This window comes from Panicum virgatum, chromosome 8N (assembly GCF_016808335.1).
Source record: "Panicum virgatum strain AP13 chromosome 8N, P.virgatum_v5, whole genome shotgun sequence".
Taxonomy (NCBI): Eukaryota; Viridiplantae; Streptophyta; class Magnoliopsida; order Poales; family Poaceae; genus Panicum; species Panicum virgatum.
Genome location: NC_053152.1, coordinates 16,929,341 through 16,990,288, shown reverse-complemented (window position 1 = coordinate 16,990,288; position 60,948 = coordinate 16,929,341). Strand labels below are relative to the sequence as shown.

The window sequence follows — 60,948 nt, the reverse complement described above, 5'->3', positions numbered from 1 at the left end:
GGCGTGCAGTTTTTCATGTGGACGTCTCTGGGTGACCATAGCTTTTGTCTCGCCACTAGTAGGGACCACCAGCATCCCCGCACCACAGAATATCCGTATCAGCATCATCCACCGTCCGATCGTCGAATCCGACGGTTCGCTGTTGCCTAAAATTAATGATCCCCCGACATTTCTCCAAACACGATCCACCCCGAAAAAAGAAGCGCAATATTTATTGATTTTCTTCTTCCACCCCACCACTATACGATTTCTCTCCATTCTTCTCCCGTCCTCCTCCTCATCCCCTCCCCTCCCTTCTCCTCTCTTGAACACTCCGCCGAAAAGTCCGAATTGCTTGACATCAGTATCAGGCCCAGCTCGAGGAGGGGGGTGATTGGACGAGCAGCCGCTGATTTGGTAAGTGTTTTTCATGGGTTTTGGGTTGGTTCTCTCGCGGAATTTCGGCCAGGTCTGGTCCTGTTCTTGATCCGCTCCAGTTTGTCGTGCGGTTCCGTTTCGATTTGCTTCTCGTGCTGCTCTTCTTCGTCCAGCTTGCGTGTTCCCGCTCGTTCTCTGGTGGATCTTGACCGCTTTCTTTCTGCGATTTGATGCTTGTGCTAGGAAAAATCGAATCTTTGGCGCGAATTTGAGCCGACTAGTTGACTGTTTTTGCACCCGTGTTTGCTGAGATCTGTAGGTAGTTTGCTGCTGACCTTCTCCAATCCGCCTTCCTGGATTGGAAGCAAGCTCGCGGTGGTTCGCCGTCGAATTTGCTCGAATCTTGGTGTCGATTTTGAGATGAGCCGTGCCCTGTGTTTCCTTCGCAGTTTGGTCGGTCGGAGCGCACGATGATGGCGAACGCGAAGCTCCAGAAGCAGGCGCTGCTGCCGCCGCGCAGCCCGTTCCCGACGGCGGCGGCAGGGGCGCCGTCGCCGTACGCCGACCGTGGCCCGATCGCCCGGCCGCAGGGCGCCGCCGTCCACCCCCGTTACGGCCACGGGCACCACCAGCGCACGTCGTCCGAGAGCTTCATCGAGGAGCAGCCGCCATCGTGGCTAGACGACCTGCTCAACGAGCCCGAGACGCCAGCAGCGCGGCAGCACGGCCGGGCCGGCCACCGCAGGTCGTCAAGCGACTCGTTTGCGCTGTTTGACGGAGCTGCTGCTGGCGCCGGTGCTTGTGCCAATGGCTTCGAGGGGATGGGGGGACGAGGTGGGCAGCCTGCGTCATGGGCTGGTGTTCAGGAGTACTACGCCAAGCCAGGTTCGTTTGGGAGGGCACATGGCCAGCCATGGGAGCAAGGCATGCCGAATCTGTCTGGTTTCCGGCATGGCGGCGGCCTGCCGATGCCGACAAAAGACAAGGTTGGGGGGCATCATGGACTACCGAACATGTTGAGGGATAATAACCATGGCATGGACAAGAGAACTCCTGATGATGCCAGTCATGATCAAAAGGTTGGGGCGAAGGAGGGTGTGCCGCCGAAGCATGCACAGTCAGAGGCAGACAACAAGCGGGCTAAACAGTGAGTTTGATTACTGCTCAACATGAATTTTATGGTTTCACACTTGCACGATATTGCTATAATAGTCACAATATCAAATGATAATCTGAAAAGATCTAGGCTTTGCACCGTAACATTAAGCTCAAATACAAAAGGATCACCCTATAGCACACACTAATAATAGCACAGTTATGTTATTTAGTGTTTTTCACCTTGAGAATAGACTTCATCATTAGGACATAAGCAGTGTTTTGTTGAAATTTGTTCTGTATGGCACAGGGCATTGAATTACTGTGGGCACATAGTGTGAACTGCATATTCGTTTCATATGTTTCGATGACCACATGTGTGTTGTAACTTAATGAACAAGTGGTATTGAGCAGGCCTACAGATTGCGATGTGCACACACTGTGATATGTGGTTTCCGTACATGCATAGTCAATGGACAGTATATTAGAATTTACCCGTGGTAACATAATTGAGAAATTGGCTATCGAGGCATTCCAGTTTGCAACTTGAGAAGTCTTGGATTAACATGTCTCCTCACTTGTCAGCTATATTGCTAGCAAAATTGGGTTGCAAATTTTATTTACACTGACTGAAAGCAAAGATATCGTAATATACACTTGTCAATTTCTGGAATCATACAATTTAATTTTTAAATTAGGACTTCATGCAGTTCAATCAATCCTATTTGTGGAGAATAGAGATAACAATGATTGTGTGCTTTTTATGCATTAAAGTGTACTTTTCAATTGGTTGCAGGCAGTATGCTCAGAGGTCCCGTGTCCGGAAGCTTCAGTATATTGCAGAGCTGGAGGGTAGAGTTCAGGCATTACAGGTGAGCTTACTGCATGAATGGATTTCATTTCTCTTATAAAATTTGGTGTTATATGCCACACAAAGAAATCAATGTTTGATTATGCAGTCAGAAGGGGTAGAAGTGTCTGCTGAAATGGAGTTTCTTACCCAGCAGAATATTATGCTAGACCTGGAAAATAAAGCTTTGAAGCAAAGACTGGAGAGTCTAGCACAGGAACAACTAATTAAACGCTGTAAGTATTCTCCCTTATAATTTATTTTCTCTTATCTTCAAATTTGCTCTCCACCCAAATCATTTCAATAATTACATTAAGTTTTGCTGAGATATTAATAATGTGACAAGATATGCATGCTAGCTTGAGACATGTCAAATAAAATTCTTCAGTTAACTGGATAGTGGCTCCATTTGTTTCTGGTTTATTCCCATGTTGCATCCTATGATGGTTAAGAGCACATGTAACATCAATTCTTAATAAGCATCTACAAAGATGATAATTTTTTTTTGGAACGATGTCTTATCAACTAAAGCATCCAAAAGAAAAAATAGCAATGACATGCAGACATCTCCCAACTCCAAAGTGAGGCCTTAGCATTTAATAGTTTTTCCAGTAAGATGTATGATGTCTATGCATCTATGGCTGAACCCTCAGCCAAGCTGTTTTGAGAATATTTTTGTTTCTAAATTGTATTAAATTCAGTTAACATACCATTCTTTTTTTTATTAATTCAAAGCCCCAAGGAACCTGTATCTAAAAGCTATAAAACCGAACTACCTACTACCAAGCCAAGCTAAACTTAGCTAATCCAGTTTCCAGCCTTTACCAAGATGTGCAAGGAATTGTATTTGGAGAAGCATGGTAGAACCAATAACAGCTAAATTTTTCTCTAACACGGAGAAGAGTTGCATATCTTTGTATTAAGAAGAAAAAGTGACAAGAACCCTTACAACACACAACCACACACCCCAGTAACAGCTAAGATTTTTATGCAAGTATACATACAACTTCTGTGTGACCACTGAATAGCCCAATGTACATGCTGGTCATAGGTCACAGTGTATACTTTAAAGCCAAAATGAGTGATTGTTTCATATATCAATGCATATTGCTTTCCGAAATGAGCAACTGTTTCATATATCTGATTATCCATGCATATTGCTTTATATCCCCATCATGTGGCCAGTCAAATACATAATCAACATGTCAGTGGTTGTGTTTCATAAGGCCTTCAATATGTTGTTGACTTGTTATATCCGCTTTACAGTAAAATAGTAAATGGCATCTTAAAAATTTAACTGGCTAACAAAACAAAAATACTGAGGACCTATATTTCTCCAAAGTAACTAATTAACCTAATCTGAAACTAAGCATCTTCATTTCATTGATTTTCATTTTAGCAGTGCATTGCTTTGTTGATACTAAATGCGAGCAACGGATTTTTATTCTGATAAGATTTTTTTTCTGAACATTCTTTTCTCAATTTTGCAGTTCAACAGGAGATGTTTGAGCGGGAAATTGGTCGTCTCAGATCACTATATCAGCAGCAGCAGCAGCAGCAGGCTCCTGCTCTTGTTCGCAGTAACAGCAGAGACCTTGATGCCCAGTTTGCCAACTTGTCTCTGAAACACAAAGACCCCAGCTCGGGCCGGGATGCTCTCTCTGGGCCTCTTCGTACTTAATTCTTTTCATCCTTCCGTTCTTGTGGGTTCTATATCAATCGCCACCACTGTGTGGTTGTCATCTCCATCAAGAAAGGAGAAGTGCGCTTGAATCGCGTGAATAACACCGGAAAAGGCTAATAGCTATGGATCTGATCTTTATTCTTTCTGGATATGCACCTGGCGGTCATCCTCAGCTTGCGTCCATTGTTGATGCTCGACCAGTCGGCGGTGTTTAGGTTTTCTTTTTAGCTAGATGCTTTCCATGCATCATTGTACCATTTCGCATGCTAGGGTTCTAATCTGTCACTATCCTCGTGTTTCCTGAGCTTTCTTCATACATTGTAGCCATGTTTGGATTAGTTCTGCCTTATCAGTGGAATGTGGAGCACTAGTCAGCATCAGATAAGTTGTGCTTTGAAAATGTGCCACATCCCTGATAACTGTATGTTGTGTTATTATTTATCAGTACCCAATAAGCTAGTACAAATGAAGTATTAGCATTTTTCACAGTTTCAGGTTGTCCTTGATGCTGCAAGTCTGCAATGATTCTATCAATTGATCAACATTTCAATTTGCCCTATACTAAAGTTTTTTTCCCCTCCATTGGCTCTCAAGGAAATATTGTGCAGTTCGTTAAAGTTTGGTCTTACACTATTCATGACAAGGCTCTATGTTTTCTATTCATGTGCCACTGTAGGTAAGGTTTTAAATTTTGAAAACTAAAGAAGCAAACGCAATAATCAAAACCATAATAAACCATAATTGAGTCAGTTGCACAAACCTAAATTTTTCTTTCTTTGGTCGTATGTAAATTTAGTTTCTCAATGACCATAACTGTGTACGGGGAAGCCCATCATGGTAGATGATGCTTTTACTCCAATCGATAAAACCGTAATAAGTACAGCTGTTGAAGAGTTTGATGTTGGAGCATCCTTATGACTCAGCAACAGAAATGTGTGCATCGAGTACATGTTTGGGAGCATAACTTACATAATAGATATAGTTTCAGTCGCCATATAAATACTGGTGAAAGTAGTTTGCCATAAACTGCAAGAGTTTGTGTTACACAAAAGGAAGCCAGTGCATACATCAATTACAACAGAAACCTCAATCTGACGATGAGCTCTGACTCTTTCCAAAGCAGTGACTTTTGTAAGCCAAGATGTTTGCAGTAACAGTGCTTATCCAAATACTAAGATTTTAGCAAAATTGTCATAAAGCATAGAAATATCGCGTTTGTCTCCACCATGACGGGTGCTTCATCGATTCTATTTCTGACTTATGCAGGTTTCTTTGTCTCCTGATGCATGCTTCAGCGATTCTATTTCTGACTTATGCAGGTTTCTTTGCTCTGTGGTTAGTCACTGCATTGTCAAAAGTCCCTCTGACATGCTGGCACATAACCATCAGATCCTGCAAAGCATCTTTCAGTACATCCTTTGCTGGATCTCCTGCCAATAGAACAAACATGCGTCAGGAGTGTGAGCACCCTCTTCAGGAACTAGAGCAGCAATAGGGCTGTTGAACGATCAGTTGATGGCAACGAGATGGAATCACAGTGTCATCTGATCAGGATGTAAAGTGAAGCATCAATATTACATTAGCAGCTAGTTTTAGCAAAAAACCAACACCTGAAACAAATAACATATTAGATCTATAGTTTCTGGGATGAAACATTCAACAAGTTCCCCAAACACATCTTTATATCCTATATGACAAATGATTCAGTGCATCATGGCCACCACCACCATACTAATGTATTAGAAAAGGTAAGAAACCATCTATGTAAGGTACGAGACATGATTGTAGAAAATAGCAGGAGGACAATGAATAAGATTCTGGCAAATTCATTAAATAAGCATTAAGTGAAGAACACATCAATACAACAGCTTCAGCCTTCATTATATTTGACAATGACCAAAGGAAACACCAGAATAGCAGCATAATATGCCACTTCATAGTACCTGTCGTCTGAACTCTAATGTTGATTTTCTTGTCAGCAGGATGAGGGATGCTATATCCACAAAATGCTACCCTTGGGCTGTGAAGACAGAAAGAATGTCAGATATACAGAATTAGTAGCCTTGCATTACAAAATGTACAAAATTTCTGGTATCCATATCAAATTTTTGTGCAAGGTCCACTGAATGGCGGATGCTTTCCGCCACACTTCTTCTTAACAATAAACTCTATTAGAAAAAAAAAACAGTTTAAGCACTACGATGATGGCAACATTTTGTATGTATGCTTCTTTGGAGTTGACTTGAACATTTCACTTGTCCTATATATTTTGTAAACATGAAATTCAAACAGGTAAAGCTTAGTTCTGGTAAACAAAGCGGTAAAGCTTAAAGTGTTTAACATATCTATGAAAACAAAAGGCATAGCTTTAAGAGTGTCTTGTTTGGGACTCAGGCAATGCATGACTTTATGCTTGAGATGTCCAGTTCTAAACTCGTTAAGAGTGTGTAATTTGTTATAGAACAACTCAAAGTACAGTAAAGGTGACTATCATCTGAGCATCCTCTGTTATACGAATCAAGGGGCTGCACCAAAAACTTCCCTTAACCACAAACTGTTATCACCTGGTAACAGTTGTTTGCCTGAGCTACATTCTTCTAACTAATGACAAAGGTTCATAGTCATGACCCACAAAGGCACAAAGACAAGTGAACATAGTTTCTGAATCCCAAAACTGGAAACGTTTCGCTGTGTTCGCTTGGCTGTGGCTGGTGGCTGGTGCTGATTTGTTATGAGAGAACAGTAATGCTGACTGGCTGGTAGCTGGTGGCTGGTACTGATTTAGTATGAGAGAACAGTACTGCTGGCTGGTTGGCTGACAAGCCAAACGAACAGAGCGAAATTCTGCAGCAACCGGAGTTCTCCCTCCCAAACTAGTAGAAGTAGAAATAATGCAGCAATGAAGTTGCTAAAATCAGGTCACAGATGAGGTAACGGATTCCTTCTCAACTCCTATGTACGGACCTTCGTTTCTTCTTCATCTTAATGAAAAACTTGCCTAGCCACGGTCGCGAAAAAAAGGTAGCCGTTCTAGTGCCTAATGCCACAATGAAAACGTGAAGTCATATCGAAGTCCAAAAGGCAGACAATCGCTGATCATGGCCCTCAGGAAGGATAAACCGATAAAAGGTGTGGTCAGCTACCGGAATTTTGTACCCGGCTGACACTGAGACGAGAAGACCGGTGTTAGATTTCCCTATGCAATCGAGCTACAAACATCAACAGGCCCTGAAAACAACCTACTGACAGTCCTTCTATCCGCTGTTTCCGGAACTGCTTCCTCCTCCAAAGACGCTGTGTCGCCTCAATCGTACTACTATGGCAGCACAACCGCAGCGTTCGGCAGACCGCAAGAGGGATAGGTACGGATTCTTTGGAGACTGGATAATGATGAAGGGGGAACTGGAGTAAAGGATAGCTGGCTTCGCTTACTCCTGGTTGAGGACGAATCTGGCGGAGTTGGCGAGGGTGTGGTCCTCCTCCATGATGGAGAACGTGGACGCGGTCGAGTCCGTCACCGACCCGTGCTCCATCGCCGCGCCGCCTCCTCAGGTCCGGCGAGCTGCTCCCCAAGAAAACACGGGCAAGAGGCTCAAACACTGTCAGGAAATTAGAAATAGAAAAGGTGCGAGGAAACGAACCCAAACGAGGAACCAATCAGGACGCAGAAACTCACCAATTTAGGGAGGATTTGATACCGTGGAGGAAGGAGAAGAAATTTCTCGCGCGGGAGGTGGCGGCGGCGCGGCGCAGTGGTTCGGATTCGGAGCTTCGGACACGGGACGGTGGATGGATATCTCTTTCCACGTTACCGACGGCCCACGGACTACTAGCAGCACGGCCCATCGCGAGCAGCCCACCGGGGGAAGAAGCACGCAGGCCACGTACGGGCCATCAGAAGAGTACTTGGCCCCTTTTGTTAGCTCCTGTGTTTTCTTTTTTCCCTTTTTCCTAAGTTAAATTAAATGCAATAATTAGTATGCAAACTTTGTATGATAGATATATTGTGTCTCTAACTACTTATTTGGGGACTAAAAAACTACTTATTTGGGAGCAGCTAGTTGGATTATCGAAAAGATACGTAGATGAAGAAATGCAGCGCCGGGGATCGAACTCGATTTATAGGGTACACGGAGAGCCCAGATGGTTTTGGAGATGGTGGCGCTAGATCTTTGGTAATGATTATTGATTAAGGTTGAGACTTGAGAGAACCTAGCAACCCCGGGTTCAGATTATACAAAATGTAACTGATTCTCGTTTCTCCGCTATCTCTTTCACACGTTTTTGTTGGGAATTTGTATTACCCGTGATAGTCAAATTGTTGGTTCCGAAAATGGCCAACGGCTAAATCTATTCATATCGCGCGTTGTGATCGGAGATGGCCTACCACACACAATAAGTTAAGATTTATACTGGTTCATGCAATCATGCCCTATATAAAAGTATATAGGCCCCTAGTGGATTTTGGAATATTAATTGATAACACGATTAAAGGACTAACTTGTTTGCATAAGATTATGAGCAGGAATTTAATTATGATATTGATATTAAATAAGATGGCTCATGTGTTGCAAGCAAGTGTGTTTATCCCATTAACATAATATATATGTGACAAGCAAAATAAGAAAAAAAATAGAGCAAGATATTCATGGTTGACATAAAGACTCTAATATTTGTGAAGGCATGTTAGACTTATGATGAGATTCAAAATGACAAGTAAAGATTTTATGAATGAGATGTGATATGCTTATGCATAGTCTCAAATATGGAAGAACTTGTCACTTATGATAAATGGTTGTTAACAAAAGAAGCAAGCAAGACAAAAATGAATGAGACATGAGCTTATGCAAAGATAGTGTCGGTACCCTGTAACAGGGATACCCACTCTTACTGCGGCAAGGCAGGACCCGCGAGTTATCCGTAACTGCGCGGGTCAGATGGAGTAGCCAGGCCCCTCGGGTCAGGCTCCTTCCTCACCAGGCCAACGGCCCCGGACCCGTTTCCCGCCTGGGGATGGGTCCGGAGACGCCACGTGTCTCTAAGGAAGGGAAACTCCGAGCTGACAGCCGAGGCCTCGGACCCCATAGGGGTCCGGGACCTCCTGCGTCCATCCGGACCTTCCTTACCACGTGGGGGTCCGGAGCCGCCATGTGTCCCGAAGGCACGGGCGCGGACTCGTACGCAAGTCTTCCGCTGGAAGACTCGCGCGCCCACCGCATTTAATGCAGAGGGTTGAGGCATGCTCTGTCGCCGCGGCACGCGGGACAGCCTTTGTCAGGCCTCACTGTGCACCGCGTATTACCAAGGTACACAGTATAGCCGCCTGTGCCGCACCCGCGCAGAGCCCGTCTGCCGCATTAATTGGATACGACGGCACATCACTTTTCCATCATGCCTCCTATGCCGCAAGCTACGCGGCCCGTTCAGCTACGTGGCAGGCAACGCCGCTAGCTATGCCTGGCGCCACTCCGACAGGATAGCGCCTGGACACGCCGGACGGAGGATTCCGGGTGCAGGCAATGGAATCCAGGAGAGGGATCTCCTTCGCCTGCGACGCCATAATTATGAACAGTACGTGATCTTGTACTGCATCGTTGGGCCCACCTGTCGGGGTCCCAACAGCTATGTACGCGCCCCTTGAGATATAAAAGGGAGGCGCTCGCTGTACCTAATAAGGCGAACAGGCTCTCCAGACACACACAAGCTCTCGCGGACTCTCTCGAGGCAAGGCAATACAACACATAGTGGACGTAGGGTATTACGCTTCGGCGGCCCGAACCACTCTAAATCCTTGGTGTTCATCGTGTTCTTGAGCGAGATCGATCTAGGACTAGCTAACCCCCGAGTACACACCCTCTGGGCTTAGGCGGGTGCCTTCCGCCACCCGGCTGTGGTTTGCAGCACCACGACATTTGGCGCGCCAGGTAGGGGATCTTTAGCTGGTCGCAGTTCATCTCTTCCTCGTCTCGATGGTTCATGTGGACGACGTGGAGATGACAGAGGGTGTGGTGTCCTCCACGCCACACGCCTCTCGCGTTCCTGCTCCAGGGGCAACTGTGCCTGTGGAGCAGCCACCGTCGGCGGCGGCGCGCGCTGCTCATCGGCAAGAGTCAGGGCGTCCATCAAGGGCCGCCTCACAAGCTGCGAGCGGCGGAGCGCTGGCAGCGGCTAGGGAGTTGCTTCGCAACCCCCAGCTGAGGCAGCCTCGCCAGACGCCCTGAGGCAGTGGTGGGACGACGTTGACCGTCTCCTCCATCTAGCTCAGGCCTCCCCCAGTTTTGCAAGGACTGGGCAACGACCTCCGCCCGGCAACGCGGTGGTACCTTACCGCCAGCGTCAGGGCGGTGCGTCGGCGTCCGTGCGCTCCCCCACCGTGAGGGGTGCACGAACAGAAGACCTGCGGGCGGAGCTCAACCGCCGGCGCGTGGGAGAGGATGCCCGCATCTCCGTCGAGAGGGCACGAGAGCGCCGTCTTAACATTGAGGGCCGCAACCTCAACGCCGACTTGGACGTGGTGGCGCCCAAGCCCCCGGTGAACGCCCGGATACAGTCAGGCGCACCAGTGGCTGGGGTGGGCTGTGTTGCACTGGCGGAGCACCTCCGCGCTATGGCATGGCCGTCCAAGTTCCGCCCGCACCTGCCGGAGAAGTACGACGGTACCACTAACCCGTCAGAATTCCTGCAGGTGTACGTTACCGCCATCATAGCGGCTGGTGGAAACGGCGTCGTCATGGCGAGCTACTTTCATGTAGCCTTGTCTGGGCCAGCCTGGACCTGGCTCATGAACCTCACACCTGGGTCGATCCAGTCCTGGGAAGAGCTTTGTGCGAGGTTCACAGCGAACTTCGCCAGTGCATACCAACAGCATGGTGTGGAGGCACACCTTCACGCCGTGAGGCAAAAACCCGGAGAAACGCTCCGGGCCTTCATCTCGCGCTTCACCAAGGTACGGGGTACCATTCCTCGTATCTCAGATGCATCTATTATCACTGCCTTCCGCCAGGGGGTACGTGACGAGAAGATGCTCGAGAAGCTGGCAACGCACGAGGTGGAAAGCGTCACTACGCTTTTCTCCCTGGCAGACAAGTGTGCCAGGGCCGCTGAGGGCCGTGCATGGCACTCAGCCCCCCAAGACGGAGACGCCAAGGCTGGCGGCTCTGGTGCTACCGCTCAGGGCGGTGGCAAGAAGAAGAAGAACAAGAACCGGAGCCATGGGAAACCGTATTCTGGCGGACCAGTCGTTGCAGCAGCAGCGCCAGCAGCGGCGCCGGCTGCAGCAGCAGCGGCTGGGGGCCAGAATGCACATGGCAAACGCCCTCGCCCGCAAGGTGGAAGCGGAGGTTCATGCCCAGTGCATCCCACCACTCGCCACAGCGCCGCTGACTGCCGTGAGATCCAGAAGCTCGCGAAGCGGGTCAGTGGGCGGCGTGAGCAGTCCTCCAAGGACGGTTCACCCCCTCCTCGCCAGCGGCCTGGCAAGGAGAAAGCCTCCGACAGCGGAGCCGCTGCTGGGGAGAAGGAGCTGGGGTACCAGTCCCCCTCTCGGGAGCTGAAGGGCGTCTACCATGACGACTCCGATTCCGACAACGGCGACCGCCGCAAGAAGCTGTACGTAATGTACGGCGGAAGCTGGGAGCTTGTCTCCCGGCGGGATGTGAAGACCCTTCGCCGAGAGGTCCTTTCGGTGAAGCCAGGGGTCCCGAAGGCGGCGCCGCACCAGAGGTGGATGAACACCACCATCTCTTTCGGGCCATCCGACTGCCCAGAGAATATGGCCGGAGCTGGTGTACTACCTCTAGTCACCGCTTCTGTCATATCCAACGTGAGGCTCTATCACGTGTTGATCGACGGTGGGGCTGGCCTCAATGTCATCAGCTATGCAGCGTTCAAATAGCTGCAGATCCCGGAGTCCAAGCTGACTCCCTCTCGCCCATTCTCCGGAGTGGGCCCACATCCGGTGTTCCCTCTGGGGAGCATCACATTGCCGGTCACGTTCGGGACCGAGGAGAACTTCCGCACAGAGAGCGTTCTGTTCGATGTTGCGGAGGTGAACCTCCCATTCAACGCCATCATTGGTCGACCGGCACTCTACCGCTTCATGGCCATTGCTCATTATGGGTATTTGGTCCTGAAGATGCTATCCCCTGCCGGTGTCCTCACCATGCAGGGCGACCGCACCGCTGCCGTCGCTGCAGTTGACAGACTGCATGCCCTGGCGGTAGAGGCTGCACGTTCCGAGGGGGATCCGTCCACCTCGCAACCCAGGGCGCCTGCAAAGGCTCCCAAGGTCCAACCGTCCGATCCGGACCATGTTCCCGTGAAGACAGTGCAGATTGGAGCGGGCTCCACCAGGACCACCCGCATCGCGGGGAACCTGGAGGAGAAATAGGAAGACGCGCTCATCGCTTTCGTCCGGGCAAATGTCGACGTGTTCGCCTGGGAACCGTCGCAGATGCCCGGGATCCCCAGGGAAGTGATCGAGCACAATCTGAGGATCTACCCTGACGCCACGCCGGTGCGCCAGAAGCCTCGGAAGCAGTCTGTGGAGCGGCAAAACTTCATTCGCGAAGAAGTCCGCAAGCTCCTACACGCTGGCTTCATCGAGGATGTCCACCACCCTGAGTGGTTGGCCAACCCGGTCATCGTCCCAAAGGCCAACGGGAAGCTTCGGATGTGCATCGACTACACCAGCCTCAACAAGGCATGTCCTAGAGACCCCTATCCTCTTCCACGTATCGATCAGATCGTGGACTCCACCTTCGGGTGTGACCTTTTGTCTTTCCTAGATGCATACTCTGGTTTTCACCAGATTCAGATGTCTAGAGAGGATAGGAAGCATACTGCCTTTGTAACAGTAGATGGGCTTTATTGCTATATTGTCATGCCATATGGTCTACGGAATGCCTTATCCACGTTTGTACGAGCTATGAACAAAACATTCTGTAATCTAATTAGAGATATTGTCGAGGTTTATGTCGATGACATTGTGGTCAAGACTAAGGTAGGGTCAACACTAGTGGAGGACCTGTCCCTCGTCTTCGACCGGCTCCGCGCCACGCGCACGAAGCTGAACCCCAAGAAGTGCATCTTCGGCGTCTCAGCAGGGAAGCTGCTGGGTTTCCTTGTAACACCCGGTTTATAAAAGGACATAAACCGAGCAATCATATACGTGCCAGGATCAAGTCACACGTATATACAACAGAATGAACAGTATATCACAGCACATATCACATAAAAAGATATAATAAAGCGAGTACGAATGTTATTTATTACATTAATGACAAAAATGTCTGATACAGCGGAAGCGAAGAACAAATACGAATAAAACTCTCCGAAGCTGAGCAGAGCGCCACAGGGACGTCGACTGGGAGACGAACACCTAGAAGTCCTCGTAGTCCTGGTAGCGCTGAGCGAACTCCCTCGCGTCGGCAGGAATAGAGCAGCAGTAGCGTAGCCAAGAGGAAAAAGTGGAGAAGAGGCAAGAGTGAGTACACAACTTGTACTCAACAAGTATAACACAAATTATGAGGCTCTAAGGTTAGCTGACTGAACTGCATTAGCTTTTAAGTGTTGGCAAAATTTTATTAAAGCTATTTACTATAAGTTGATGAATTACCATTAACCCAGTAACATAGTAATTAGTCAAATTTAATCATGATACTACTGAGAACCAAACCGAAACCAAGCCACCCGGGGAAACCTGCCTCATCAAAGGAAGATAACCCCACTAATCAAAAGGAGGATCTGGGCCGCTCATGACCGTGAGCACGGCTAGTATACCAGTTTTACACTCTGCAGAGGTTGCACATCTTTACCCACAAGTCGTGAGCTACGCTAGAGGTTCATCACACTTCCTTAGGTGAGATGACTAGCGACTCACTACGAGGCCTTTACAAAGAATCTCGTTGGTAGGGAGTAACCGCGAGGGTGGATCGGCGACTAAGGAGCAGGTCTAGTGGGCGTCAAGACACGAAGCACAGACGAGGCCACTCAGCACGAGGGCCATAGAAGCTTACCGCCCCTGCCCCGCAGGTAAGTTACTCCAAACCAAAAAGATCTAATTATTATGCCAAGTCTATCCCATTCTAGCTTTGTGGTAGCGCTGTTGTCCCAGGTTGTCGCTCTATGAACCGGTCCTTATGGAGAGTGGCCAACCAAGCACTAAGCACCGTGCTGGCCCCCTAAACCATGTTTCTACAAAACCCATATTTTAACGAGACGTGAGCCACCCAAGCACAAAGCACAGAGGGCCACTCTCAGAATTAAGTTTAAGTAAACCATTATTCAAATTAATTAAAAAGGACCAGAGTGTGTTATAGCGCAGCAACCTAGCACAACTAAACAAAATGCAACCCAAAGGTATATATAAAGGATATAAAGTGGCTAGGAAAATCCTTATAGGCATACAGTATTAAAATGCAGTATGAAATTGTATTTAAAAGTGATAGGTTGTTCATGTTATACTTGCCTTCCTCGTACTGCTCCTGCTGCTGCTCAAAGTGCTTAGAAGACGGCTGCTCCGGGTACTGGTACTGGGGCTCCTCAGATGGATCAACGTCTATTCACGAACACATGGCCAAAACAGTGCACAACAATAAGCATACAAGCAAACACTAACAAAAACTGAGAAACATTACATCAATACATAAAAACAGCACACTAAACTAGTCTAAAACTATTCTACGCGTTACAACGATCGCGTGGATATAAAGAACGCCTAAAACGGAGCTAAAACGCATAATCTAGGCTGAAAACAAGTTCTAGGGGCTTATCTGCGAGAAAAACTAAGTTGCAGGGGGTTTTGTGCAAAAACCGAGGACTAAAACATAATTAAACCTTAGATACAAGGGCTAGCGTGCAAAAAGGCAAGGGCTGGACGGCGGGTTTGATATTTAAAAAGCTCAGGGTGCTAATAGCTAATTTCTGGGCCAAAACGTAATTAGTTTTGACTTATGATGGACCGCGGGTTGATTTAGGACAAACTCAGGGGCTCTTATGCAAAAAGAACGGGCCGAACCGGTAAGTTTAGATTTGGGCCTTTGGGTCGCAATCCGTCGGCTCGGATTTAATGGTCTCGGGATCTAATCGTAGCCGTCGCCTTTAGATCGGGCGACTGGGGTGTCTTGCGGCCGACGGCGGCGGCGGGACGCGCCGGAAACAGTGTTTCCGCGGCGGAGGATCACCGGAGTAAGCGAATCCGGCATTCCAGGGGCAGATTCGAGTGGGGCTGGGGTCTAGGGGCATCTAGGCGGCATGCGCGAGCCACCTGAGGCCACAAAACAATGGATTGGGGCCTGGTAGGAGCTTGCCACGGCGGGGGGCGGCGCCGAACTGTGGGGTTCGCCGGCGAACAAGTGTTCGCGCTCTATTGGGTTCAGGCTGGGGCCGGGCTGCGTCTGCGTGCGGGTGCGGAGCCCAAACATGGCTCGTGCGCGGTGGTGTAACCCTACAGGGGTCTCGCCACGGCGAGTCTGCAGTGCGAGCGGCGGCGGAACACCGGAGTGCCGCTTCAGGCCTCAGGTGTGAGCTACGGGACTAGATTCCTAGCGCAGGAGGACGGGAAGGGTTTATGGGTGCTTACCGAAGCTCAAATCTGAGTTGTGTAGCGGTGCCATGACATCGGCACCGGGATCGAGTGGCGGCGTATGAGCAGAGCCCGGTGATGGAGGTGACGGCGTGCTCCTCCGGTCGTCTGGGCCCTACGGGTGTGCTTGCGGAGCCCCTGCGAAGGATCCAGAAGGGTCATCAAGGGTTGAATCGTGCCAGCGGCGAGGAAAAGTGGCAGCACCAGTTCACCTGCGGCGATGATCGTGCAAGGCTCTGATGGCTGACGCGCGGCTAGGATTAGGGATGGGGGCTGTTGGTGGATCCAGAGGTTTAGGAGAGGTGCGGACTGCGCTCAAATAGGGCTGGGAGCGATCCTCGGCGTGCGGGCTAGCGGAAATCAAGGCGCGGCCGTTGCGCACTTGATTGGGTCCGTTCTCGATCCGAAATCAATGCGGGACTGATCGGGATCCGGGATGCGCGTGCGAAGTGCGGTGAGGGGGATTCCTGCAGGTGGGCTCTTGTAACACCCTAATTTTAAATTTCAGAATTTATTAATAAATTAATTGGCTTTAGATAATTTTCTAAGGTTTATTGTGTTTAGATGGCATTTAATCTAATTTTTGTCCCTAATTAATTAAAATTTATCATAAGTTTAAATTTTTGTTGCATCCATGCTGGTGCATAATTTTGTTTGAGTGTGGGTGAATTCAAATTTTATTTGAATTCAAACTTTGTTTGGTTTAGAAATAGAAAAAAAAGAAAACCCAAAGCAAAAACCAAACCCAGAAAACCCGGCCCAAACCTTTCCCCGCGGCCCATCGGCCTGCCCTTCCTTCCCTGGCGGCCCAAGCACGCGGCCCACTCCTCTCCTCCACGCGCACGCGCCCACGGCCCGCTCGCAGCGCCGCCAGCGCGCCCGCCTCCCACGCCCGACTCGCCCGCACCGCGCGCGCTTCCCTCCCGCTGACAACCGGGCCCCGCACGTCAGCCGACCATCGCTCACCGCGCGCACCCGCCCAGCCGCTGACAGGCCGACCCCAGCGGTCAGGCTCGCCGTCTCCGCGCGCGCGTAACGCCCCGCCGCGATCTCCGGCCGAGATCCCCGGCGAGCCCCGCGCCAGACCCGCACGCCGAGAGACCCGGGGCTCCTTTATTTGGCACCCGCGACCCTCTGCGCCGCCATCCCACCCCGCAGCGCAGCCCAAACCCCAGCCGCCGCCTCCAAGTTGCTCCGCCCGGAGCAGAGCCGCTGCGGCCACGCCCCTCCGCCGCGCCGGAGTACCGCTCACGCAGCGCTTCGACTCCGCCGGGACCGCCAGGAACTTCCCAGAGCTTCTGCCCCCGGCTACGACCCCTGCAACACCTCTGCGTCATCTCCGTCACCGAGCTCCGCGTCGTCTGCGCCGCCCGGACCTCGCCACCGGTCTTCTGCGCTGCGTAATCCGACCGCCCAAGCCCCTGGTGAGCCAAATCCCGTTTCTCTCTCTTTTGTGCTAAGTCTTGGTAGCCTTGAACCCCCTGAAGACCCCAAATTGCACCACGCCGGCGAGGCTCACCGCCCCGAGCCGCCCTCATCGGCGAGCACCACACCCCGGTCCCCAATCCACTGCCCTGAGCGCACAGGTGGATTGCGCATACCAAGAGTATGCTCCCAAGCCAAACCGCGTCTCGAATAACCCCCTGGAACGCCGTTTCGGCCAGCTCCGGCGAGCTCGCCGCCGCGGAGCTCTGCTCCGGCGGCTGAGCGCCGCCGCCCAGCGCCCCCTTTGCCCTGGACCGCTAGATCCTAAATCAACGCCCACGATTAGAATCCGATCCGATCAGATCTGGACCACCGGATCGCGATCCAGCGGCCGAAAACCACGCGTAACGGTTCGCCCCGGCGATTTTGTTAAAGAGACCTCCACCTTCCTTGTAATCAACCCGCGGTCCAGCCTTTTCCAAAAATAATTACGTACGGGTCCTGTTTTTAATGTTTAGGCCCCTGCCCTTTCCGGAAATAGTGCCCGCCGTCCCTGTCCTTGTGTTTTTGCACGTTAGCCCCTATAGCTACGCTTTAATTACGTTTTAGTCCTCGGTTTTAGCAGAAAGCCCCTGGAATTTCAGTTTTCTTACAAATAAGCCCCTGAACCTTGTTTTTAGCCCAGAAAATGCGTTTTAGCTCCGATTTTAGCGTTCTTTATGTCCACGCGATCGTTGTAACGCGTAGAATAGTTCTAGAATAGTTTTGTGCGCTGTTTTTATGTATTGATGTACTGTTTCTTAGTTTTTGTTAGTATTTGCTTGTATGCTTATTTTGTGCATTGTTTTGGCCATGTGTTCGTGAGTAGACGCCGATCCAGTTGAGGAGCCCCAGTACCAGTACCCGGAGCAGCCGTCTTCGGATCAGTTTGAGCAGCAGCAGGAGCAGTACGAGGAAGGCAAGTATAACATGAACAACCTATCACTTTAAATACAATTTCATACTGCATTTTAATACTGTATGCCTTTAAGGATTTCCTAGCCAGTTTATATCCTTTATATATACCTTTGGGTTGCATTTTGGTTAGTTGTGCTAGGTTGCTGCGCTATAACACACTCTGGTCCTTTTTAATTAATTTGATTAATGGTATACTTGAACTTAATTCTGAGAGTGGCACTCTGTGTGGCTTGAGTGGCTCACTTCTCGTTAAAATTGGCTTTTGTTAGAAACATGGTTTAGGGGGCCAGCACGGTGCTTACTGCCTGGTTGGCCACTCTCCATAAGGACCGGTTCATAGAGCGACAACCTGGGACAACAGCGCTACCACAAGGCTAGAATGGGATAGACTTGGCGTAATAACTAGATCTTTTTGGTTTGGAGTAACTTACCTGCGGGGCAAGAGTAGTAAGCTTCAATGGTCCCTGCTCCTCCGGCTTGGTCTGTGCTTGGATTGCGCTCCTGTGCTTGTACCCCCGGAGGTGGGCCCCATCGTCGCCGACCTAACTCTCGCGGTTACGCCTTACCAACGAGATTCTTTTTAAAGGCCTCGTAGTGAGTCGCTGGCCATCTCACCTAAGGAAGTGTGATGAACAACTGGCGTAGCTCACGACTTGTGGGTAAAGATGTGCAACCTCTGCAGAGTGTAAAACTGGTATACTAGCCGTGCTCACGGTTATGAGCGGCCCAGATCCTCCTTTTGATTAGTGAAGTTATCTCCTTCCGACGAGGGAGGTGCTTCTCGGGGATACCTTGGTGGCTTGGTTTTGGTATGGTTCTCAGTAGTAGATTAATTAATTCTGATTAATTACTATGTAACTGGGTTAATGGTAATTCATCAACTCGTAGTAAATAGTTTTAATAAAATTTTGCCAACACTTAAAAGCTAATGCAGTTGAGTCAGCCAGCCTAGAGCCTCATAGTTTGTGTTATACTTGTTGAGTACAAGTTGTGTACTCACTCTTGCCTCTTCTCTACTTTTTCCTCTTGGCTACGCTACTGCTGCTCAGTTCCTGCCGACACGAGGGAGTTCGTCCAGCGCTACCAGGACTACGAGGACTTCTAGGTGCTTCGTCTCCCAGTCGACGTCCCTGTGGCGCCCTGCTTCAGCTTCGGAGAGCTTTATCGTATTTTTGTACTTCGTTTCCGCTGTATCAGACTTTTATGTCATTATTGTAATAAATAACATTCGTATTCGCTTTATTATATCTTTTTACGTGATATGTGCTATGATATACTGTTCATTCTGTTGTATATACGTGTGACTTGATCCTGGCACGTATATGATTGCTCGGTTTATGTTCTTTTATAAACCGGGTGTTACAGAGTGGTATCAGAGCCATATCGACTGTAGGACGAAGCCTAGATAGAACTGGTCGAGTTTTAGGACTTCTTCTCACCAATCCTTGCCTGCTGAAACTATTTTACTATTATACCCCTTGACTTCTTTGACTTTTTACCCTTCTTGCCTTGATTTCTCTCTCTGAAGAATAGTTTCGTAGATTTTGGCCTGAATCAGTCATCTGACCTCCATGAGCATAGCTAGGTGACCCTTTTATAATAATACGATAGCACGTTCTGCGACGCGTTGTGTTAGTCGAGTCTTTTGCTAAACTCGGCTAAGTTGTGAAAAATTGTCTGCTTGTTATTATGCTTCATGGTTGATTTGGATTTTTGACTGATTGCATAGCTTAGTAGCTTAAATTTGTTTAAAGAAAATCACTCGGATGTTAAAGTTAACTAATTAATAAAATGAGTTAGATCGTTGGGGGTAAAACAGTCAACTCTATCCTGTCTACTTTATCATGGCTGAGTCTTTTTCCGCAAAGAGTTATCATATCCATCTGAACTTATTCCTACAATATCCTTACTCGTGAAATCTTTTGTTCCAATCAGATGGTGAACACCAGGAGCACCGGTTCAGGTTCTGGCCAGCAGCAGGGTCAGAACAACCAGGGTACTGGGATCCCGATGCCTCCGCCTTTGACTCCGGAGCAGTACTTCCAGCTCCAGATGCAGATGATGGCTACCCTGAACAACACTGTTCAGGCTCTTCAGCACGCTCACACTCAGCCTCCGCCTCCTCCACCGCCGCAGCCTCGCGACAGGCGTGCTGAGTTCCTGAGGGGTCACCCGCCGACGTTCTCTCACACGTCCGACCCTCTTCAGGCCGACGACTGGCTCCGTGCAGTGGAGCGTCAGCTGGACATCGCCCAGTGCGATGACCGTGAGCGCGTCTTGTACGCAGCGGGACAGCTGCGAGGTGCAGCTTTGGACTGGTGGGAGTCCCACCCAGTTCACGACCGCGAGGCTCTCACTTGGCTCCAGTTCAGGGAGCGTTTCCGTAGCCACAACGTCCCCGCGGGCGTTATGAAGATGAAGCAGAAGGAGTTCCTTGCACTGAAGCAGGTAATCTTAAGTATAATCATTCAGCGTTTTCTTTTGAGCTAATGCCCTTGTTCTATCCTTATGAATCTTGAGTTAATCTTCCGATATCCATCTGTCTTTGTGAATTCAGGGGACTATGTCGGTCACGGAGTATCGTGATCGCTTTCTTCAGTTGGCACGCTACGCCCCTGCCGAGGTTGCGGATGACCGCAAGAAGCAGGAGCACTTCATGGAGGGTCTTGAGGACTACCTCCAGTACGCGCTGCTCAACCTCCGCTTCGACGACTTCAACCATCTGGTTGACAGTGCGCTCAACACTGAGCGTAAGCACTTGGAGATGGAGGACAAGAAGAGGAAGGTTGTCCCCGTTGCTTCCGGCAGCAACACTCGTCCTCGACTCCAGCAGCCCCAGCAGTACCAGCCTCAGTACCGGCCTCCTCAGCAGTACCAGCAGAGGCCACCGCAGCAGTACCCGCCTCGACAGCAGCAGGCAGGTCAGGGCCCGAGGTTACCAGCACCTCCGGCTCGTGCTCCACCAGCTCCACCGGCACCGCAGGCTCCACGTCCGGCAGCTCCTACCGGACAGCAGGCTCAGGGACCTCCTCGCACCTGCTTTCACTGCGGCCAGCCGGGGCACTACGCCAACGCTTGCCCCCGGAAGGCGCAGGCGGGACAGCAGGGGCGCCCAGCTCAGCCCAGGGCGCCAGCACAGGGCAGGGTGAACCACGTGACGGCCGAGTCAGCGGCCGAGGCTCCCAACGTGGTTATTGGTACGTTCATGGTTAATTCATATCCAGCTACAGTGCTTTTTGATACTGGTGCTACGCATTCCTTCATTACTCAGTCTTTTGTCGAGCATCATGGTATTCATACTAGCACATTAAAGAGGTGCCTGTTAGTATCTTCACCGGGAGGACAGTTGAGGTCTCACACTTACTGCCCGAGAGTCAGTGTTTCCTTGAGGGGAGTAGAGTTCTGTACTGATCTGATGGTGCTAGACACCAAGGGCATTGATGTCATTCTGGGAATGGAGACTCTGGCCAAATGGGGAGTTCGGATAGATTGTGCTCAGAGGACAGTCTTGTTATCAGCTTCCAGTGGCCAAGAGGTTGTTATCAGTGCAGTAGAGCCTTCGGGATTTCTTCATCAGATGGAGGCTAGACCCACGGACGGTATTCGCGTGGTGTCTGAATTCCCGGATGTCTTTCCGGATGATCTGCCAGGTATGCCGCCTGAACGCGCCATTGAGTTTTGTATTGATCTCTTGCCTGGCACAGCCCCTATTGCAAAGCGGCCCTACCGTATGGCACCTATAGAGCATGAAGAAGTCAAGAAAACTATTGATGAGTTGCTAGCCAAGGGCTATATCCGTCGCAGCTTCTCTCCTTGGGCTTTTCCATTGCTGCTAGTAGATAAGAAGGATGGCTCGAAGAGGATGTGTGTGGATTATCGGGAGCTGAATGCAGTTACTATCAAGAACAAGCATCCACTGCCCCGTATTGAGGATCTCTTCGATTTGCTTCGAGGTGCTCGTATATTCTCGAAGATTGATCTTCGTTCGGGATATTTTCAGCTGAGGATCCGTCCTGGGGATATTCCGAAGACGGCATTCACCTGCAAGTACGGGCTATATGAGTATACAGTCATGTCCTTCGGCTTGACTAATGCCCCGGCTTTCTTCATGCATCTGATGAACATGGTCTTCATGGATTATCTGGATGTCTTTGTGGTGATTTTCATTGATGATATTCTGATCTTCTCCAAGACAGAAGAAGAGCACGAGGAGCATCTGAGGCTCGTGTTGCAGAGATTGAGAGAACATCAGCTGTACGCCAAGTTCAGCAAGTGCGAGTTCTGGATTGACGAGGTGCCATTCCTCGGTCATGTTATCTCTCAGGGAGGCATTGCTGTTGATCCGAGCAAGGTGAAAGATGTGCTCGAGTGGGAGACACCGCAGACGGTGAAGGAAGTCAGATCATTCTTGGGCTTAGCTGGATATTATCGGAGGTTCATTGAGAATTTCTCCCAGATCGCGAAGCCTTTGACTTCTTTGCTAGAGAAGAATGTGGCTTTTGTATGGACTGATGAGCGTCAGATGGCCTTTGATGAGCTGAAGAAGAGGTTGACTACGGCGCCAGTCCTGACTCTGCCAGACCAGACGAAGAGGTTCACGGTATATTGTGATGCTTCGAAGGATGGTCTTGGGTGTGTTCTGATGCAGGAGGGCAGAGTGATAGCTTATGCTTCACGGCAGCTACGCCGGCATGAGCTGAATTATCCTACTCATGATCTTGAGTTAGCCGCGGTTGTGCATGCTCTGAAAATTTGGAGGCATTACTTGTATGGGCAGCGGTGTGATATCTACACTGATCACAAGAGCCTCAAGTATATTTTCACGCAGAATGAGCTGAACATGCGGCAGAGAAGATGGCTAGAGTTGGTCAAGGACTATGATCTGGAGATTCACTATCATCCGGGCAAGGCCAATGTTGTAGCAGATGCTCTGAGCAGAAGAAGTTATGTCAACATGGCCGTGGCTTTCCAGATGCCTCCAGAGTTATGCGAGGAGTTTGAGCAGTTGAGTCTGGGTTTCTTGCATCATACTTCCAGTGCAGCATTTGAGGCAGTACCGACTCTAGAGTCAGAGATCAGGCATCATCAGAAAGACGATGAGAAGCTACAGGAGATTCGTGAGTTGCTCAAGAAGGGCAAGGCTCCTCATTTCAGAGAGGATGAACAGGGTACCTTGTGGTACAAGAACCGGATCTGTGTTCCAGATGTGAAGGATCTCCGGAAGTTGATTCTGAGTGAGGCCCATGATACAGCTTACTCTATTCATCCGGGCAGCACGAAGATGTATTACGATCTGAAGGAACGTTTCTGGTGGTATGGGATGAAGCGTTCAGTGGCAGAGTACGTGGCTATTTGTGACACCTGCCAGCGTGTCAAGGCTGAGCATCAGAGGCCAGCAGGTCTGTTACAACCTTTGAAGATTCCAGAGTGGAAATGGGAGGAGATCACGATGGATTTCATTGTTGGATTGCCTCGTACTCAGAAAGGGTACAACTCTATTTGGGTAGTAGTGGATCGTCTGACGAAGGTTGCTCACTTCATTCCAGTGAACACTACTTACTCCGGAGCTAGACTTGCAGAGTTGTACATCTCTCGGATTGTCTGTTTGCATGGTGTGCCGAAGAAGATCATATCTGACAGAGGGTCTCAGTTCACTTCTCGGTTCTGGGAGCAGCTCCATGATTCGTTGGATACGAAGCTGCGTTTCAGTACAGCTTATCACCCTCAGACAGATGGGCAGACAGAGAGAACCAACCAAGTGTTGGAGGATATGCTGAGAGCTTGTGCTATCCAGTACGGTACTAGTTGGGATAAGTGCCTGTCATTTGCTGAGTTTTCATATAACAACAGCTATCAGGCCAGTCTGAAGAAGTCACCCTTCGAGGCATTGTATGGCAGAAAATGCAGGACTCCTCTCTATTGGGATCAGATCGGTGAGAAGCAGCTCTTTGGCCCTGAGATCATAGATGATGCAGAACAGATGGTTCAGGCTGTGCGAGAAAATCTGAGGATTGCACAGAGCAGACAGAAGAGCTATGCAGATGGCAAACGGAGAGACCTGACCTTCAGTGTCAGTGATTATGTGTATCTGAAGGTGTCTCCGATGAGAGGAATTCGCAGATTTAATGTCAAAGGGAAGTTAGCACCTCGTTATGTGGGGCCATTCAAGGTGCTAGAGCGGAAAGGCGAAGTTGCTTATCGCCTGGAGTTACCTCTCAGTCTCTCAGGAGTTCATGATGTTTTCCATATATCTCAGCTGAAGAGGTGTTTGCGAGTACCCGAGGAGCAGGCACCACTAGATGGAGTCGATGTGCAGGAAGATCTGACTTATACTGAGCATCCGGTGAAGATTCTGGAGACATCAGAGAGGGTTACTCGGAACAAGCGCATCAAGATGTGCAGAGTTCAGTGGAGTCATCACAGTGAAGCTGAGGCTACATGGGAGCGAGAAGATGAGTTGAAGAAGACCTATCCAGATCTCTTTGCTAGCCAGCCCAGCTAAATCTCGGGACGAGATTTCTTTAAGGGGGTAGGGTATGTAACACCCTAATTTTAAATTTCAGAATTTATTAATAAATTAATTGGCTTTAGATAATTTTCTAAGGTTTATTGTGTTTAGATGGCATTTAATCTAATTTTTGTCCCTAATTAATTAAAATTTATCATAAGTTTAAATTTTTGTTGCATCCATGCTGGTGCATAATTTTGTTTGAGTGTGGGTGAATTCAAATTTTATTTGAATTCAAACTTTGTTTGGTTTAGAAATAGAAAAAAAAGAAAACCCAAAGCAAAAACCAAACCCAGAAAACCCGGCCCAAACCTTTCCCCGCGGCCCATCGGCCTGCCCTTCCTTCCCTGGCGGCCCAAGCACGCGGCCCACTCCTCTCCTCCACGCGCACGCGCCCACGGCCCGCTCGCAGCGCCGCCAGCGCGCCCGCCTCCCACGCCCGACTCGCCCGCACCGCGCGCGCTTCCCTCCCGCTGACAACCGGGCCCCGCACGTCAGCCGACCATCGCTCACCGCGCGCACCCGCCCAGCCGCTGACAGGCCGACCCCAGCGGTCAGGCTCGCCGTCTCCGCGCGCGCGTAACGCCCCGCCGCGATCTCCGGCCGAGATCCCCGGCGAGCCCCGCGCCAGACCCGCACGCCGAGAGACCCGGGGCTCCTTTATTTGGCACCCGCGACCCTCTGCGCCGCCATCCCACCCCGCAGCGCAGCCCAAACCCCAGCCGCCGCCTCCAAGTTGCTCCGCCCGGAGCAGAGCCGCTGCGGCCACGCCCCTCCGCCGCGCCGGAGTACCGCTCACGCAGCGCTTCGACTCCGCCGGGACCGCCAGGAACTTCCCAGAGCTTCTGCCCCCGGCTACGACCCCTGCAACACCTCTGCGTCATCTCCGTCACCGAGCTCCGCGTCGTCTGCGCCGCCCGGACCTCGCCACCGGTCTTCTGCGCTGCGTAATCCGACCGCCCAAGCCCCTGGTGAGCCAAATCCCGTTTCTCTCTCTTTTGTGCTAAGTCTTGGTAGCCTTGAACCCCCTGAAGACCCCAAATTGCACCACGCCGGCGAGGCTCACCGCCCCGAGCCGCCCTCATCGGCGAGCACCACACCCCGGTCCCCAATCCACTGCCCTGAGCGCACAGGTGGATTGCGCATACCAAGAGTATGCTCCCAAGCCAAACCGCGTCTCGAATAACCCCCTGGAACGCCGTTTCGGCCAGCTCCGGCGAGCTCGCCGCCGCGGAGCTCTGCTCCGGCGGCTGAGCGCCGCCGCCCAGCGCCCCCTTTGCCCTGGACCGCTAGATCCTAAATCAACGCCCACGATTAGAATCCGATCCGATCAGATCTGGACCACCGGATCGCGATCCAGCGGCCGAAAACCACGCGTAACGGTTCGCCCCGGCGATTTTGTTAAAGAGACCTCCACCTTCCTTGTAATCAACCCGCGGTCCAGCCTTTTCCAAAAATAATTACGTACGGGTCCTGTTTTTAATGTTTAGGCCCCTGCCCTTTCCGGAAATAGTGCCCGCCGTCCCTGTCCTTGTGTTTTTGCACGTTAGCCCCTATAGCTACGCTTTAATTACGTTTTAGTCCTCGGTTTTAGCAGAAAGCCCCTGGAATTTCAGTTTTCTTACAAATAAGCCCCTGAACCTTGTTTTTAGCCCAGAAAATGCGTTTTAGCTCCGATTTTAGCGTTCTTTATGTCCACGCGATCGTTGTAACGCGTAGAATAGTTCTAGAATAGTTTTGTGCGCTGTTTTTATGTATTGATGTACTGTTTCTTAGTTTTTGTTAGTATTTGCTTGTATGCTTATTTTGTGCATTGTTTTGGCCATGTGTTCGTGAGTAGACGCCGATCCAGTTGAGGAGCCCCAGTACCAGTACCCGGAGCAGCCGTCTTCGGATCAGTTTGAGCAGCAGCAGGAGCAGTACGAGGAAGGCAAGTATAACATGAACAACCTATCACTTTAAATACAATTTCATACTGCATTTTAATACTGTATGCCTTTAAGGATTTCCTAGCCAGTTTATATCCTTTATATATACCTTTGGGTTGCATTTTGGTTAGTTGTGCTAGGTTGCTGCGCTATAACACACTCTGGTCCTTTTTAATTAATTTGATTAATGGTATACTTGAACTTAATTCTGAGAGTGGCACTCTGTGTGGCTTGAGTGGCTCACTTCTCGTTAAAATTGGCTTTTGTTAGAAACATGGTTTAGGGGGCCAGCACGGTGCTTACTGCCTGGTTGGCCACTCTCCATAAGGACCGGTTCATAGAGCGACAACCTGGGACAACAGCGCTACCACAAGGCTAGAATGGGATAGACTTGGCGTAATAACTAGATCTTTTTGGTTTGGAGTAACTTACCTGCGGGGCAAGAGTAGTAAGCTTCAATGGTCCCTGCTCCTCCGGCTTGGTCTGTGCTTGGATTGCGCTCCTGTGCTTGTACCCCCGGAGGTGGGCCCCATCGTCGCCGACCTAACTCTCGCGGTTACGCCTTACCAACGAGATTCTTTTTAAAGGCCTCGTAGTGAGTCGCTGGCCATCTCACCTAAGGAAGTGTGATGAACAACTGGCGTAGCTCACGACTTGTGGGTAAAGATGTGCAACCTCTGCAGAGTGTAAAACTGGTATACTAGCCGTGCTCACGGTTATGAGCGGCCCAGATCCTCCTTTTGATTAGTGAAGTTATCTCCTTCCGACGAGGGAGGTGCTTCTCGGGGATACCTTGGTGGCTTGGTTTTGGTATGGTTCTCAGTAGTAGATTAATTAATTCTGATTAATTACTATGTAACTGGGTTAATGGTAATTCATCAACTCGTAGTAAATAGTTTTAATAAAATTTTGCCAACACTTAAAAGCTAATGCAGTTGAGTCAGCCAGCCTAGAGCCTCATAGTTTGTGTTATACTTGTTGAGTACAAGTTGTGTACTCACTCTTGCCTCTTCTCTACTTTTTCCTCTTGGCTACGCTACTGCTGCTCAGTTCCTGCCGACACGAGGGAGTTCGTCCAGCGCTACCAGGACTACGAGGACTTCTAGGTGCTTCGTCTCCCAGTCGACGTCCCTGTGGCGCCCTGCTTCAGCTTCGGAGAGCTTTATCGTATTTTTGTACTTCGTTTCCGCTGTATCAGACTTTTATGTCATTATTGTAATAAATAACATTCGTATTCGCTTTATTATATCTTTTTACGTGATATGTGCTATGATATACTGTTCATTCTGTTGTATATACGTGTGACTTGATCCTGGCACGTATATGATTGCTCGGTTTATGTTCTTTTATAAACCGGGTGTTACAGCTCTCGGCGGTCGGACTCGGGCGGAAGGGCCCACAGCGCGGTGAGGTGCTCGAGCGAAGCGAAACAGAGAGGAAACAGGGCGAGCGGAAGGAAGGGGAAGGCGCTGACTACGGGGGCCGCGGTGTCAGAGGTACAACGGCGCGGCCTGGAGCGGAGAGGGGAGCACTGGCCCGCCTGGGTTGAGCGAGCGGGGGAGCGGGCCGCTGAGCGGGTGGAGGCGTGGGCTCGGGCGCGTTTTGTGGGCTGGAGCAGGCCGAGCGGGGTGAGCAGGCCAGATCGGGCCTCGCGCGGGGTTGGGCCGGATGGCGGGGCTGCTGCGAGGGGTGGGCTGAGGCTTCCTTTTCTAATTCTATTTTCTCTCTCTTTTCTATTTCTACTTCAAACAAAGTTTGAATTCAAATCAAAATTTGAATTCAAACCACACTCAAATAATGAAAACTATGCACCAGCATGAATGCAACACCAAAATTTAAACCTATGATAAAATTTTAATTACTTAAGGAACAAAATTGAATTAAATGCCATACTAAACACAATAAACCTTAGAAATTTAAATAAAGCCAATTAAATTTATTAATAAATGCTGAAATTTAAAATAGGGTGTTACAGACCCTACCCCCTTAAAGAAATCTCGTCCCCGAGATTTAGCTGGGTTGGCTAGTAAAGAGATCTGGATATGTCTTCTTTAGCTCATCTTCTCGCTCCCATGTAGCCTCAGCTTCACTGTGGTGACTGCACTGAACTCTGCACATCTTGATGCACTTGTTCCGAGTAACCCTTTCTGATGTCTCCAGAATCTTCACCGGATGCTCAGTATAAGTCAGATCTTCCTGCACATTTACTCCATCTAGTGGTGCCTGCTCATCGGGTACTCGCAAACACCTCTTCAGCTGAGATATATGGAAGACATCATGGACTCCTGAGAGGCTGAGAGGTAACTCCAGGCGATAAGCAACTTCGCCTTTCCGCTCTAGCACCTTGAATGGCCCCACATACCGAGGTGCTAACTTCCCCTTGACATTGAATATGCGGATTCTCCTCATCGGAGACACCTTCAGGTACACATAATCACCGACACTGAAGGTCAGATCTCTCCGTTTGCCATCAGCATAGCTCTTCTGTCTGCTATGTGCAATCCTCAGATTTTCTCGCACAGCTTGAACCATCTGCTCTGCATCATCTATGATCTCAGGGCCAAAGAGCTGCTTCTCACCAATCTGATCCCAATAGAAAGGAGTCCTGCACTTTCTGCCATACAATGCCTCGAAGGGGGACTTCTTCAGACTGGCCTGATAGCTGTTGTTATATGAGAACTCAGCATAAGACAGGCACTTATCCCAACTAGTACTGTACTGAATGGCACAAGCTCTCAGCATATCCTCCAACACTTGGTTGGTCCTCTCTGTCTGCCCATCTGTCTGAGGGTGATATGCCGTACTGAAACGCAGCTTCGTATCCAACGAATCATGGAGCTGCTCCCAGAACCGAGAAGTGAACTGAGACCCTCTGTCAGATATGATCTTCTTGGGCACACCATGCAAGCAGACAATCCGAGAGATGTACAACTCTGCAAGTCTAGCACCAGAGTAAGTAGTGTTCACTGGAATGAAGTGAGCAACCTTCGTCAATCGATCCACTACTACCCAAATGGAGTTGTACCCTTTCTGAGTACGAGGCAATCCAATAATGAAGTCCATAGTGATCTCCTCCCATTTCCACTCTGGAATCTTCAAAGGCTGTAACAGACCTGCTGGCCTCTGATGCTCAGCCTTGACACGCTGACAGGTGTCACAAATAGCCACGTACTCTGCCACTGAATGCTTCATTCCATACCACCAGAAACGTTCCTTGAGATCATAATACATCTTCGTGCTGCCCGGATGAATGGAGTATGCTGTATCATGGGCCTCACTCAGAATCAACTTCCAGAGATCCTTCACATCTGGCACGCAGATCCGGTTCTTGTACCACAAGGTACCCTGACCATCCTCTCTGAAATGAGGAACCTTGCCCTTCTTGAGCAACTCACGAATCTCCTGCAGCTTCTCATCATCTTTTTGATGCTGCCTGATCTCTGACTCTAGAGTCGGTACTGCCTCAAATGCTGCACTGGAAGTATGATGCAAGAAGCCCAGACTCAACTGCTCGAACTCCTCGCATAACTTTGGAGGCATCTGGAAAGCCACGGCCATGTTGACATAGCTTCTCCTGCTCAAAGCATCTGCTACAACATTGGCCTTGCCCGGATGATAGTGAATCTCCAGGTCATAGTCCTTGACCAACTCTAGCCATCTTCTCTGCCGCATATTCAGCTCATTCTACGTGAAAATGTACTTGAGGCTCTTGTGATCAGTGTAGATATCACACCGCTGCCCATACAAGTAATGCCTCAAAATCTTCAGAGCATGCACAACTGCGGCCAACTCAAGATCATGAGTGGGATAGTTCAGCTCATGCCGACGTAACTGCCGTGAAGCATAAGCAATCACTCTGCCCTCCTGCATCAGAACACACCCTAGACCATCCTTCGAAGCATCACAATATATCGTGAACCTCTTCATCTGGTCTGGCAGAGTCAGGACTGGTGCCGTAGTCAACCTTTTCTTCAGCTCATCAAAGGCCCTCTGACGCTCATCAGTCCATATGAATGCCACATTCTTCTCTAGCAAGGAAGTCAAAGGCTTCGCAATCTTGGTGAAATTCTCAATGAACCTCCGATAATATCCAGCTAAGCCCAAGAATGACCGGACTTCCTTCACTGTCTGCGGTGTCTCCCACTCGAGCACATCCTTCACCTTGCTCGGGTCAACAGCAATGCCTCCCTGAGAGATAACATGACCGAGGAATGGAACCTCGTCAATCCAGAACTCGCACTTGCTGAACTTGGCATACAGCTGATGCTCCCTCAGTCTCTGCAATACGAGTCTCAGATGCTCCTCGTGCTCTTCTTCTGTCTTGGAGAAGATCAGAATATCATTAATGAAGATCACCACGAAAACATCCAGATAATCCATGAAGACCATGTTCATCAGATGCATGAAGAAAGCCGGGGCATTAGTCAAGCCGAAAGACATGACTGTATACTCATATAGCCCGTACTTGCAGGTGAATGCCGTCTTCGGAATATCCCCAGGACGGATCCTCAGCTGAAAATAACCCGAACGAAGATCAATCTTCGAGAATATACGGGCACCTCGAAGCAAATCAAAGAGATCCTCAATATGGGGCAGTGGATGCTTGTTCTTGATAGTAACTGCATTCAGCTCCCGATAATCAACACACATTCTCTTCGAGCCATCCTTCTTATCTACCAGCAACAATGGAAAAGCCCAAGGAGAGAAGCTGCGACGGATATAGCCCTTGGCTAGCAACTCATCAATAGTCTTCTTGACTTCTTCATGCTCTATAGGTGCCATACGGTAGGGCCGCTTTGCAATAGGAGCTGTGCCAGGCAAGAGATCAATACAAAACTCAATGACGCGTTCAGGCGGCATACCTGGCAAATCATCCGGAAAGACATCCGGGAATTCAGACACCACGCGAATACCGTCCGTGGGTCTAGCCTCTATCTGATGAAGAAATCCAGAAGGCTCTGAAGCACTGACTGTCACCTCTTGGCCATCAGATGCTGACAAGTGAACTGTCCGCTGAGCACAATCAATACGGACTCCCCATCTGGTAAGTGTCTCCATGCCCAAAATCACATCTATCCCCGAGGAGTCAATAACTATCAAGCCAGTGCGGAATTCTACCCCCTTTATGACAATACTAACTTTGGAGCATATAGAACATGTACAAATCTGACCCCCAGGTGAGGTAACTACCATAGCTGTCCTCATACAAGAAACCGGTATACCATGCTGCTCGGCAAATGACTTGGAAATGAAAGAATGAGTAGCACTGGTATCGAAAAGCACTGTAGCGGGGTGAGAGTTGACCATGAACGTACCAATAACCACGTTAGGAGCCTCGGCCGCTGACTCGGCCGTCACGTGGTTCACTCTGCCCTGAAGTGGCGCCCTGAGCTGAGCTGGGCGCCCCTGCTGTCCCGCCTGCGCCTTCCGGGGGCAAGCGTTGGCGTAGTGCCCCTGCTGGCCGCAGTGATAGCAGACGCGTGCAAGTGTCGAAGCCTGCTGTCCGGTAGGAGCTGCCGGACGTGGAGCCTGCGGTACTGGCGGAGCTGGTGGAGCACGAGCCGGAGGTGCCGGTAACCTCGGGCCCTGACCTGCCTGTTGCTGCTATCGAGGCGGGTACTGCTACGGCCTCTGCTGGTACGGCTGGGGAGGCCGGTACTGCTGCTGGTACTGCTGAGGCGGCTGGAGGCGAGGACGGGTGTTGCTGCCGGAAGCAACGGGGACAATCTTCCTCTTCTTGTCCTCCATCTCCAGGTACTTGAGCTCAGTGTTGAGCGCGCTGTCAACCAGATGGTTGAAGTCGTCGAAGCGGAGGTTGAGCAGCGCGTACTGGAGGTAGTCCTCAAGACCCTCCATGAAATGCTCCTGCTTCTTGCGGTCATCCGCAACATCGGCAGGGGCGTAGCGAGCAAGCTGCAGAAAGCGATCACGATACTCTGTGACCGACATAGTCCCCTGAAGTGACAAAGACAGATAGATATCGAAAGATTAACTCAAGATTCATAAGGATAGAACAAGGGGCATTAGCTCAAAAGAAACCGCTGAATGATTATATTTAAGATTACCTGCTTCAGTGCAAGGAACTCCTTCTGCTTCATCTTCATAACGCCCACGGGGACGTTGTGGCTGCGGAACCGCTCTCGGAACTGGAGCCAGGTGAGAGCCTCGCGGTCTTGAACTGGGTGGGACTCCCACCAGTCCAAAGCTGCCCCTCGCAGCTGTCCTGCTGCGTACAAGACGCGCTCACGATCATCGCACTGGGCGATGTCCAGCTGGCGCTCCACTGCACGGAGCCAGTCGTCAGCCTGAAGAGGGTCAGACGTGTGAGAAAACGTCGGCGGGTGACCCCTCAGGAACTCAGCACGCCTGTCGCGAGGCTGCGGCGGTGGAGGAGGCAGAGGCTGAGTGTGAGCATGCTGAAGAGCCTGAACCGTGTTGTTCAGGGTAGCCATCATCTGCATCTGGAGCTGGAAGTACTGCTCCGGAGTCAAAGGCGGAGGCATCGGGATCCCAGTCCCCTGGGTGTTCTGACCCTGGTTGTTCTGCCCCTGCTGGTCAGAACCACGCCTGGTGTTCACCATCTGATTTTTGGACAAAAGATTTCACGAGTAAGGATATTGCAGGAGTAAATTCAGATGGATATGATAACTATTTGCGGAAAAGGACTTAGACATGATAAAGTAGACGGGATAGAGTGGACTGTTTTACCCCCAACGATCTAACTAGTTTTATTAATTAATTAACTTTAACATAAGAGTGATTTTCTTTAAAATTTAAACTACTAAGCTATGCAATCATTCAAAAATTCAAATCAAACATGTAGCATAATAACAAGCAGACAATTTTCACGACTTAGCCGAGTTTAACATACGACTCGACTAACACAACGCGTCGCGGAACGTGCTATCGTATTATTATAAAAGGGCCACCTAGCTAATACTCATGGTGGTCAGATAACTGATTTAGGCCAAAATCTACGAAAACTATTCTTCAGAGAGAAAAATCAAGGCAAGAAGGGTAAAAGTCATAGAATTCAAGGGGTATAATAGTAAAGTAGTTTCAGCAGATAAGGATTGGAGAGAAGAAGTCCTAAAACTCGACCAGTTCTATCTAGGCTTCGTCCTACAGTCGATACGGCTCTGATACCACTCTGTAACACCCGGTTTATAAAAGGACATAAACCGAGCAATCATATACGTGCCAGGATCAAGTCACACGTATATAGAACAGAATGAACAGTATATCACAGCACATATCACGTAAAAAGATATAATAAAGCGAGTACGAATGTTATTTATTACATTAATGACAAAAATGTATGATACAGCGGAAGCGAAGAACAAATACGAATAAAACTCTCCGAAGCTGAGCAGGGCGCCACAGGGACGTCGACTGGGAGACGAACACCTAGAAGTCCTCGTAGTCCTGGTAGCGCTGAGCGAACTCCCTCGCGTCGGCAGGAACTGAGCAGCAGTAGCGTAGCCAAGAGGAAAAAGTGGAGAAGAGGCAAGAGTGAGTACACAACTTGTACCCAACAAGTATAACACAAACTATGAGGCTCTAAGGTTAGCTGACTCAACTACATTAGCTTTTAAGTGTTGGCAAAATTTTATTAAAGCTATTTACTACAAGTTGATGAATTACTATTAACCCAGTTACATAGTAATTAGTCAAATTTAATCATGATACTACTGAGAACCAAACCGAAACCAAGCCACCCGGGGAAACCTGCCTCGTCAAAGGAAGATAACCCCACTAATCAAAAGGAGGATCTGGGCCGCTCATGACCGTGAGCACGGCTAGTATACCAGTTTTACACTCTGCAGAGGTTGCATATCTTTACCCACAAGTCGTGAGCTACGCTAGAGGTTCATCACACTTCCTTAGGTGAGATGACTAGCGACTCACTACGAGGCCTTTACAAAGAATCTCGTTGGTAGGGAGTAACTGCGAGGGTGGATCGGCAACTATGGAGCAGGTCTAGTGGGCGTCAAGACACGAAGCACAGACGAGGCCACTCAGCACGAGGGCCATAGAAGCTTACCGCCCCTGCCCCACAGGTAAGTTACTCCAAACCAAAAATATCTAATTATTACGCCAAGTCTATCCCATTCTAGCCTTGAGGTAGCGCTGTTGTCCTAGGTTGTCGCTCTATGAACCGGTCCTTATGGAGAGTGGCCAACCAAGCACTAAGCACCGTGCTGGCCCCCTAAACCATGTTTCTACAAAACCCATATTTTAACGAGACGTGAGCCACCCAAGCACGAAGCACAGAGGGCCACTCTCAGAATTAAGTTTAAGTAAACCATTATTCAAATTAATTAAAAAGGACTAGAGTGTGTTATAGCGCAGCAACCTAGCACAACTAAACAAAATGCAACCCAAAGGTATATATAAAGGATATAAAGTGGCTAGGAAAATCCTTATAGGCATACAGTATTAAAATGCAGTATGAAATTGTATTTAAAAGTGATAGGTTGTTCATGTTATACTTGCCTTCCTCGTACTGCTCCTGCTGCTGCTCAAAGTGCTCAGAAGACGGCTGCTCCAGGTACTAGTACTGGGGCTCCTCAGATGGATCAGCGTCTATTCACGAACACATGGCCAAAACAGTGCACAACAATAAGCATACAAGCAAACACTAACAAAAATTGAGAAACAATACATCAATACATAAAAACAGCACACTAAACTAGTCTAAAACTATTCTACGTGTTACAACGATCGCGTGGACATAAAGAACGCCTAAAACGGAGCTAAAACGCATAATCTAGGCTAAAAACAAGTTTTAGGGGCTTATCTGCGAGAAAAACTAAGTTCCAGGGGGTTTTCTGCAAAAACCGAGGACTAAAACGTAATTAAAACTTAGATACAAGGGCTAGCGTGCAAAAAGGCAAGGGCTGGACGGCGGGTTTGATATTTAAAAAGCTCAGGGTGCTAATAGCTAATTTCTGGGCCAAAACGTAATTAGTTTTGACTTATGATGGACCGCGGGTTGATTTAGGACAAACTCAGGGGCTCTTATGCAAAAAGAACGGGCCGAACTGGTAAGTTTAGATTTGGGCCGTTGGGTCGCGATCTGTCGGCTCGGATTTAATGGTCTCGGGATCTAATCGTAGCCGTCGCCTTTAGATCGGGCGACTGGGGTGTCTTGCGGCCGACGGCGGCGGCGGGACGCGCCGGAAACAGTGTTTCCGCGGCGGGGGATCACCGGAGTAAGCGAATCCGGCGTTCCAGGGGCGGATTCGAGCGGGGCTGGGGTCTAGGGGCATCTAGGCGGCATGCGCGAGCCACCTGAGGCCACAAAACAATGGATTGGGGCCTGGTAGGAGCTTGCCACGGCGGGGGGCGGCGCCGAACTGTGGGGTTCGCCGGCGAACAAGTGTTCGCGCTCTATTGGGTTCAGGCTGGGGCCGGGCTGCATCTGCGTGTGGGTGCGGAGCCAAAACAAGGCTCGTGCGCAGTGGTGTAACCCTGCAGGGGTCTCGCCACGGTGAGTCTGCAGTGCGAGCGGCGGCGGAACACCGGAGTGCCGCTTCAGGCCTCGGGTTTAAGCTACGGGACTAGATTCCTAGCGCAGGAGGACGGGAAGGGTTTATGGGTGCTTACCGAAGCTCAAATCTGAGTTGTGTAGCCGTGCCGTGACGTCGGCGCCGGGATCGAGTGGCGGCGTACGAGCAGAGCCCGGTGATGGAGGTGACGGCGTGCTCCTCCGGTCGTCTGGGCCCTACGGGTGTGCTTGCGGAGCCCCTAAGAAGGATCCAGAAGGGTCATCAAGGGTTGAATCGTGCCAGCGGCGTGGAAAAGTGGCAGCGCCAGTTCACCTGCGGCGATGATCGTGCAAAGCTCCGATGGCTGACGCGCGGCTAGGATTAGGGATGGGGGCTGTTGGTGGATCCAGGGGTTTAGGAGAGGTGCGGACTGCGCTCAAATAGGGCTAGGAGCGATCCTCGGCGTGCGGGCTAGCGGAAATCAAGGCGCGGCCGTTGCACACTTGATTGGGTCCGTTCTCGATCCGAAATCAACACGGGACTGATCGGGATCCGGATTGCGCGTGCAAAGTGCGGTGAGGGGGATTCCTGCAGGTGGGCTCTCGGCGGTCGGACTCGGGCGGAAGGGCCCACAGCGCGGTGAGGTGCTCGAGCGGAGCGAAACAGAGAGGAAACAGGGCGAGCGGAAGGAAGGGGAAGGCGCTGACTGCGGGGGCCGCGGTGTCAGAGGTACAACGGCACGGCCTGGAGCGGAGAGGGGAGCACTGGCCCGCCTGGGTTGAGCGAGCGGGGGAGCGGGCCACTGAGCGGGTGGAGGCGTGGGCTCGGGCGCGTTTTGTGGGCTGGAGCAGGCCGAGCGGGGTGAGCAGGCCAGATCGGGCCTCGTGCGGGGTTGGGCCGGGATGGCCGGGCTCCTACGAGGGGTGGGCTGAGGCTTCCTTTTCTAATTCTATTTTCTCTCTCTTTTCTATTTCTACTTCAAACAAAGTTTGAATTCAAATCAAAATTTGAATTCAAACCACACTCAAATAATTAAAACTATGCACCAGCATGAATGCAACACCAAAATTTAAACCTATGATAAAATTTTAATTAGTTAAGGAACAAAATTGAATTAAATGCCATACTAAACACAATAAACCTTAGAAATTTAAATAAAGCCAATTAAATTTATTAATAAATGCCGAAATTTAAAATAGGGTGTTACATTCCTGGTCTCACATCGAGGCATCGAGGCAAACCCAGCCAAGATCATGGCGATCGAAGCGATGAGGCCTCCTGGCCGCATCACGGATGTCCAGAAGCTTTCTGGATCTCTCGCTGCTCTTAGCCACTTCATATCGAGGCTGGCTGAGAGGGCCCTTCCCTTCTTCAAGCTATTGAGGAGGTCCGGTCCATTTTCTTGGACCGAAGAGGCTGAACAGGCCTTCCAGGAACTGAAGCAGCACCTCACCTCGCTGCCAGTATTGGTGGCTCCAGAGCCCGGTGAGCCGTTATTTCTGTATCTTGCTGCGTCTGCGGAGGCAGTCAGCATGGTGCTGGTCGCTGAAAGGATGGAGCAAGCTCGCCAGGGGAACTCCAGGGTCTCCCCGGCCAAGGATGGTGAGCCAGACCCCGGACACGGGGGCCCGTCAGCCTCACCCCAGCTTGAAGGTCCAGATCCCGCACAAGCGGGTCCGGAGGAGCCTCGTCCCAGTGGGAACCCAGAACCGCTGGGGGCCCAAGGACCTGATGTGGTGGATAAGGGCGAGCCAGACCCGGTAACTAGGGTCCGGACCGTCCAAAAGCTAGTTTACTACGTCAGCGAAGTCCTCCACAAGGCGAAGGCCAGGTATCTTGAGACACATAAGCTTATCTATGCGATACTTATCGCGTCCAGGAAACTGTGCCACTACTTTCAGGCACACCGAGTTGTCGTAGTGACCTCTTACCCGCTAAGAACGATCCTGCACAACTCCAATGCCACAGGCAATATCACCAAGTGGGCAGCAGAGCTGGCTGAGTTCCAACTGGACTTCCAGCCTCGCCATGCAGTCAAGAGCCAGATCCTGGCTGATTTCATAGCGGAGTGGACTCCTTCCCCAAGCAATTCTGGGGGTCCGGACGTCAACGCCGGACCCCCAGAGCCGAAAATCAAGACACCAGTCTTCACCGAGCCCCACTGGACACTCTTCTTCGACGGGTCCGCCCGCGATAAGTGGGCCGGAGCTGGTGTGGTCCTCATCGACCCAATCGGAGATCAGCTGAAGGACATGGTGCACCTTGAGTTCAAGGCCACCAACAACATGGCCGAGTACGAAGCTCTGATCTTTGGCCTGATGCAAGCCCTCTCATTGGGGGTCCGGCAGCTTCTGGTGAAGGGGGATTACCAGCTAATCATCAAGCAGGTCCGAGGGGATTGCAGCTGCAACAATCCGCAGCTCGCGGCATACCTCATGCACGTGAGGAAGCTCGAGAAGGACTTCGACGCCCTGGAACTGCAACATGTTCCCCGCGAACTCAACTCAACAGCAGATGATCTCTCCGTAAGAGCATCTACCTGGGCATCCGTGCCCGAGGGCGTCTTTGAAAGATGGCTGCTGAGACCTACCGCCCAGCCTGCCGAACTGGGTGAAGGGGATCAAGCTAGCACCTCGAAGCTAGCAATCCCGGCGGCATCCCACCTATGGTGCCCAACATGGGCTGTGTGCTCTGTTGAGGATCCTGGTGACCTCGTAGAGCCACCCCCACCTGCTCAGGAAGCTCCCGATGCATGGATCTCCGAGATCCGGGGCTACCTGAAAGATAACATCCTCCCTGATGATGATGTGTCCGCTGAGCGCATAATCCGGTTGGCTAAACGCTACGCGGTGGTAGAAGGGGATCTCTACCGCCGTGGCACCAATGGTGTCCTCATGCGGTGCATTTCCCAGGGAGAGGGCCGCGAGTTGCTCGCGGAGATCCATGGAGGCGAGTGTGGAAGTCATTCCTTATCTCGCACGCTTGTTGGTATGGCCTTCCGGCATGGCTTCTACTGGCCGACAGCAATCCAGGATGCGGCTGAGCTGGTAAGGTCCTGCAAAGCATGCCAATTCCATGCAAAGCAAATACACATACCGGCTCAAGCTCTGCAAATGATTCCACCCTCATGGCCATTTGCCGTGTGGGGTGTGGATATCCTGGGGCCTTTCCCCCGGGCCGTCGGCGGGTACCGGTTCCTCTACGTCACCATCGACAAGTTCACAAAGTGGCCGGAGGTTACCCCTGTGGTGAATATCACTAAGAAATCAGTAGTTGCATTCCTCAGGTCCATTGTGTGCAGATTTGGCTTCCCAAACTGCATCATCGCGGACAACGGGACCCAATTCAAAAGCAGACTCTTCCAAGAGTACTATGAGGACATCGACATCCAGCTATGCTTTGCGTCCGTGGCACATCCATGCATCAATGAACAGGTTGAGAGAGCGAATGCAGAGATCCTTAGGGGACTCAAGACCCGCACCTACAACTGCTTGAAGAAGCATGGTGCCAAATGGGTTGACGAGCTCCCGTGCGTACTATGGGGGAACCGGACGACACCCAACCGAGCCACCGGGGAGACTCCATTCTTCCTAGTCTATGGGGCTGAAGCATGCCTTCCCCCAGAAATTCACTTGGGCTCACCACGGGTCCAGGCTTTTGACGAATCCATGCAGGAGCAGCTGCGGCGTGACGACGTGGACTTCGTTGACGAACGAAGATGGCGGGCAGCAATCCGAAACGCACGCTACAACCAGGCACTCCGGCGCTATCACCAACGGTTCGTGCACAGTAGGGAGCTCCGGGCTGGCGACCTCGTCCTCAGACGGATCTTGAACCGAGCAGGGCTCCATAAACTTTCCCCCAGCTGGGAGGGGCCCTTCAAGGTCACAGAGGTATGCCGGCCCGGATGCGTTCCCCTCGCCACAGAAGATGGAGTGCCGCTGCCCAACCCATGGAACATAGAGCATCTGCGTAAGTTTTACACCTAGGCAGAGCAGGGAAATAAACTTTTCCTTTGTAATAAGTTAGAGTTAGCGTGCGGCCCAGAGCGGTTGGGGGCCACCCTCGTAAACCCGACCTCTGGCATCCATCGCACCGTCGGCTAACGCGCGGCTCAGAGCGGTGGAGGTCCGACCTCGTAAACCCGGTCTCTGGCATCCATCGCGCAAAGCCATGTACATCAAGATTGCAAAGGAAAGATTTCCTCCCATTTCTGTCTTTGTGTCAAAATTTAACTTGCATTCTGATTCTCGAGATTTTACCTTTCTAACCCCCGCGTGGACCTCTACTCTTGTTGCTACAACTAAGATCTGTATTGAGTTGCTAGACTGCCGTACAGATCCGGACCCTCTTGCTGCTGGGAGAGAGGTCCGGACCCCTAAGAGCCAGCTCTGGAGAGGGGGTACTTGTTTCCTGGGGTGGTCCGGAGCCCTGTGTAGCCGCTTAGCCGGTTCCGTACCCAAAGCCTACACACTCCACCACCCTGTAACGAGTACCCTAGTACCCGGGGCTAGGTAATTAGGGGCTTGGACCTCGTTCCGGCTCAAGAGTTGGCTTCCTAAATCCTACATGGCATGTCCAGCCCTATATCTCAAAGGATCGAGTACAACAAAGTGACCTCACCCACTGCTGCGAAGGGTCTGGGACGTTGAAGCCAGGTCCGGAAAGATCGTGCTATTTCCTGGAGTGGTCCGGAGCCCTGTGTAGCGCCTTAGCCTGGTTCCGTACCCTAAGCCTATGCACTCCACCACTCTGTAACAAGCACTGAGCTACCTGGACCTGTGCATCTAAAGCCCCGGACCTGGTACCAGCCTGGGACCGGTCTAGGATGAGTCCCGCGGGCCTGCTACTAAGCTGTAACTTTGAAATGGTACACAGGTTAAGCCCTGACTGGTAGTAGCCAGCCTCAAACCATTGAGCCTACCTACCAGGGGGTCCTGGCATCCGCTTCAAAGGTTTCATGCAGATCATGGTCCAGTCTCGATGGTAGACAGTCTCAAAACAACTGAGTCTATCTCCCAGGGGGCCCAGAGCATCCGCTTTGTCCCAAGACATCATGAATGGATTCTGCATGTGTCAAACAGCTAAGTTGCAGTATCATTACTACCGTATAAGCGAATTTGATTCTTCTCTCTGTAGTTCTGTATGCTACACAGGGAACAAGATGCTTGATCGCCTTGCAAACTATGCGGCACCTATGCCCAAGGAGGTCCGGAGTACCTTCTACGGCTCAGGTGGCAGACAGGTCCAAACAACTGAACCTATCCGCCAGGGGGCCAGGGCGCCGGGGTGCTGCATACCGCAAATCAGCAACTGACAAACAGCTAAGTTGAAGTTTTCTTCTGTTTCAAAAATTTCAACTAATACAATGTTTGTTACATAATGCAAAAGATACAAAGATACAATCCCCAGCTCAAGGGTCTTCAGGCTCCCGCTTGAAGTTGGAGGCCGAAGTCTTCCAGCAGCAGTAGCAGGAACGAAGAGATTGGCAGCCCCACGCCAGTGGAGATGTGCGAGGTAAATAGCCCAAACTCCCCGGCGCGGAGATTGCCAAGGGGAACCGAGCCTGCTCGGACCCCCCAGCCGGTCTCCTGAGCACTCCACCCAAGCAGGCGGCGCACCGTGTTCAACTCCTCCTCGGACTGGAAACGGCGGGGATGAGCAAGGGATGCCATCTCTCTATGGAACTGAGGAGCAGCCTGCGTGGGGGGCAAGGGGCAAGGAAAGCTCGAAGGCAAAGGGGCACAAAGGTTGGAAGGAAGAAGGCGAATGCGGGAAAGTAACCACGGTATGCGGTTCGCCCATTATAAAGCCTGACTCAACCGGCGCGCCCCAGAACCGTCGTCGGAAGCCAAGCGACGCCCGCACCTGGTGTTAACCGCCCAGTCCATGACATGGGGGCCCAGGCCCACCTGTCGGGGTGAGCGGGTAACCAACAAAGGTGTGAAAAGGAGGGATCTGAACCGTCGCCCACGCGCGAAGCGAGGCGGAAATTGAGCTGACGTGCGCGTATTAAGCGCTGGCGTGGCCGGGCTTTTCGGGAACTGCGCCGGTGGTAAATGTACTGTTTACTCTGGCCGCAACAATGCCGAGCGTCGCGCGTGCGACGAGGTGAACCACCGTGCGTGGGGGCCATGAGTCAGTAAGCCGTTGCAATGTGATGAAGCAGCAAACAACCCAACGGATGGTCAAAGCCGGTCAAGGCCCCTGCAGTAAGGAGCTTCAAGCTATGTTGAGCCAAATCTCAGTAGTGGCCCCACCTGTGGGTTCGTACCTCCCCCAAGGTGGGCCCGGGTGCCACTGTCGGTACCCTGTAATAAGGATACCCACTCTTACTGCGGCAAGGCAGGATCCGCGTAGTTATCCATAACTGCGCGGGGCGGACGGAGTAGCCAGGCCCCTCGGGTCAGGCTCCTTCCTCACCAGGCCAACGGCCCCGGACCCGTTCCCCGCCTGGGGATGGGTCCGGAGATGCCACGTGTCTCTAAGGAAGGGAAGCTCCGAGCTGACAGCCGAGGCCTCGGACCCCCATAGGGGTCCGGGACCTCCTGCGTCCATCCGGACCTCCCTTACCACGTGGGGGTCCAGAGCTGCCACGTGTCCCGAAGGCACGGGCGCGGACTCGTACGCAAGTCTTCCGCTGGAAGACTCGCGCGCCCACCGCATTTAATGCAGAGGGTTGAGGCATGCTCTGTCGCCGCGGCACGCGGGACAGCCTTTGTCAGGCCTCACTGTGCACCGCGTATTACCAAGGTACACAGTGTAGCCGCCTGTGCCGCACCCGCGCAGAGCCCGTCTGCCGCATTAATTGGATACGACGGCACAACACTTTTCTATCATGCCCCCTACGCCGCAAGCTACGCGGCCCGTTCAGCTACGTGGCAGGCAACGCCGCTAGCTATGCCTGGCGCCACTCCGACAAGACAGCGCCTGGACACACCGGACGGAGGATTCTGGGTGCAAGCAATGGAATCCAGGAGAGGGATCTCCTTCGCCTGCGACGCCATAATTATGAACAGTATGTGATCTTGTACTGCATTGTTGGGCCCACCTGTCGGGGTCCCAACAGCCATGTACGCGCCCCCTTGAGATATAAAAGGGAGGCGCTCGCTGTACCTAATAAGGCGAACAGGCTCTCCAGACACACACAAGCTTTCGCGGACTCTCTCGAGGCAAGGCAATACAACACATAGTGGACGTAGGGTATTACGCTTCGGCGGCCCGAACCACTCTAAATCCTTGGTGTTCATCATGTTCTTGAGCGAGATCTATCTAGGACTAGCTAACCCCCGAGTACACACCCTCTGGGCTTAGGCGGGTGCCTTTCGCCACCCGGCTGTGGTTTGCAGCCCACGACATTTGGCGCGCCAGGTAGGGGATCTTTAGCTGGTCGCAGTTCATCTCTTCCTCGTCTCGATGGTTCGTGTGGACGACGTGGAGATGACAGAGGGTGTGGCGTCCTCCACGCCACATGCCTCTCGCGCTCCTGCTCCAGGGGCAACTGTGCCTGTGGAGCAGCCACCGTCGGCGGCGGCACGCGTTGCTCATCGGCAAGAGTCAGGGCGCCCATGAAGGGCCCCCTCACAAGCTGCGAGCAGCGGAGCGCTGGCAGCGGCTAGGGAGTTGCTTCGCAACCCCCCGGCTGAGGCAGCCTCGCCAGATGCCCTGAGGCAGTGGCGGGACGACGTTGACCATCTCCTCCACCTGGCTCAGGCCTCCCCAAGTTCTGCAAGGACTGGGCAACGACCTCCGCCCGGCAACGCGGTGGTACCTTACCGCCAGCGTCAGGGCGGTGTATCGGCGTCTGTGCGCTCCCCCACCGTGAGGGGTGCACGAACAGAAGACCTGCGGGCGGAGCTCAACCGCCAGCGCGTGGGAGAGGATGCCCGCATCTCCGTCGAGAGGGCGCGAGAGCGCTGTCTTAACATTGAGGGCCGCAACCTTGTAACACCCGGTTTATAAAAGAACATAAACCGAGCAATCATATACGTGCCAGGATCAAGTCACACGTATATACAACAGAATGAACAGTATATCATAGCACATATCACGTAAAAAGATATAATAAAGCGAATACGAATGTTATTTATTACAATAATGACAAAATGTCTGATACAGCGGAAGCGAAGTACAAAATACGAAAAAGCTCTCCGAAGCTGAAGCAGGGCGCCACAGGGACGTCGACTAGGAGATGAACACCTAGAAGTCCTCGTAGTCCTGGTAGCGCTGGACGAACTCCCTCGTGTCGGCAGGAACTGAGCAGCAGTAGCGTAGCCAAGAGGAAAAAGTAGAGAAGAGGCAAGAGTGAGTACACAACTTGTACTCAACAAGTATAACACAAACTATGAGGCTCTAAGGTTGGCTGACTCAACTGCATTAGCTTTTAAGTGTTGGCAAAATTTTATTAAAACTATTTACTACGAGTTGATGAATTACCATTAACCCGGTTACGTAGTAATTAATCAGGATTAATTAAGAAACTACTGGGAACCAAACCGAAACCAAGCCACCAAGGTAACCCCGAGAAGCACCTCCCTCGTCGGAAGGAGATAACTCCACTAATCAAAAGGAGGATCTGGGCCGCTCATAACCGTGAGCACGGCTAGTATACCAGTTTTACACTCTGCAGAGGTTGCACATCTTTACCCACAAGCCGTGAGCTACGCCAGTTGTTCATCACACTTCCTTAGGTGAGATGACTAGCGACTCACTACGAGGCCTTTACAAAGAATCTCGTTGGTAAGGCGTAACCGCGAGAGTTAGGTCGGCGACGATGGGGCCCACCTCCGGGGGTACAAGCACAGGAGCGCAATCCAAGCACAGACCAAGCCGGAGGAGCAGGGACCATTGAAGCTTACTACTCTTGCCCCGCAGGTAAGTTACTCCAAACCAAAAAGATCTAATTATTACGCCAAGTCTATCCCATTCTAGCCTTGTGGTAGCGCTGTTGTCCCAGGTTGTCGCTCTATGAACCGGTCCTTATGGAGAGTGGCCAACCAAGCACTAAGCACTGTGCTGGCCCCCTAAACCATGTTTCTACAAAAACATCTTTTAACGAGACGTGAGCCACTCATCCACACAGAGGGCCACTCTCAGAATTAAGTTCAAGTAAACCATTAATCAAATTAATTAAAAAGGACCAAAGTGTGTTATAGCGCAGCAACCTAGCACAACTAACCAAAATGTAACCCAAAGGTATATATAAAGGATATAAACTGGCTAGGAAATCCTTAAAGGCATACAGTATTAAAATGCAGTATGAAATTGTAATTTAAGATGATAGGTTGTTCATGTTATACTTGCCTTCCTCGTACTGCTCCTGCTGCTGCTCAAAGTGCTCCGAAGACGGCTGCTCCGGGTACTGGTACTGGGGCTCCTCAGATGGATCAACGTCTACTCACGAACACATGGCCAAAACAATGCACAATAATAAACATACAAGCAAACACTAACAAAAACTAAGAAACAGTACAACAATACATGAAAACAGCGCACAAAACTTCTCTAGAACTATTCTACGCGTTACAACGATCGCGTGGGTATAAAGAACGCTAAAAACGGAGCTAAAACGCGTAAACTAGGCCTAAAACAAGGTTTAGGGGCTTATTTGTAAGAAAACTGAAGTTTCAGGGGCTTTTCTGCTAAAACCGAGGGCCTAGACGTAATTAAACCTTATTCCTGGGGTCTAACTCGCAAAAAGGACAGGTCTGGATCACGGGTTCAAAAACTACAAAGCTCAGGGGCTAAAGTGTTAAAAACTGGACCTGGATAAAATTATTTTTCAACGCGCTAGGACTGCGGGTTGATATCTAGTAAACCGAGGGACTCTTTAACAATTTTACCAAGCCGAACCGGTATCTTTGGACATGGGCCGTTGGATAGCGATCTAGCGGCTCAGGATGGATCGGGCTTGGATCTAATCTGGCGCGCTGATTCGGGATCGGGCGGTCAGGGCTGGGTGGGCGCGCGGGACGGCGGCGCAGGTCACCGGAGTCCTCTGCTCCGCGGCGGCGCGACACGGGGCTCGCCGGACTTGGCCAAATCTGGCCGTCCGGGGGTCAAATCGACCCGTTCTGGGTCTGGGGTGACTTACAGGGCACGTGCAGTCCACCCGGGCCCTAAACGGAGCTCGGGGAGGCTCGGCTGGGGCTCGCCACGGCGGAGCCATGGCGTGCGCGGCGGCGGAGCGCCGGAGCACGTCGTGCCAGCAGCTAGGGCAGCGCACGGCCTAATTAACCTAGCGCAAAGGACAGCGGGCAACGAGGCGGTGCTCACCGGGGGGGTCGAGGCGGTCGGATGCGCAGCGGAGCGGGGTCGACGCCGAGGTACAGCGGCGGGTCGGCACAGAGCTTGGTGGCGGGGCCGGTACGGGGGTGCTCCGGGCGCTGGATCTGCCGGAGGGGTCCGGCGGCGGCGGGTGGTTCCGCTCCGAGCTCTGGGCAGCGGCGGCCGCTACTAGGGTTCTGGGGCGGCGCTCTGTTGGATTGGGAGAGGGCGCAGAGGATTGGGGGCGGTTTAAAGGAGGCAGGCCGGGGATCTCGGCGTGGGAGCAAGGAAGGGAATCCCGGCGAACTCGGCGGGATTCAGGCGCGGGCGTTGCGCTGCGGGGGAGAAGAAACTGGTAGGCGGGCCCGGGCTGCAGCGAGAGGAGAGGGGCGCTGGCTCGCTGGCGTGTGGGCCTAGGAGCGACGCGGGGCTTGCGAGCGACCGAGCGGGCCGGCGCGAAACAGGCCGGGAGTGGGAGGGGGCCTGACGAGCGGGGCCCGGTGGCAGGCGTTGAGAGCGGGTCCGTGCGGGATGTCGCGCGCGGGCTGGGCTGCGCGTGAGGGAGAGCGTTGGGCCGCGGGGAAGTGGTGCGCTCGCGGGCTGAAGGGTGGCGTGCGGGCTGGGCCGAAATGGGCCCGCGGAAAGGGAGAGGGCTTGGGCTGCTGGGTTGGGCTCGGAAGTTGGGTTTGGGTTTTGTTTTGGGTTTTTCCTTTCTATTTCTAAACTTTTCTCCTACTAAATCAAACAAGGTTTGAATTCAAATACCAATTTGAATTCAACCACACTCAAACAATTAAAGTTATGCACCAGCATGAATGCAACTCAAAAATTTAAACCTATGATAAATTTTAATTACTTAAGGAACAAAAATTAGATTAAATGCCAACTAAACACAATAAACCTTAGAAATTTAAATAAAGCCAATTAAATTTATTAATAAATGAGGAAACTGGAGAATTTGAGAATCTCTCAGACGAGTCAGAAGAGTTATGCTACAGTTCCCTTTTTTCCTAGATTTATGAAACACCTATCTGGAGTTATCAGCAGTAATGCCTGAGCAGTGTTATCTAAATAGGATAGAACCTTAAATAATGGAGTTTTTCTCTCTTCCTTGACCTTACCAATCTGTGTTTTCTTTTGCACCAGCTCAGATGTCGGCAGAACAAAAAGACCTTGGAGACAGTGCAATGGGTGATGGTGAGAAAACTTGCCAGTGTTGCCAATTCTATGGTGTTCCTTGTCGTCAAGTTAGTGCAACTGAAGATGAAGCTAGAACTAGGAGGAACCAGAGGTTGTTCTCCGGTACAAAGAGAAAGAGGTCTCATCAAGAGCAGCTGGTAGAGAATTCCCTTTTCCTCGATAATCCATCGGTCGATGAGCTACAGACCATCCAGAAGAGAAAGGATCCTAAGTGCTCTAGAGATACACAGGTGACTCAGCCACGCAGTCACAAGGAGTCCAAAGAGCAAGCAACAGAAATAATGCAAGAGGTGAAGATAAGTTCACAGGGAGGTCAACGAAGTAGCGCCTTTCACCGCCACCGCATGTGCTACAAATGCGGGCAAAAAGGTCATTATGCTAAAAGTTGTCCAGCACCTCAGGCTCCACGGCAGGCAGGACAGCAGGGGCGCCCAGCCCAACCCAGGGCGCCACGACAGGGGAAGGTGAATCACGTGACGGCCAAGTCAGCGGCCGAGGCTCCCAACGTGGTTATTGGTACGTTCATGGTCAACTCTTATCCAGCTACGGTGCTTTTCGATACCGGTGCTACTCATTCTTTCATTTCCAAGTCATTTGCCGAGCAGCATCGTATTCCAGTTTCGTGTCTGAGGTCAGCTATGGTAGTTACCTCACCTAGGGGCCAGATACACACATGCTCTATATGCTCCAGAGTTAGTATTGTCATAAGGGGAGCAGAATTCTGCACTGGTTTGATCATCATTGATTCCTCAGAGATAGATGTGATTTTGGGCATGGAGACCCTTACCAGATGGGGAGTCCGTATTGATTGTGCTCAGCGGACAGTTCACTTGTCAGCATCTGATGGCCAAGAGGTGACAGTCAGTGCTACAGATCCTTCCGGATTTCTTCATCAGATGGAGGCTAGACCCACGGACGGTATTCGCGTGGTGTCTGAATTCCCGGATGTCTTTCCGGATGATTTGCCAGGTATGCCGCCTGAACGCGCCATTGAGTTTTGTATTGATCTCTTGCCTGGCACAGCTCCTATTGCAAAGCGGCCCTACCGTATGGCACCTATAGAGCATGAAGAAGTTAAGAAGACTATCGATGGGTTGCTAGCCAAGGGCTATATCCGTCGCAGCTTCTCTCCTTGGGCTTTTCCATTATTGCTGGTAGATAAGAAGGATGGCTCGAAGAGGATGTGTGTGGATTATCGGGAGCTGAATGCAGTTACTATCAAGAACAAGCATCCACTGCCCCGTATTGAGGATCTCTTCGATTTGCTTCGAGGTGCTTGTATATTCTCGAAGATTGATCTTCGTTCGGGTTATTTTCAGCTGAGGATCCGTCCTGGGGATATTCCGAAGACGGCATTCACCTGCAAGTACGGGCTATATGAGTATACAGTCATGTCCTTCGGCCTGACTAATGCCCCGGCTTTCTTCATGCATCTGATGAACATGGTTTTCATGGACTATCTGGATGTCTTCGTGGTGATCTTCATTGATGATATTCTGATCTTCTCCAAGACAGAAGAAGAGCATGAAGAGCATCTGAGGCTTGTGTTGCAGAGATTGAGAGAGCATCAGCTGTATGCCAAGTTCAGCAAGTGCGAGTTCTGGATTGACGAGGTTCCATTCCTCGGTCATGTTATCTCTCAGGGAGGCATTGCTGTTGATCCGAGCAAGGTGAAGGATGTGCTAGAGTGGGAGACACCGCAGACAGTGAAGGAAGTCAGATCTTTCTTGGGCTTAGCAGGATATTATCGGAGGTTCATTGAGAATTTCTCCAAGATCGCGAAGCCTTTGACTTCTTTGCTAGAGAAGAATGTGGCTTTTGTATGGACTGATGAGTGTCAGATGGCCTTTGATGAGCTGAAGAAGAGGTTGACTACGGCGCCAGTCCTGACTCTGCCAGACCAGACGAAGAGGTTCACGGTATATTGTGATGCTTCGAAGGATGGTCTTGGGTGTGTTCTGATGCAGGAGGGCAGAGTGATTGCTTATGCTTCTCGGCAGTTACGTCGGCATGAGCTGAACTATCCTACTCATGATCTTGAGTTAGCCGCAGTTGTGCATGCTCTGAAGATTTGGAGGCATTACTTGTATGGGCAGCGGTGTGATATCTACACTGATCACAAGAGCCTCAAGTACATTTTCACGCAGAATGAGCTGAACATGCGGCAGAGAAGATGGCTAGAGTTGGTCAAGGACTATGATCTGGAGATTCACTATCATCCGGGCAAGGCCAATGTTGTAGCAGATGCTCTGAGCAGAAGAAGTTATGTCAACATGGCCGTGGCTTTCCAGATGCCTCCAGAGTTATGCGAGGAGTTCGAGCAGTTGAGTCTGGGCTTCTTGCATCATACTTCCAGTGCAGCATTTGAGGCAGTACCGACTCTAGAGTCAGAGATCAGGCAGCATCAGAAAGATGATGAGAAGCTGCAGGAGATTCGTGAGTTGCTCAAGAAGGGCAAGGCTCCTCATAACAGAGAGGATGATCAGGGTACCTTGTGGTACAAGAACCGGATCTGTGTGCCAGATGTGAAGGATCTTCGGAAGTTGATTCTGAGTGAGGCCCATGATACAGCTTACTCTATTCATCCGGGCAGCACGAAGATGTACTATGATCTGAAGGAACGTTTCTGGTGGTATGGGATGAAGCGTTCAGTAGCAGAGTACGTGGCTATATGTGACACCTGTCAGCGTGTCAAGGCTGAGCATTAGAGGCCAGCAGGTTTATTACAGCCTTTGAAGATTCCAGAGTGGAAATGGGAGGAAATCACTATGGACTTCATTGTTGGATTGCCCCGTACTCAGAAAGGGTACAACTCCATTTGGGTAGTAGTGGATCGTCTGACGAAGGTTGCTCACTTCATTCCAGTGAACACTACTTACTCCGGTGCTAGACTTGCAGAGTTGTACATCTCTCGGATTGTCTGCTTGCATGGTGTGCCGAAGAAGATCATATCTGACAGAGGGTCTCAGTTCACTTCTCGTTTCTGGGAGCAGCTCCATGATTCATTGGATACGAAGCTGCGTTTCAGTACGGCTTATCATCCTCAGACAGATGGGCAGACAGAGAGAACCAACCAAGTGTTGGAGGATATGCTGAGAGCTTGTGCTATTCAGTACGATACTAGTTGGGATAAGTGCCTGTCATATGCTGAGTTCTCATATAACCACAGCTATCAGGCCAGTCTGAAGAAGTCTCCCTTTGAGGCATTGTATGGCAGAAAGTGCAGGACTCCTCTCTATTGGGATCAGATCGGTGAGAAGCAGCTCTTTGGCCCTGAGATCATAGATGATGCCGAGCAGATAGTTCAGGCTGTGCGAGAAAATCTGAGGATTGCACAGAGCAGACAGAAGAGCTATGCAGATGGCAAACGGAGAGACCTGACTTTCAGTGTCGGTGATTATGTGTATCTGAAGGTGTCTCCGATGAGAGGAATCCGTAGATTCAATGTCAAAGGGAAGTTAGCACCTCGGTATGTGGGGCCATTCAAGGTGCTAGAGCGGAAAGGCGAAGTTACTTATCGCCTGGAGTTACCTCTCAGTCTCTCAGGAGTTCATGATGTCTTCCATATATCTCAGCTGAAGAGGTGTTTGCGAGTACCCGAGGAGCAGGCACCACTGGATGGAGTAGATGTCCAGGAGGATCTGACTTATACTGAGCATCCGGTGAAGATTCTGGAGACATCAGAGAGGGTTACTCGGAACAAGCGCATCAAAATGTGCAGAGTTCAGTGGAGTCATCATAGTGAAGCTGAGGCTACATGGGAGCGAGAAGATGAGTTGAAGAAGACCTATCCAGATCTCTTTGCTAGCCAGCCCAGCTAAATCTCGGGATGAGATTTCTGTAAGGGGGTAGGGTATGTAACACCCTAATTTAAATTTCCTCATTTATTAATAAATTTAATTGGCTTTATTTAAATTTCTAAGGTTTATTGTGTTTAGTTGGCATTTAATCTAATTTTTGTTCCTTAAGTAATTAAAATTTATCATAGGTTTAAATTTTTGAGTTGCATTCATGCTGGTGCATAACTTTAATTGTTTGAGTGTGGTTGAATTCAAATTGGTATTTGAATTCAAACCTTGTTTGATTTAGTAGGAGAAAAGTTTAGAAATAGAAAGGAAAAACCCAAAACAAAACCCAAACCCAACTTCCGAGCCCAACCCAGCAGCCCAAGCCCTCTCCCTTTCCGCGGGCCCATTTCGGCCCAGCCCGCATGCCACCCTTCAGCCCGCGAGCGCACCACTTCCCCGCGGCCCAACGCTCTCCCTCACGCGCAGCCCAGCCCGCGCGTGACATCCCGCACGGACCCGCTCTCACCGCCTGCCACCGGGCCCCGCTCGTCAGGCCCCCTCCCACTCCCGGCCTGTTTCGCGCCGGCCCGCTCGGTCGCTCGCAAGCCCCGCGTCGCTCCTAGGCCCACACGCCAGCGAGCCAGCACCCCTCTCCTCTCGCTGCAGCCCGGGCCCGCCTGCCAGTTTCTTCTCCCCCGCAGCGCAACGCCCGCGCCTGAATCCCGCCGAGTTCGCCGGGATTCCCTTCCTTGCTCCCACGCCGAGATCCCCAGCCTGCCTCCTTTAAACCGCCCCCAATCCTCTGCGCCCTCTCCCAATCCAACAGAGCGCCGCCCCAGAACCCTAGTAGCGGCCGCCGCTGCCCAGAGCTCGGAGCGGAACCACCCGCCGCCGCCGGACCCCTCCGGCAGATCCAGCGCCCGGAGCACCCCCGTACCGGCCCCGCCACCAAGCTCTGTGCCGACCCGCCGCCGTACCTCGGCGTCGACCCCGCTCCGCTGCGCATCCGACCGCCTCGACCCCCCCGGTGAGCACCGCCTCGTTGCCCGCTGTCCTTTGCGCTAGGTTAATTAGGCTGTGCGCTGCCCTAGCTACTGGCACGACGTGCTCCGGCGCTCCGCCGCCGCGCACGCCATGGCTCCGCCGTGGCGAGCCCCAGCCGATCGTCCCCGAGCTCCGTTTAGGGCCCGGGTGGACTGCACGTGCCCTGTAAGTCACCCCAGACCCAGAACGGGTCGATTTGACCCCCGGACGGCCAGATTTGGCCAAGTCCGGCGAGCCCCGTGTCGCGCCGCCGCGGAGCAGAGGACTCCGGTGACCTGCGCCGCCGTCCCGCGCGCCCACCCAGCCCTGACCGCCCGATCCCGAATCAGCGCGCCAGATTAGATCCAAGCCCGATCCATCCTGAGCCGCTAGATCGCTATCCAACGGCCCATGTCCAAAGATACCGGTTCGGCTTGGTAAAATTGTTAAAGAGTCCCTCGGTTTACTAGATATCAACCCGCAGTCCTAGCGCGTTGAAAAATAATTTTATCCAGGTCCAGTTTTTAACACTTTAGCCCCTGAGCTTTGTAGTTTTTGAACCCGCGATCCAGACCTGTCCTTTTTGCGAGTTTGACCCCAGGAATAAGGTTTAATTACGTCTAGGCCCTCGGTTTTAGCAGAAAAGCCCCTGAAACTTCAGTTTTCTTACAAATAAGCCCCTGAACCTTGTTTTAGGCCTAGTTTACGCGTTTTAGCTCCGTTTTTAGCGTTCTTTATACCCACGCGATCGTTGTAACGCGTAGAATAGTTCTAGAGAAGTTTTGTGCGCTGTTTTCATGTATTGTTGTACTGTTTCTTAGTTTTTGTTAGTGTTTGCTTGTATGTTTATTATTGTGCATTGTTTTGGCCATGTGTTCGTGAGTAGACGTTGATCCATCTGAGGAGCCCCAGTACCAGTACCCGGAGCAGCCGTCTTCGGAGCACTTTGAGCAGCAGCAGGAGCAGTACGAGGAAGGCAAGTATAACATGAACAACCTATCATCTTAAATTACAATTTCATACTGCATTTTAATACTGTATGCCTTTAAGGATTTCCTAGCCAGTTTATATCCTTTATATATACCTTTGGGTTACATTTTGGTTAGTTGTGCTAGGTTGCTGCGCTATAACACACTTTGGTCCTTTTTAATTAATTTGATTAATGGTTTACTTGAACTTAATTCTGAGAGTGGCCCTCTGTGTGGATGAGTGGCTCACGTCTCGTTAAAAGATGTTTTTGTAGAAACATGGTTTAGGGGGCCAGCACGGTGCTTAGTGCTTGGTTGGCCACTCTCCATAAGGACCGGTTCATAGAGCGACAACCTGGGACAACAGCGCTACCACAAGGCTAGAATGGGATAGACTTGGCGTAATAATTAGATCTTTTTGGTTTGGAGTAACTTACCTGCGGGGCAAGAGTAGTAAGCTTCAATGGTCCCTGCTCCTCTGGCTTGGTCTGTGCTTGGATTGCGCTCCTGTGCTTGTACCCCCGGAGGTGGGCCCCATCGTCGCCGACCTAACTCTCGCGGTTACGCCTTACCAACGAGATTCTTTGTAAAGGCCTCGTAGTGAGTCGCTAGTCATCTCACCTAAGGAAGTGTGATGAACAACTGGCGTAGCTCACGGCTTGTGGGTAAAGATGTGCAACCTCTGCAGAGTGTAAAACTGGTATACTAGCCGTGCTCACGGTTATGAGCGGCCCAGATCCTCCTTTTGATTAGTGGAGTTATCTCCTTCCGACGAGGGAGGTGCTTCTCGGGGTTACCTTGGTGGCTTGGTTTCGGTTTGGTTCCCAGTAGTTTCTTAATTAATCCTGATTAATTACTATGTAACCGGGTTAATGGTAATTCATCAACTCGTAGTAAATAGTTTTAATAAAATTTTGCCAACACTTAAAAGCTAATGCAGTTGAGTCAGCCAACCTTAGAGCCTCATAGTTTGTGTTATACTTGTTGAGTACAAGTTGTGTACTCACTCTTGCCTCTTCTCTACTTTTTCCTCTTGGCTACGCTACTGCTGCTCAGTTCCTGCCGACACGAGGGAGTTCGTCCAGCGCTACCAGGACTACGAGGACTTCTAGGTGTTCGTCTCCCAGTCGACGTCCCTGTGGCGCCCTGCTTCAGCTTCGGAGAGCTTTTTCGTATTTTGTACTTCGCTTCCGCTGTATCAGACATTTTGTCATTATTGTAATAAATAACATTCGTATTCGCTTTATTATATCTTTTTACGTGATATGTGCTATGATATACTGTTCATTCTGTTGTATATACGTGTGACTTGATCCTGGCACGTATATGATTGCTCGGTTTATGTTCTTTTATAAACCGGGTGTTACAAACCTCAACGCCAACTTCGGCGGCCCGAACCACTCTAAATCCTTGATGTTCATCGTGTTCTTGAGCGAGATCGATCTAGGACTAGCTAACCCCCGAGTACACACCCTCTGGGCTTAGGCGGGTGCCTTCCGCCACCCGGCTGTGGTTTGCAGCACCACGACAGATAGCGTCTCAAATTGGAAAGCTTGCATATAAGATTGAATTGGAAATTCAAATCGATAAAGAAGAATTCATGCATGACATAAATTAACATGAGTTCAAGATGGACGGCTACAATAAAGGTAGAGGACCGAGAGGCGTGTTTCAAGAGACTACGCAAGCGACAGCTTGGGGGGAGCGAAGAAACCAATATGGGTCAAAGACCGGAGATCCTAGAGTCATGGAGAGCTCTATGTTGAAGAGTGTCATTATTTAAGTAAAGGAAGTGACTTGTGAATCAAAATGGATTTCATTCCTATGCAAATTGAAGATTCAAAGTCACTAGCTCAAAGCGGGCATGCTCAAAGAATGAAGATGTTGATACCCTCACGGTATTGATCGAAGAAAGGATGGCATGATCATAATGTGAAGCTCAAGTGGTGATTGTGGCAATTGCATATTTCATTTATGCACTTGAGTAAATGTATGCCGTACTATCAAGAGGGATGCAACATTAGTGAGTTTAGACAACACCAAAAGTGCTCATAGCAAGTCCCTAAAGAGAATAGCCTAAAAGAGAGCTAATATTGCAAAAGTCAGAGAGGGACCGGTTTGACCGGTCCAGGGGACCAGTCTGACCGGTCTGGGCAGAGAAAGCCTCTAACGGCTATAATTTCAAACCGACCGGTCTGACCGGTCTTAGGGACCGATCTGACCGATCTAACACCGACAGGGGCAATGGCTAGTTTTTGAGAGAGGGGTATTTATACCCTATGACTTCACCCATTTGCGGGTGCTGATGCCATATCATTCAGAACACTTGTGAGAGCCTTGTGAGCACTTGGAGAGTTCTCCCCAACCTCTCTTTGTGAGAGTTGCTTGATTCTAGTTGAATCTTTGAGTTGGGTTGAGTGAATCCATTCCTAGAGAGCTATTTGATCAAGAGAGAAACATCCCGAGCTTTGATCACTTGAGGTTGCGTCGGCCAACTCGATTGAAGCATTTGTTACTCTTGGAGCATCAGCTCCTAGATGGCTAGACGTCGCCGGTTAGCTCCCAAAGTTGTGGTGAGCAGCAGCAAGTTTATTGCAGCGGCGATCGTGTGCCACGAGGGCGCATGGTCATATAGTGGAGAGAGGAGATAGCTTGACATTGGGGTCACTACAAGCTTCCTCAACGAAGAGTAGGATTCACACGTGGGTGCACGGGGTGAATCCGAACTTCGGTAAAACAAATCACCGTGTTTCCTTTGCATCATCTTCATTTCGGGTTGTTTTACATACCTTGCATTTATAGTTTTGAGTTTGAATTGTGCTTCCGCTCGATCTACTTGGGTGTGCTCTACTTGTGTGTAGGGACCTATTTATATTGATAGAAATACTCTGCAAAATATATCTCCCAAATTTCATATAGGTTCAAGCTCGAGAGCAGATTTAATCCCTACTATGGATTGTCTGCTTGTTTAGACCGGTCTGGTGGCAGAGTCAGTAGGAGTTAAGTGCTGAAATTTGAAGAAAAGCCTATTCACCCCATTCTAGGCTACGACATTATGTGATCAAGATTTTTTCACTATACCCAGTCGGGAGGTCGATCGGATGTATTGCTTGACCCCAAGTACTCGTGAGAGAGTTACAAGCTTACGAATGAGGATGAATTTCTCTGGCTGTTCGATCTCTTGGATCCTAGGTGGCTGACCCTCCCTTTTAGTCAAAGGGGGATCTCCTTACAAGAGGGACTAAAGGTAGAGAGAGAGAGAGTCTTTCCCCGTTGGTCTGATTCGTCAACTCCTTCAGTCGGAGTCCTCGAGCGGTCGCCGCCTATGTCCTGTGTCGCGGAGTGGTCGTCTCGTTCTGTTTCCGTGCATCGTGCTTCGGCTGTGTTTAGTTCTAAAATTTCTCTCTCCAAACTTCACTATTCACCTATCACATCAAATTTTTTACCTCATGCATTCACCTATCACATCAAATCTTTTACCTCATGCATGGAGAATTAAATGTAGGTAAATAAAAAAACTAATTGTATAGTTTTGATGTACACGACGAGACGAATTTTTTGAGCCTAGTTAGATCATGGTAGGATAACAATTATCACAAACAAACGAAAAGTGCTACAGTGTCCGATGCGACCCTTTTTACCACCATTTTACGGATCTAAACACACCTCATCAGTCAGAACGGTGATTCATGTCGATAAGTACGGTATGGCAGTCATGCTCCGTCCTCGGTGTTGCGCCCTTTCATTCCGCCGTGATGGAGGCGTGTCTGCCACGTCATGATGATGACGTTGTGCCCCGATCCTTTGCAAGGACGGCTAGTAAAATAGTGTCCCCCTACCATGTAGCGAGGGACTGTAGCCCCGTGGAGGTAGTCGTTAGTCTGTACGGCAAGTTGACTTCGGCGTTCACCCTTATCCACCGCACCTACTCCCAAGACCCACTAGTGCACAGGGCTTGGCTGGCCCCGACCTTGCTGGTTAGGGACAGTGGCACATGTGGGGTGGAGCCCGGTTGGCGTCCTCTGTTGGAGCCATAGTACGGATCCAATCCTCGGACGTTCACTCAGAGCCTGTTAAACAGTTCCCACCTCATAAACCCCGTAAACACAAAAAACCGTCACATCTAATGTTTTGACACATGCATGGAGTATTTGATAAAGTCTATTTACAAAACTTTTTGCATAGATGGGCTGTAAATCGCGAGACGAATCTAATGAGCCTACTTAATCCATGATTTGCAACAATGATGCTACAGTAACAATCCGCTACTTATTAATTAATCATGGATTAATTAGCATCATTAGATTCGTCTCGTGATTTACGACCCATCTGTGCAAAAAATTTTGTAAATAGATTTCATTTAGTACTTCAAATTAGTAAGATTTGAACGCAAACAATTTTTGCGCGTCCTCAGTCGAGAATGTGGGTCAAGGCTTGTCTGAACCGCCTGGTCAGGACCGTGGACCATGGACCATTGGACACAGCTACGACAGGCTCCCTTTGGGACCACGATTAAACCGGTTCACCTTTGTCTAATCGTGTAAGGAAGGTGCAGCAGCACCAGTTGTCTGCTTTTAGGGAAGAATCTCAAGGCCTGCTGACCCATCGCATCGGTCTGCCATAGAGGGATTCCTCCCCTATTCTTCATTTCTTCTCATGAGGGTTTTTATCCTTTTGAGGCGGAGCTGCATGCCACGCCGCATGCCACGCGGTGAGGCTGGCTTGTGGGGCCTGAAGTTGCCCGAGTGGCTGTAAATGGAGGCCCCTGGAGCCTTGCTTTTCGAACTCGCCCCAAGCTTGAGTTGAGGGTAAGTCTGGCTTTGCATAATAGAGCTACACTCACCCCGTGTGCATCCACCCAATGGGGCTGACGATTTCTTTAGCATCTGGTGCTAGAAGAATGTTTGCGAGCGGCAAGAGATGAACCGCTGGAGCCGGCAGATGCCCAAGCCTTTCCCATACTCGGTGTTGGGAGAATAGCTCAGTCCATGAGATTAATGAGTCTCATGCGGCGGCCCAAGAACCTAATTGTAAATTATGTACTTACCAGGGTGTCGGTACTCTGTAGCAGGGATACCCACTCCTACTGCCGCAAGCCTGGACTCGCGTAGTCATCCGTAACTACGCCCTAAGGGGCGGAGTAGCCGGCCGCACAGGTCAGGCTCTTACCTCACCGGGCCAACGGCCCCGGACCCGCTCTCCGCTCTAGGACGGGTCCGGAGATGCCACGTGTCCCTGAGGAGGGGAAGCTCCGCGCCAACAGCCGAGGACTCGGACATAGGGGTCCGAGCCATCCCCGCACCCGTCCGGACCTCCCACGCGCGTAGAACCAATACACCGCCGGGGCGGGGTCCGGGGGCGCCACGTGTCCCGCAGGCGCAGGCGCGAGTCTTCCGCTGGAAGACTCACCCACCCACCGCATTCAATGAGCGTGGTTGAGGCGTGCTCTGCCACCGCGGCACGCAGGGCAACTTTTGTTAGGCCTCACTGTAGACCGCATAATACCGAGGTACACAGTGCAGCCGCATGCACCGCATCCATGCAGAGCCCGTCTGCAGCATTAAATGGATACGAAGGCACGACACCTTTTCATCATACCACTTACGCCGCAATCTACACGGCCCGTTCAGCTACGCTGCAGGCAACGCCGCAAGCTACACCATGGTGCCGTTTCGACAAGACAGTGCATGGCTATGGCGTACGGAAGATTCCCATGGGTAGAGCAAGGAAATCCTGGAATGAGATCTCCGTCTCCTGCAATGCCATAATGTCTGTATAGTATGTTATTTTGAACTACATCGTTGGGCCCACCTGTCGGGGACTCAATGGCCATGTACGCAGCTCCCTTGAGATATAAAAGGGAGGCGCTCGCTGCACACTCCAGATACTCCAAGACTCTCACAACACAAGCTCGGTTTCACGCCGAACAACCCTGCTCTCAACCTCTTGAGGGCACAAGCAAAACAACACACAGTGGACATAGAGTATTACGCTCCGGCGGCCCGAACCACTCTAAACTGCTGTGTCCATCGCATTCTTCCACTGAGATTAATAGGATTAATAGGATACTCATACCAACAAGTTGCAACTTCTTTTCCGGAAGCCGGTCTCCAAAGAACTCCGAGGTTAAGTGTGCTTGGCCCGGAGAAATTTGGGGATGGGTGACCGACCGGGAAGTTCTTCCCGGGTGCGCACGGGTGAGGACAAAGTGTGCAGAAAAGACTGGTGTTGGTCTGTGAGGACAGTCTATGTCCTAAAAAGCAGCCAGATGTAAGCGGGCCCGGCCTCGGGGAGGCGGGATGTTACAAAATGGTATCAGAGCCGACTCTCGCGGTTTCATGGGCACGTACGGGCGTAAGTGCGGAGGCATGAGCACGGGCGCGTGGGGGCGCAGATGCCACCGGCATGTGCACGGGTGCGTGGCGGGTCAGTGCGCGGGCATCTGGGATGCGCCGTTGGCACTGGACGCACGGACTTGGCACAGGGACCGTTGGTACTGGACGCACGGACGTGGCACATGGGCTGCTGGCACTGGACGTACGGGACGTGGCCAAGAGAGGACGTTCCTGGCTTGGGATTGACCGACGAGGACGTCGGTCTCTTAAGGGGGTGAGCATGTGACACCCCGGCCCAGGGCTTAATAGGATTAATAGGATACTCATACCAACAAGTTGCAAGTTCTTTTCTGGAAGCCGGTCTCGAAAGAACTCCGAGGTTAAGCGTGTTGGCCCGGAGAAATTTGGGGATGGGTGACCGACCGGAAAGTTCTTCCCGGGTGTGCACGAGTGAGGACAAAGTGTGCAGAAAAGACTGGTGTTGGTCTGTGAGGACAATCTATGTCCTAGAAAGCAGCCAGATGTAAGCCGGCCCGGCCTCGGGGAGGCGGAACGTTACACGCACCCTCAGGGTTTAGGCGGGTGCACTACGCCACCCGGCTGTGGGTTTGCATACCAAAACATTTGGCGCGCCTGGTAGGGGAATTTAGCTGGTCTTAGATCATCTCTTGCTCATCTCCATGGTTCGGGTGGTTGAGCACTCCCACCATGACGTCACAGAACGTGCTATCGTATTATTATAAAAGGGTCACCTAGCTGATACTCATGGTGGTCAGATGACTAATTCAGGCCAAAATCTACGAAAAGTATTCTTCAGAGAGAGAAATCAAGGCAAGAAGGGTAAAAGTCATAGAATTCAAGGGGTATAATAGTAAAATAGTTTCAGTAGACAAGGATTGGAGAGAAGAAGTCCTAAAACTCGACCAGTTCTATCTAGGCTTCGTCCTACAGTCGATACGGCTCTGATACCACTCTGTAACACCCGGTTTATAAAAAGACATAAACCGAGCAATCATATACGTGCCAGGATCAAGTCACACGTATATACAACAGAATGAACAGTATATCACAGCACATATCACGTAAAAAGATATAATAAAGCGAATACGAATTTTATTTATTATATTAATGACAAAATGTAACACCCGGTTTATAAAAGAACATAAACCGAGCAATCATATACGTGCCAGGATCAAGTCACACGTATATACAACAGAATGAACAGTATATCATAGCACATATCACGTAAAAAGATATAATAAAGCGAATACGAATGTTATTTATTACAATAATGACAAAAATGTCTGATACAGCGGAAGCGAAGTACAAAATACGATAAAGCTCTCCGAAGCTGAAGCAGGGCGCCACAGGGACGTCGACTGGGAGACGAACACCTAGAAGTCCTCGTAGTCCTGGTAGCGCTGGACGAACTCCCTCGTGTCGGCAGGAACTGAGCAGCAGTAGCGTAGCCAAGAGGAAAAAGTAGAGA

The 60,948-nt window shown here is 50.7% G+C and overlaps 2 protein-coding genes across 5 annotated transcripts; one reads left to right on the top strand and one right to left on the bottom strand.

Annotated features, from left to right (window-relative positions):
* Positions 1-205: 205 nt before the first annotated feature.
* On the top strand, positions 206-4,487 carry LOC120685814 (uncharacterized protein At4g06598-like). The gene is made up of 5 exons (XM_039967921.1): positions 206-396; positions 807-1,504; positions 2,249-2,324; positions 2,412-2,538; positions 3,793-4,487. The coding sequence occupies exons 2-5, from the start codon at positions 828-830 to the stop codon at positions 3,981-3,983; spliced, it is 1,071 nt and encodes a 356-aa protein (XP_039823855.1). The 5' UTR covers positions 206-396; positions 807-827; the 3' UTR covers positions 3,984-4,487.
* A 450-nt stretch (positions 4,488-4,937) lies between these two features.
* On the bottom strand, positions 4,938-7,803 carry LOC120685813 (DNA-directed RNA polymerases I and III subunit RPAC2-like). Of its 4 annotated transcripts, none has more exons than XM_039967917.1 (4): positions 7,663-7,803; positions 7,419-7,548; positions 5,930-6,006; positions 4,938-5,416 (listed from the first exon to the last, which is right to left on the bottom strand). In XM_039967917.1, the coding sequence occupies exons 2-4, from the start codon at positions 7,517-7,519 to the stop codon at positions 5,298-5,300; spliced, it is 297 nt and encodes a 98-aa protein (XP_039823851.1). In that variant the 5' UTR covers positions 7,520-7,548; positions 7,663-7,803; the 3' UTR covers positions 4,938-5,297. The 4 variants fall into 4 exon arrangements, with proteins under 4 accessions (XP_039823851.1, XP_039823853.1, XP_039823854.1 ...); XM_039967919.1 differs by having other exon boundaries at positions 7,628-7,738; XM_039967920.1 differs by having other exon boundaries at positions 7,685-7,737.
* Between the last annotated feature and the right edge of the window lie 53,145 nt (positions 7,804-60,948).

Coding starts and splice junctions, on each gene's coding strand:
- LOC120685814 (XM_039967921.1), top strand. CDS start 828: ATGATGGCGAACGCGAAGCTCCAGAAGCAGGCGCTGCTGCCGCCGCGC. Junction 1,505..2,248: donor GACAACAAGCGGGCTAAACA/GTGAGTTTGATT, acceptor AATTGGTTGCAG/GCAGTATGCTCAGAGGTCCC. Junction 2,539..3,792: donor GGAACAACTAATTAAACGCT/GTAAGTATTCTC, acceptor TCAATTTTGCAG/TTCAACAGGAGATGTTTGAG.
- LOC120685813 (XM_039967917.1), bottom strand. CDS start 7,519: ATGGAGCACGGGTCGGTGACGGACTCGACCGCGTCCACGTTCTCCATC. Junction 6,007..7,418: donor AGATTCGTCCTCAACCAGGA/GTAAGCGAAGCC, acceptor CTGTCTTCACAG/CCCAAGGGTAGCATTTTGTG. Junction 5,417..5,929: donor CATTAGAGTTCAGACGACAG/GTACTATGAAGT, acceptor TTCTATTGGCAG/GAGATCCAGCAAAGGATGTA.